General features: G+C 28.4%; 1 protein-coding gene across 1 annotated transcript; it reads left to right on the plus strand.

Moving 5' to 3' along the window:
- The first annotated feature begins 21,261 nt into the window (after nt 1-21,261).
- Nucleotides 21,262-54,459, plus strand: LOC112598427. The gene is made up of 3 exons (XM_025344888.1): nt 21,262-21,522; nt 50,528-50,809; nt 53,300-54,459. The coding sequence occupies exons 2-3, from the start codon at nt 50,537-50,539 to the stop codon at nt 53,858-53,860; spliced, it is 834 nt and encodes a 277-aa protein (XP_025200673.1). The 5' UTR covers nt 21,262-21,522; nt 50,528-50,536; the 3' UTR covers nt 53,861-54,459.
- The last annotated feature ends 1,947 nt before the right edge of the window (nt 54,460-56,406 follow it).

Below are 56,406 nucleotides of genomic sequence, written 5' to 3' on the forward strand. Positions count from 1 at the left end.
TCCTTCTACACTAAGTGTATTGAATTCACAGTCCCGAAAAATTAATAAATGGCTAAATGTACAGATAGATATTTTAATGCATATTAAAACGATAATCGTCACGCGATCGGACAGACCAAAAGGTATACGGGTGGCGGAGGGTGATGGCCGGTGTAATCGATGTGACCTGAATATTTCATTACTTTCACTGTTCTACACAAACATATATTATAGCACTGTAAATAACACGTGTGCATGTGCGTTGTTTAGCATATATAATATTTATATATATGGGCATTACTGCACGTTATGACGCGTAAGTAACCTAACCCTGCAGTACCTACCTACATAATTATTGTTGCTATTATAGTATTATCTATCGTATAGTCAGCGATCGACTTGGCCGACGACCAAGCCGCAGCGAGTGCGCGTGATTTTCCTCCGAAATCCATACGGCGACCGATGAAATCCGAAACTCGCCGGCGATGCAGAAGCCGCGCGGGCCGTGCGAAACTCGTTGCGGCATCGGCAACAGTTGTTATAATATTATTATTTAAACGCCCCGAGCTGTTGGTCGGTGCCGGTCGCGGGCGCGTACTGACGTAATAATTTCGGTTCAAAACCTTGGGATCGGTGACAGGGACACTGCGATACGATATAATAATACTATTATTTTGATACGGGAGTTAGCTTACGGTATATTATGGCTGCAGTGTGTGCGCGTCTGTAATTTATTAGAACGCATATCATCAATATGTGCGACGAGATCGGTGTAGCGCACACGCATATAGCCAACGATATCAACTGCAGTTATGTCACATATTATTGTAGCTGTAAAGGCTTATACGCTTCTATGGCTGCGTTTAATGTGCATGCCGCCGATAAACACGGAGTAGGTGCATTGCGTCCGCGAAAAAAGGCCCGCGGTCACGTCGTAGAAACTGCGGTTCGAATATATTTTTTGAAACGTATACGCCTCACATACGTAAATTGTGACCCGGGATATTCGGTTTATTGTGTTAATTGGCGCAAAACGATTTATTACGATTTGTTGACATTCGTTTTGTACAAAGTGATATTTATATTAATGATTAAAAAAAGTTAAACATACGAATAACAAATTATTGAAAAATAAACGTAATATAATGTTTTATACGTACAAGAAAAACGTTTGAATACTCACAAAAAATATCGTACTCGTTTGGATTTTGTGTGGCAGTTTTTGTGCACATTTTTACCGATTACCTACTTATTATTAATGAATTTGTTAATACATCTATTAATCATAGACTAAAAATACCAAAATTTCAAACCATTGTTTTTAACTACTTGTCAATAATAATACGATTATATTAGAAAGGCCTAAGTCTGAGAATATTGATTTTGTTAAAATATCCGAAGACGTGATTTCCGTATGAATAAAAAATATTATTGATTTATGTATCATCAAAATATACCCGAGTCGAAATTTATACAAAAACTTAAAAATGGGACGCAATTTACTGCATTGACCCGAAAATCATTGTCCGGGCGCAAGGACACGATGATCGGACATATAACATCATATTACATGATATATTATCATACACGTGTGTTATAAATAATAATATATATATTCTTAAGTGCAATGCGCACACTAATAATCTATATATTATTATCATGTACCTGCATGCGTGTGTGCATTCAAATGTGTGGCGAAACGAATCACTACAAATCGAAAATACCGAATGCAGTTTTTTTTGCCTCTATTGTAATTATTGTACAAAATATGATGGCCTTCAACTTTAATAAATATTATATACGAATTACGAGTAAACGCGTTTTGAAACATTTTTAAAAGATGTACGGTGCGCATGTACCTATAGGTAATAAGCATAATATATACCTATATATAAAGTATGTTGACGTATTCATATATAATAAATATATATATATATACGCACCTATTAAAATATGTACGTGGTTTTACATTCTATAACGATATTATATTTTCTTTTCGTCGGACGTGCTGTACCTATAACTGCAACGATACAATAATAAATAGTTTGAACACTTGACTTCTACTCATACGCATCGCGTATTGAAGTAATTTTTTTACACTCTTAATATTATGATTTTTTTAACAATGTACGAAACGTTAAAACATTTTTCAATTTATATATTTTACATACTTAGTTATAAATAACAATCATATATTATATATGAGTATATGTACGTATTCAAAAATATTACATTGCAACCGATGAGGAAACCCATTAAAGAATGTGTTGATATTTATAAAATAATATAGGTAACTTCAAAGTTGTTTAAAAGTCAACACAGCTGTTTGATATTATATAAATAGGACTAGATATTTTATGATAAATTAAAATTATCCATAGTTTTACTAAATCGTTTCTTATTTGAACTAATTGGCAGTATCTATAATGTCACACTTAGTGAAGGCGCGGAGGTCAAGTTTATTTCGAGACGCCCTATAAACCAAATTAATTGACTGGAACATATTTGACATTCAAAAAAAAAAAAAAATATATTTATTGATAGCCAAACAATATCAATTAGTAAGAAAAAAACTATAATTCAGTATACCACCATACGTTGAAGAGCATAAAGTCTAATCATTTAAAAACGAAAGTATCTAATTGCTTAGAAAAATATTAATATACTACTAAAAAAATACCATTAAAAACATACAATATTTAGAAATTTATGGTCAAGTAAATTTGTTCATGTCAAATATACTGCAAAGATTTCTAATTTATACATTTTAAAAGCGCGGCTTATTGTCAAATGAATGCCACACGCTGTGTTTGGAAAAAATGTATATGCATGCAAAATTTACGAACTCAAAATGAATCATGGCATAGCACACATTGAAAATTGTTCATTGATAGGGACTTAATTCAAAATAATTGCGTGACTACATAATTTAGCTTTAAAATTATATAAGGTATGTTTTACAATCAATAAACCGACACCAATCGTTGATTGTAAATGGTATTTATTATTTATCCTTATCAAAAACTTAAATATTAATCGAAGGATATAAAATAATAAATATAGATATTTGAATATATATTGTCCCACCACTAATAATGTTTGGTGTAATTGTAAATCAATAAACGATGGGAGTCAGAAGAGAAGTAATGCTAACGTGGTTCCTTCTCTGGCTCTTGATACAAAAAGCAAAAAAAAAAAAGATATTTGAATATTAATAACTGTTATCGCATATTATAATAAATGGTTATATTGTAATTGGTTATTGGTTTTTTGCAATTATTTATATTATATTTTATTTATAACACCACTTAACAATTTGTTTTATTTTATTTTATTTTATTTGTATTGACCATTGGCGATGAAATATTTTATAATTTTGTCAACTCACGGATAATGAATAAACAAATAAAATATATATATTTAAATTGGTCTAGTTAATTATTATAATCTTGATTAAAATAAATCAATACAAAACATCCAATTAAAATATAATGAATGTGTAAATTGTATAAATTATTTGCGTGCTAACTGGCTATTTTACAATAACAATACATATCATATAAATCAATGTAATTTTTAAATTATAATAATGTTATTTGTTATTAAATTGTTAATACTATTTTATTTTATAGTATATCTGAAGCCAACAACATTTACATATTCGTGTTATTTTTTCATTATTTAAAAGAAAAAAAAACTAGAGATAATTTATATACAACCTACCTATGTGGTTATGTATCATTTGTTGACACCAAAGAGTAAATGTTAGACACATTATGTTATCTTCTACGTTGTTCTAGGTGCTGCTCGAATGCTCCTACTTAGCACAGGTTCATTGTCATTGGATGTAAATAATTATATACTTTTACATTTTTCGGTCATTAATAGGTCAAATATAATTTTCTCAGAATGAATTATAAAATGAAAAAAAAAATGTGAGATCATGGTACAATAGCACTTATTACAAGGTATATATTATATGTGTATGTAAGGTACGATGGTCCGGTTTTTCACGGATCGGTAATCCTGCGATAGCAACGACTTCAGTGATTTTTCTAAACAATGATAATTATTGTACATTTTTTCTTTTTCCAAATTTTCAAAACGCATATGATACGATGATTAAATAACTAATGGACTTTTCCCCGAGGATTTGGGTCACCAGAACACGGTGAACGTTTGGATTATTTTAACGACGGGAGACTATACCAAAAATGCGGGTAAATAATAAATAATAATTCACAGCCACGAGATAATTTCAGTCAACCATGTCCAATTGAGGCCTTATTATCTTATTAAAAAATGAGGAGTTGAAAATAAATTACTGTCAGAAAAGCCACTGCACTATTACAGAAATTCGATACAGTCGCCAGGATATGGATGGGACACATTGAGGTGACACCATAGGCTCCGCATAATAAATACATATAAGCTGTTTTGCGTACTGAAAATCACGTTTCAATAGCTCTGTAGAAAAATAAAAAAAACCACAAAAAATAAAAAGTATAAAACTAATATTTGACAATTAATTATCACTAATTGAATACTTGCTTTTTTTGAACATTGACGTTCGAATTGAATCTTCTTTATTTAAAGATGTATTTTACAATCGTCAAGGTGTTATCATTTGTAATTTATAACGTTATACGTAGGTATACGTTTAGTAATCGTATGACGATAATAATATAGAGTATTATTATAATTTATATTTACAAATATTCTATGATAATACTAAATGTATTATAAGTCGATTATAATCAATAATATTATAGCTAATAAAGGCTCTACTTTTAACGTAAAACCTTTTTTTTTAAATACACACTATCAGTTACACAGCTCACACTTCGTAGAATTATCATTAATTGAAATTATATTGTTGTTTATGCTGTGTGACTCTTTATGGTTGGCGAGCAAATTTCATTACCACAGTATTCTTTTTGAAATATTTGAAATAATAAAAAATATTTAAGTGACAATGTTACAATAGTGGTCGTGAATTTTCTACGCTGAAGGTCAGCATTATACAAAATGTAAAATAAAATCGAACTTACGCTCTCAAAAATAACATAAATTATATAAATTACTACTTACTAGTTTTATAACTATATTTTAATGGAAATTTTCATATAGTTTGTGTGCAATTGTGTATATATAATAATATATTACTTTTTTGACGAGCGAAACGCAAATAGCGAATAATTCATTTTTTAAATGGTTTCTGTACAAATACCAAATATATAACGTAAAGAAAGACAAAAAAAAAAAAATCCTCATTTCGAAACATTAATTTAAATAAAATCAATAATAGTTTAAGATACACTGAACATAATATATCTATTTAATTTACGTTTATGTGTGTATATAACGCATAATATATAGTAAGGTGCCTGTGTAATGAGTTGACCTCGGATTTTGTAGCAAAATAAATTCTTAAAAAACATTTTAAGTAGTCAAAAAAAAGCAAAAAAGAGCATTTATTAAATTGAATTCTAAAAATCAAATTTAAATTATACATAAAATTAAATAAAAAAAAAAGAATTTACGGCCATTTACTTGGTCAAGTTATTTTCATTAAAACTCATCCTATTGGTTGCTAATAACGATTATAGAGAAATTATTTAGAAAACTATACTTCACTGATTGATATTTATCGGTCAACTGAAGTATTAGAATGTGCTATAAAAATACGTAGATATAATTCAGATAATTTTAAAACTATACAATTTTGACATAATTAAGATAGTTATTTTATCAGTCATCCATTAATTACTGGTTTTTCATCGATTTTATAATTTCTGGCAATAATAATATAGAATTTTTAGTTTATAACTTAAAAATAATTTAAATTTTCAAGAAAAATAAATAAAAATTAAAAAAAAAAAAAAGCAAATAGGGGAAAAATCAATAAAAAGCAGGTTTTGTAGAAAAAAGCAAAGAAAAGTTTACTTCATTGAAATCAGAACGATTCAAAACATATTTATATATAGTAATTATTTTTCTATTACACTCCTCTCGAGAGAAGTATTTGCTACAAAATCCGAGTAGGTAATGAGTAATTTGCTGAACGAATAAAATAATATAATGTTCGACAACACATTTTTTGAATTTCCAAAACTTTCTTGGTCGTTATATATTTATATTTATATTGTGTATACTAAAATACATCAATTCAACTAAATATTTTGATAGTTATACCATACAAATATGTTTGATTTATAAAATAAAACTTATTGTTTACATCATTAATTTATTTCACAGCATTAAAAAGCTACTAGTCAGCACTGATACTACGAATAACACATTAAACGCGAACAATAATTATTATCAAATGTAATTCGAAATAAATTCTAAAGAAATATAGTTGATTTGTTTTTTTTTCTTTCATTGTCAAAACAACCTTTTTTATTGCACGCGATATAATTTTAACAGTAATTTTAATGATTAAATGAAAATATAATAATGAATAATAGTACTTATGTAAAAATGTTTACTATTTTCTGTCAAGTAAAAATAATATTAGTAAAATTATGTAAACTGATTATTTTTGTATGGATATAATCATTATCATAATAAATTATATAGAAATTTCATTTAAATAAAAGAACAACATAATAATACTTTATACTCATATTTGTATTATTAATTACTAAACTACTTATATGTGTATTTTAATTTTTGAATATGAAAAGTTTTAAAAATTTGAATAATTTTTATTAACATTAATAATGTAATTATTATTATAATACTTCATTTTATTATTCACTACAATACTAAAAACTATAAACCAGTAAGTATGTACCTATTTTAAACTTGTAAATTTTAAAAAAACCTACGAAATTATAGTTTTACTTCGTAAACATTTGATAATTTGAATTCAACCTTATTGATAAAATAGTACAACAATAAAACAATAATTTTTAATCTCTGTGAACATTGTGAAATTTTATAAAAATCAAAAATTCGTGCCATTTTAATTAAATACTAGTACAAATAGTATTCACTTTAACAGTATAGCTTATAACTTAAAATAAAACAATAAACAACACGAAACATGCAGGTATTATTTGATGTACGTGCCTGAATGGGATTTTTTTTATGAAAAACATAAATTATACCTTTCTATAGCGATAGCTGGGGTATAATATCTGTAATCGTTATATTATATATTAGTTAATAAGTAGCATACTTGTATATGAGATAGTTTTTACTGTTTTTTAGCGAAAACCTAACGCTTTATTATTATCCACGATGAAATATTTCATAATTCATATGTATACAACATGGTATATTACAGTATATGTGGTATATTACATTATATTAAGTCAATATTTAAATAATATTATTAAAGATAAAAATAATATCAATACACACATACTCCATGGTATAATGTTTCACTACACAAGCACCCATATAATATTACAATTTTGTTCAAAATGCAAGGACAGTACACCTACATAAATTATTAAGGTGACAAACAGTCCATCTTTGTTTCATCATTACAATCGATGTAATTTTTAAAAAAATATGTTGTTCCAAAGTGTTACTTCCAACTTTAGACATATTATCTAAATGTTATTGCTTTTTCTGTATATCTATGACTGTTTACGTTTGTTAATAATTACCATAACACATTATACATATGGAAATAATACAAGTGGATCGTCTACGTTTCTGTACAGTAATCAATAGACAAGTGATGGTGGGCCGACGTCCGACGATAATGATGTTAGATTTGCATATCATATCATTAGGATTTACGTGTGTACCTATTATAATTATCATTAAATATGCATATATATATACCTACAGATGGAGTGACAAATAGTTGTTATTCGACAGTGGTCCGTAATTCGTATATAATACGATTCGTTGTGGTGTGTCGGTGTAAGTAGGTATATTATATTATATTAAGTATATTATACGATCGTGTCATTGCAAAACCGCTTTACTGCGTATATATTAAAGTTGACGTTAGATTAAAATAAATAAAAATGACAAATATGCATACATACATACATACATACATACATACATACATACATACATACATATGTATGTATATATATATACAGAAATACCAAAAAATAATGTTTATAGCACGGGGTGGAGGCCGCCAGTATATCATATTATAATAATTAAATTATGCGTCATAAACATAATACATTATTTTGTTATCATTATTATATACACGTAATGTGGCCCCAAGTCCGAGGGTTAATAAAATATAGGAGATAATGTGTAATAATAATATACATATACATAGAAACACCATTGTACTGCAACTGTATTAATCGGGTATGCTGCGTGTGAGCGCAAAAGAAATTCGAATTTCGAATACCACAACATACGATATTATACCAACAATAAAACAAAAACATTAAAAAAATACACAATATGATTATATTAATATAATAGTCGAATCATTTGTGGCTTAAAAACGTACACATACACACGCCGAATGTTTATGGATATGAAAAAATAAAATCTATAAATTACATTACACTGCACCCGCGACGACGGCGACGTTATCGACGATATTCTCACGGACGTGAACAAACTTGATAATACATACAATATTATGTAAAATAAATAATTTATTAAAACCAACCGAGTGCGATCACAAAGAACAATAATAAACGCTACCCGTTAGATTAGACGCGGAAAACGTCTGCATAGGCCACTAGTCTGTGTAATGCCATCAGTTGTTAATTAGGTAGGTACTTGTTTTATAATAAAATAATATTATTAACAGTATAGTATGATTTTCAAAAACTGGTTTCCTTCGTTTTAATGTAATGATTAAGTTAAAGGGCTTTTCACGTAAGATTTTTTTTTAAGTACAACATGAGAATTATAGAGCAAATTTATTTCGATTCTCAAGCTATATGTCTACACAATGTCTACACTCGCTTATCTGCTGTCGTTTTGTGATTAATAATGTTTTAGTCGTAGGTAACTATCTAGTATTTATGTACAGTGGTGAAGGCAGAAGGGATACATACCAAACAGACAGATGGTATATTATTAACTATCAGGGCTCTTATTTATTAACAATTATAATTTATTATACTGGTTGGGTTACTCATTTACTCCAATGATGGGTGATGACAAAATTGATGAAAGAAGGTCAGCTGACTCCACTACTCTAGTCAATAAGTGTCTGAACTAAATGCTTAAAAAGTCTATAGTAATTATAAATACTTTTATTGAATATAATGTTGTATTATTTAAACTATTTATGAATTAGGTTTTGAATTTACATTTTGTTTAACTTCGCAAAATAATAAATTTTAGGCTAGTATATTTATTATAATAAAACACCTTTACTATATTACATAGTGGTTTCCGTAACCGTCATGATTTAAAGTCATTTGATATAAGAGCATACACTGCAAGGTGATTCATCAAGCTTACTACATCTTTTACCAATTTACAAGACATTTATTCAAAATTGGTTATTTGACATTTTTACGCTTAAAGACCACATTTTCGAGTATGAGTATAAATAATATAAATTTATGGACAATGGAAATTGTACAACTGTACGATTTAAAATTTATATTTTCAAACCAAAATCACTCCTTTTACTATAAATTGATAAGTAATGATTTTTTTTTTATACGAAAATGCTGATGTTTTTAAATTAAAATTCGAACAAAAAGTTCTGTGAGAGTTAATAAGTTTTATTTACATTGAATCATTATCTATGATAATAGGTTCGAAGAGAATAAGGGCTAATTATGATTTAAAAACTATAATAATTAATATTAATCTACTTGTTAACATTTTATAATTTATAAGCATTTGATGATTATAAGTTATACAAATAGTATGCTAGACTGAGTAATAAATCTGTTTTATATTTTATGTAAAACCTTTATAAAGGTATTTCAGCTTTAGTATATATAAGACATACATTTTAATAACTTGGAAACTATTCGTTCAAATTTCGATTTTGATAAATCAAAACTTTCAAAAATATTATCTCTTTAACAAATTATACTGTAAAAGAGTAGTTTTTATTAAAAAGAAATGATATCACCAAAGGGTATTCATTAAATGGCATAAAAATCCAATTATATTTGTTAATTTCTTCATTGATTCTAATTTCTAACAATGAATAATAATTCATTGTTATAAAGGATAATATGAGGATCTTTTCCCCCAAAATCACCATTAATGTACAATATACATTTTACACCTATAACCTATGATAAAGGTGGATAAACGTCTTCATCGTCGTTTAGCAACATAACATTAAGCAAAATAACAACAGGTCCTTGAGCAGCATAATTCGGCACGTCCGTGTTATTATTTCGAACACTGTGTATTATTAGTATTATTATTATTATGATTTATGATCATTGACAAAAATCCGCGTCAAACCATTGTTTTGAACGCGTTTAAAAGGTGCAGCATTATTTTTTTCAACTAACAACAATAATAAAAATAACTTCACGTGTATACATTGGTACATTCAGAAATCTAATAACGTCAAAACGTAGGATTGTGTTGCATTAGAGTCATCGTGCCATATTATCCTTGTTCTTTAGTAATAATTGTTTTATGCTATAATAATATTTTTATTAATTACAAGCATTGCAGGTCTATTGAAATTTACGTCTTTTGTCGGATAATAAATTAATGATAAATATACCACTTATAGCCAACAACAATAATTTCGGCGAAGCATATACATTTCTCCCTCTTACCAACTATCATATCTTTGTAGTGCTCAACGTACGAAGACTTCAGCAAATTATACCGGTTAGATGTATCAGAAAACACTTATACCTATCCCATTTTAGAGATTTTGTTATTATCATTATTCACTGCGTGTAAATAGTACAGATTAACGCCAGCTATAGTTGTTATTATTGTAGCGATATACATGTTATTGACGCGTTATTTATCCCGCATTCTGCGATTTTTGCTTAGGTCAGAAGAACACAGGAACGTAGAGTATGATAATATACAAATCATTAATATACCTAGCTAATCAGTCGAGTTTTGTTCGTGAAATAAAGACAACAGTCATCTCTATATTTTTAAGTAAAATTTTAAATTTGATTTACTTTAGGTATAATAACCTACCTTATAGATAAATCATAATATTCAATCGCTTCAACTCGTACTCCGCTACACCTGTAATCTTAAAAATACTACCCTTAAGAACAGAGTTATTCAGGTGATAGTGTACTGTGAAATTATATTCATATTTAGTCATATAAATAAACCTTTTAATACGTTGCTACAATATTGTTTCTATTGTGTTAGTTTATGAACGCAGGTCATAAGTTTCTAGGACTTGTAAAATATAACTTAAAAAACTTTATTTGTATCAATTCAACAATCCGGTCCTCAAGACCGATTCATGTAATGGGAATAGCTAACCAACCACTCCTTAACTGGATAGAATTAGATATAAATATCAACAGTCACTTGGTTTTAATAAACAAATAGGTGTTTTGCATTATGTAATCCTGTACAGCCGCGGTTCTTAACCTGGTTGTGATAGACTACTGAAAGGGTAAGGTATCGTCAACACATAATTTGAATCACTTATTTAAAAAAATAACCTAATCATTCATATATACTGTGCACATAGGAGCATAGGATTGTCAGATTTAGAAACAACACAAATAAAATATTGATAAATGATAATACACTTACTAAGTAAGTCTATGTGAAATTTCAAAATTAATTCTAAAAAAAATTCATAAAATACGATTATAAATTTAGGACAAAATTTCTTTTGGTGAGTGATGAGTCAATTTTAGAATTTGATTTTTTGAAATATGATAATAGTATTACGTATAATTAAAACTATTAATCTTGTATAAAATTTATAAATGTAATATGTACTACCTATATTATTATTATTTTTTTAACTTTATTATAAATACACAATCTGTACCTGCGGCACAATAAGAGCATAAACTAATTTACAACAATAGAAGAAAAACAATTTGATTGAAGAAGTCACTCATTAATAACACTTTCGTGACTATATTATTTAAATTAAATAATTGAATTTGGTATAAACAGTAGGGTGTTATTAGCATAAAAAAAGGGACATTCACGTAAAATATATCTTAGCATTCTACATAAAAAAATATTTTAAGTTGTTGCGAAAAATTTGAATATCTCTTTTGAAAATCTCTTTTATTTCATCATACAAATCTCTACAGCATACACATAATATGGAATGTGCAATATTGACGATGAAAAAAATAAAAATAAAAATATATTTGTTAAAATAAATCATTGATTTGAGCATTGGGTCGATTTTGCAGATGAAATATCAAAACATGTGTTCGAAATCGTGACATTTAGTATAAGACATGGATACATAATTGATAATAATTACTAGGCTATACGCCTAGGTATAGATACCGTTGGCAGTCGATTCAGTTGCACGAGACGAATACTGTTATTTTCGAAATATATTTACAGTATATGTGTATATAATATTTATGTTATACACAACGAGTATAACCTGTGCACTAACTACTCGGTGTGTAGGTATAATATTATTATTATTATTATTATTATTATTATATATGGCGAAACGCTTTTGAACGAATTTCTCGCGCCCGAGACGCATTCCCGACATCGTGGTTTCACTCTTTTCGCTTTCCGTTACGATATCTATAATAATACAATGCACGTTTACGTCTCACTCTATACTATTGCACTACATAGGATCGGCAGCGAAACTCAAATTATGTCGACCGTACATATATAATATACACGAAAATGGTAATAAATGTATAAACGTGTTAATGATAGCGGGTGACCGCAGCATGCATAATGGGTACGCTCCGGGCCTGACCTACGGGCGATGAGTATATTATATTATTATAACGTATAATAATATATAATATATTATAATATGCTCATGATCCATAGCAATATTATAAACAGTGGTGATGTTTTGAACGTATTTTCGATCTGCGGGAACCGCAAGGTTAAACGGTGCGCGCCGATGTTCGTTTTCGCTGTGCATATCAAGGTCTGCGTAGTTGGTTGTAATCCGCGTTAAACTGTGCCGCCGCCTTATATTATATATAATAAGTAATAACACACTTCTCATCTATATACGTTCAAGGCTGGGCAAGTTTTACACTTTTAATTCTACAAGTAGTCAAAGTCAAAGAATTAGCTTCGTCTTATTAAATGTCCCTCATTTTGATGTTAGGTGTTTTGAAAATATGTGACGTACTGACCTAAATATTATTGCAGTGTAAGAAACTACAATTTTCATTCACAAAATTACCAATTTTCTGTATGCCGTCTGTATGTAGTCAGAAACCATTTATCGGTAGTCCATAACTTCAACTATGGATGGTTCCGAAGACGAGGGAAATACAACCCAAATTTATTTTTTGAATATTCTTTTAGGTATTACTAATACCTATAAGCATTATTTTTTTTTACCAATTTAGAGAAAAATTAAATAATTATCTAAAAATATATGTAAAATATGCAAAAATGAGAATATAAAAAAATATACTCTAGCACGTGGAAAAAGTAAAATATGCAAAATATATAAAAAAAATAAAAAATACTGTATTAATAAAACAAATTTCTATATCACTAAGCTATGTTTTAATGAATGTTAAAAACACGCAAATTCCTATAAGTCTCTAGTTCTAGTCATGACTCATAACTCATAAAAAAACATAAAGAAACGGAAAATTTTGATAGCACTCCTTGAATACATACAAGTACATACATCATTAATAAAATCGAATGATTTAAAACTTTGAAAATTACAAGAATTTCATTTTATTAAATGAATTGTGGAAAATAAAGTTTATTATACGTATAAGTTATACCTTAATCGCACAGAAAATTACATAGGTACTATACAGGAAGTCACTAATAATATTTGTTCTCAAACCTATATGTACCCGCCTACTATATAATATATTTAATACTATTATGATTATACCCACTCTTGATTATACCTACTTTTAAACTTCCATATAATTATACCAACTATTTGAATACTTAATGGAAACTAAATGCTAATAGTACAACTTTTGAAATATTTACATAAATTAGTCATATAAATATTGGCAATATTAATTTTTTTAGTAATGCATAAATCATTTTTATTTTTTTTTGTTTTAGATCAGGAATCTGAACCAAAAATCGCTTAAAATTATAATAATTTTAAAATCATATTAAAATAAAATTGAAAAAAAATTATTGATATGACAGAACACTTGTTACAGTAAACGTATAAGTTAGTATTATATAGGTGTAATGACTAAAGGGTAACGTGTATTGTTTAGTTGACTAAAATTGGTTTTTTTTTTAAATAAATTCATTGGTAATTTTTACAAATCTAAAAAGTAACTATACTTCCCTATCAACTTTAAAGTTATGAAAAAAGTGTAGATATAGGCCTAAAGTACTAAAAGTTTTAAAACTTTCAACTTTTAAATGGTGGAAACTAGTCGACGACTAACCTTGACTGTGATGATGATAGTGATAATGATGATAATAATAATAATAATAATAATAATAATAATCAGCTCCCTCCGTAACAGTCAAGGTGAATACTTTACCGTCCCCCAATATAAACGCGATTTCCGTTTGCCACGAATTGCTGCCGTCGCTTTCGTTAGCGATGCATATGATCATAACTGATAAAATATAGTGGTAAGAAACTATATTTTTTTGCAAACAAACCGCGCACGTGTAATGACTGTGCCAACCTCGAATCGTCGTATTTTCACATGTGTATGCGTATATTAATTTATTGTTATATTTCAACGGGCTGGACGAGGTTTTGTCTGTCCGACGGCGTTAGAAAACGTTAACAATTTATTATCGTGATGTACATTTGGAACCCATCAAAGTCGCCGAAAACAAATAATAAACATTCATCACACAACATCGTGTGTTATTTAAAATACGTAATGGCTAATGAGTAACAAATAATGAAGGATTTATTCTCACATAAATACTTATACATATAATTTTTTTCTTATGCGGAGACTCAAAGTCTCAAAAAAATTTAAATAAAATTTAACATTAATAAAATTTCACGTATTATAAATTAATTAAGCTCGTATCTGTTATTATTACTGTAGTTATTATGGTACATGTTTGAGGCAAATTTATATTTTATAAATTGTTTTACATTTGCACAATTATCAAAATGTATTATCTTTATAATGTATTGTATTTTACTTTAAAAAAATAAAAATATATTTAATATAACAATTGGGCATTAAAATTGGTCTAGTTACGATCGTTGATGCAGATGCAATGTATTGTGGTATTAATTTTTAATAAAATATTGCATTAAAAACATATAAAGTAAAGCTTAGTGCTAAAAAAATATTTACTGACATTTTCATAGAAGCTTTTTGTGGTTTTTGAAGAAAATGTTTAGGCTTAGTCGGCTTAGATAATTCATATTGAAAAATTAGTTTAATGGAAAGTGTTAAAAATCTACAAAATAAGATTTAGTGATCTATAAAGAATAAAGATACTTTACTATCAAAAAAAAATGTTCATGAAATCAAAAAAAAAATAAAAAATAAAATGATTAAGTTAAAACTAATATATAACTGACTCCTTAAAATTTATAAAATCCAAAACATTGATTAATATTTATCTACATAAAATAAAATAAGAATTCTTTAAAATGAAGTACTGGTTACATTTTCTATGCAAATGTATATTACATTAATATAGACATTATAATTTATAATAAATAGCATAAAAACTATAAAGTTTATCCCGTATTGAACAAACTTTATATTTTGAATATCTTATTTGTTTTAGGTATGTTTTTTTCAGGTATTTTACTGCGTTAGTAGTATACGTCATAAAATAAAGTCATTCAAAATATATATAATATATTACGGTACACAGTATATTGTATGCGTTTCGCGTTATAAGTCTTGTCAAATATTTACTTCTACTTATTTGGGCGATTTTCTCGTACATTATTCACGGTTAAACGTCCATTTATCTCGCTTATACATTTGGCATATTTTAAATAAAAAATTATCTTCCATTCGGCGGCCGCCATATTTTTATTTCGTAAATTACCGCATTTTAGAGACTATCATCTTGCGCCATAGGCGAAACTATAGATATATAGCTATCATAATAATATAAAATAGTAAGTAAAAAACGTTTATTTTTCTCTCCGAGTGTTCCTTGCAACTGCTGTTATCGACTATACTTATATCTCGATGTTTTGTCACCGTTATAATGTGTTGTTATGTAGTCGCAAGAAAAGAAAAACGGATCGTCAAACCTTTTTTATTTTTTTCTTCATGACGGGAAATGAAAACTAAGAGATGATGGTTTTTTTTTTTTACTTAATCACGAGAATTCCACGAAAACAATTTCTCAAAACTCATAAATGATTGCTCACAGTGTTGAGACAATAGAAAAAAGAATACGAATGTACAGTTATTCTGCAATGTCGTTTGCGTTGTGTAATAATATATGTTGGTACCAACTCGATAAATATTCATCATTAATTAAATTTAATTGGATTTCTTTTGTCGTATGATTTTCTTCCATGGCGGGATCAAGTGTCAACGCATGTATATACCTACTCGTTCATGTTGAATATTAACCCTAAATTAGCGGGCATTCAAAGTCAGTTCAGTTTAATTCAAACGAGTTTCGTTCTCGTATTATTCTTATGTTTACATTATTACGTGTTAACTATAAAATATAAGTATATTAATTAATGCAATTTATTAAAATCTGATTATAACTGTAAGTACTGAACTATATATTATTCTAATTCTGAAATAGTATGATTTTGAGCACATCTATCGATTTGTTATAAAAATTAACGTTAAATTCGTTAAAAAACTTTTTTTTCTATCCCAATGCAATTTATTTGACCTAAGTATATGTATACACAAATTACCGCGTGCAAAGATTTCACTATTTTTAGCTTTTCGTCGTGTTAACATTTTTTTCTGACAAGTATATTTCTAAACATGGAGTGTCTCGACAATTTTTTATCAAATTTCTAATTTTTAATTAACGACTTACATTTACAACTGACATGTCACGGCATCATCGTCGTCGTCGTCGTCTATACAAGAATATACATTAGACGCGTTTGTTTAATACCTAATATATATATGCACAATGCACAACTGCACTTTGTCGCAAATATTTGTCTCGAAAAACTTTCACTTTAACCTCTACGACCTTATACATATCTCAACACATCAAAAGACTACTTGTACAAAGTCTATATTATAAATACACAGTACAGAGTGGATCACAAGGTTTTTCAGTTTCTGTGTTAGCTACATTATGGAAAAACGAAAAAACACGATGTTTCACCCTGTATTATGCACTCCAATATGAACACTTATTACAATAATAGATAAAAGAAATATAATGTACGAGTCGCATGTGGCGTATTGTTGATCTCACTTTACGTTTAGTAAATCCTCACAAAGACAACATAATTTATTGCATTAATACATATTATATAATTTTATATCTTAGGTAGGTAGGAAACGTTTTATACGAAAAATCATATGATGGCAAATTCTGACGTAGCCACATAGTCTGCTCCATGCACTATAATGACGTAAAGACATGCGGTGTATAACCGCGGTTAACGTTGTATAGTTGTATAGATACTTATTAACCTATTAAGCACATATTATTATATTATTATACTATACTATTAACAGTAAATTATTATTTTTATTTTATGTCATCCCGTCGTCAAACCACCGTTATGATCTCAATCTAACGCCGATAAAAAAGAATAAAAATAAAACATATTAAACCACGTCCCCCTGCCGTTATCCGGGTTTAGTTTTCTTTGTATTTTTACATATACGACTGCAAGAATACATTATTATAACAATATTAATATTACGAGATATCTATGGAGATTATATTACTACCACCACACAATAAACCTTTGTCGCAGCATTCTGTTTATGTAGCTGTGTTTATGTATGTGTATTCGTTACGTTATTGTTCAAGAAATATTATTTAATATTATTTGTTTCTTTTTAAACCAAAAATATGTTTTCTTACTTTTTAGATAGTATTTTATCACAAATACTAACGGTTTAACTGTTTTTGAATTCTAGAATAGTATCCATTTGCAATGTCAGAAATGCTGAGATACTATGTATTTTTGTAATATACTAATAAATATTATATACGTTTAAACGTTAATATGTGTATAAATTGTAATAATATGTATTATAAATGATAATACTCCATTTTTCATGATAAATTTAAATCTTTATATCGCACCGTTAAACCACGTTGTGACTATGCTACGTGTGAAATAAATCTATTACTAAAGCCTTTATTATAATAATATCATGGTATTATATTTAAAATTGTAATGATTATAACACGATTATTTTTGTCACTCATAATAAATAATTTATAGGATATACATATATTTAAATATTACTAAAGCTAGTTAAGCTAAGTGTTTAGATATATCATAAATGAAAAAAACATGATAAAAAATGTATTTCGTCAATATGAAAATAAAATAATGTTTTACGACTTTATAAGAGATTAGCAATTAACAGATAATAAATCAAAATATGGTGTTGGGTAAAAAGAATTTTTGCATATAATATTATCATATTTTAGTTCAAATTTTGGTCAAATAATATTGACAGAATTGCAAGGTACTATATTGATTATTTTTCCAAATAATAAATATTTGACATTTTTGAAATCATTTATTATTTATTATTATAAGCAGGGCTAGAAATGGAAAAAAATTCTAGGGGAGATTAATGTCTCCATATAGTTTTAAGCGTTCCATATATTATTTTATATATAATGTATGTAGCATATAATATCATATAATATATTTAATGTATAAACAGTGACTGTGTAATATATTTATCTCACTTTACTAACCCTGAGTAATGTTCAAATTCTAAATTTATTTCATGAAAAATTTAAATCACAAATAATACTTACTTAAGAATAACTAATATTTTATACAAATTTAATAGTTTCAAAGGAAATATTTTTTCTGGTAATATTAATTTATAAGTAGTGTATGGTTAGGTTAGGTCTTTTAAGGAAACTAAAGAAATCAACCAGAAAAAAGAAATACTTATAACATAAAAATATAGATTTTAGTGCTTTAAATTGTACAAGAACAAATTCAAATTCTACGCATGATGGGGTGAGCATGCATAAAAAATCACGTATTCTCACTTTACCGATTTATGTATATATTTATATGAATATATAAATTTCAATTTTAGATACCATTATGTGATCGGCTAATCGAATACTTATTAATCACGGCCGTTAACAATAACTAATAAAATCAATTATTTTTACATATATATTAGATAGTCTATAATTTATATTAAATACATTTGATAAAAGTAAAGTAACAACTAATAAAAAAAAAAAAAAATCCAAGATTTAATCTCAACGGAATTCTGATTTATATTGACTAACGTTTGATTATAATGGGAGCGTTCCGGCGTACTTTACGAATAATTTGTTAAAGGGGACGCTTTTTAATTACTATTAGAAGTAGGGGTACGAGTCCTCCTACAACCATCCCCCGAATCCAGATTATAAATAATAAAATTAATATTATTTAATAATATACTTAAAGAGTTAATTTTTATGCGGAGTTTCTACTTTTTACTGGTCTACATTGATGAATTAAATGATTAAAAACTAAACACAAAAGCTATACAGTAAAACAAAAAAAGTAAGTGAGTAAATAAATAATAATCAGCATAGTATTAAAACTTAAGACGTCAAACCAACATGTGTTGTCTTCGTTTTTCTAACGCACAATAAATATATTAAAATATATATTCAACAGTTCGAATTTTTATGTTTAGCTCAAATATTAGATTGAAATTATCTATTGCGAAACTTAAAAGTAAAAACATTATCTGTGTTTACTCGTTAGTTTTTAAAGATATTTAAATTTTCAAGTGAACTATGAATATATAAAATAATAATATTTAAAAATGACCATAATTCACTTAGAAATTAAAATATAGAAACAAATTTAAGAGAGAACACAGATAATGTTCTTACAATATTACTTCTAAGTTGCATTAGTAAGACGGAGATAACTTACGCGAGTACGACGTCCTCTTATAAACACAACACCATACCTGGTACAGCGTTATTACGGATATTATTACCCATATATTATGCATAAATACTGTCGACGTTGTCCCACATATTAAAAACGTTCAAACACGACTTCATTATAGCTCGTGTCGTCGTTATAATTATATTATTACATTGTGGTTGAAATTTCAAGCACACTACAGGTGAAGATATATCAGCCAGACGGCTAATGCGATTTTTTCGCACGCATTTATTGTGTATTTCTGTGCAGAATAATATAAAAACGATAAAACACATACACACACGCTCGACATGACTTTCACGACGAAGAGATAATAATCGTCGTTTTGTTTATTTATATTATATATGTGTGTGTGTGTGTGTGTGTGTGTGTGTATGTATTATACATTTATTTTTTCACGTCGACAAGAATACGAGTGTACCCGTAACCTTTAAGATATTGTTCGTAAGCCTGATATAGGTATTAATGTGTTGTAGGCAGACAGGTACCACATAGGACATAGGTACTTAAATACGCGCGCAACGCATACGGCCGACCTCGTGAAATCGAGGAAGCGAATATTTGAGACGGAATCGTTTTTCGTTTCAATATGAGCGCTTTTTCCGGCATAATGCAGTGCGTGCGTGCACTTGACCAAGCGTAATGTATAATATTTTATTAATAATACACCTCGTCGTCGTCATCATTCATAAAAACCAATCCACGACGGTGCCTATACCTAAATTATTATACGTGTGTTTGATTATTAAAATGACGACCGGAAACGACAACAGCCCGCCGTCGCGTTCGAATGGAAAATGTCAACAGCCACCGGTGACCGGGTTACGAGCGGTTTAGATCATAATACCTACCTTTAATACAAGAGTCTTTTATTAATAATATTATTATTATTATTGCTGTTGTTTTTACTCAAACGTTTAATTGACTTTCACCGAATGCACCGACGGACAGAATAATAACATGTTGTTTTTGATGCTACAACTGTACGTCTAGTGTCTAGTGTCTACACACGTCGTTGTTATTGTTGTTGTTGTTCATCATCCGGTGGTGTAGGCTTTTGGCCTGCAGATGGCGCCGTCGTCGTGCGGTAGCGGAACGCATCCCGCGGTGGTGTACGCGTGCTTGACGCACCGTTCCATCGACACTCGCTACGCTCGGCGGGCAGTTTGAATTCGTGATCGCCACGCGCGCGTTCGATATCACTTACGTCGTTTCTTCATAATATTTATGTGATGTTCAAGTATAACAATTCATGAACTTGAGTTTGTATTCACGATCCTTATACGATATAACCCGTCTTATAAGTTCAGTTTTACTGACAGATTTTGTGTGATTGTGCGTAATTTTTTTTGTCCAATTCTATATTCAAAACTGCTGAGACTACTCTACGAGTTTAGTTCACTAAACAGGTAAGATTTTAATTTTTTAAATTAAATATTAATGTGTAAATCATTATTCTTAATATTGAAGTGCTCAAATTTATATCATGTTTTGCTGGTGCTAACAAATTATTAAATTGATACAATATATATTTAGCTTCTTAATAACCTGTAAAAACTACAATACTTAAAAGAAAAATGATCCAATTCTCACATAAAATTAGAAAATCTCGTCAACTCTTTAAATAATTATTATTTTGGGCATGTAAACGTAAACATAAAAGTACGTAAAAACATTTAACTTAATAGGTTTTAATTTATACCTACTAGTTTTTCAAAAAAAAATTTAAAAAATACAGATATTAAATATATATAATAAATTTATCGTCAATATTATGTATTATGTTATTTTATGCTAAGAAAATAAAATATAAAGTTTATGATTTGCTTTAAAGTGTAGACGACTGGTACATTATTATTAATTTCTCCGGCTATTTTTATTGCGTAGACTACTGAAGCTGCATTTAAGTAAACATTTAATTTTATAAACGCACTTAATATTTAAACAAATATTGTTTAGTTATTTTTTTTTTTTTAATGAAACGATTAAATATATCTATAAAAAACAACCATAAACATAAAAGTTATCATTAAAATAACAGCAGGAACACAAATATTAAATCAAGCTTATTAATAGAAATTAACTAAATACATCATAACTTAAAATCATTCTCTTTAATATTTTTTTTATCGTTACTAAAATATTTTTCTAAAAATAGGTTGATAACTTTTACATAAATAGTAATGAATAATAATAAAATAATAATTTGTCAACATTAATAGATATTTTATTAAATGATACATAGTTTATAGATTAAAGTATATTATATATTTTGTAAATAGATAAGAGTTCTTTGCTTACCATTTACTTACTGATATTTATTGTTTACTTAGAATTAATATTTCTCTATTAATCATTCACTCATTAAAACATATTACACACGTTTCAACTAATTCATTTAGTTATAGATTGATTAAAATTTCTATATTAAAGTGTTCAAACATTACCGGATTATTTAAAAATGTAATCTTAGTAACAATTTATTATAATATAGTTAGTTTGGACTACATTATGAGTAATACATTAGCTCTTTTATTCTTTATAATACTCAATAATTACATTTTCTTCATTTCAGTGTGTAATTTAATAAGCTTCTATAAATAGATACCTATTAATTAATGATTAAAATTTATAACTCCAATCAATAAAGATTCTGCATTAAATAAATATCAAACATACTCAATACCCATTACCCACTTGTAATAACTAAGTATAAATTAGATCGGATTAGCCATGAGAGAGTCCTCGTTAATAATTTAGTCCCTTTACTAATTTAAAGTTAACTAATGATGGATGTGTATTATTTTTAATTACTTTAATAATTAAAAAAATAATATTTTATTTTGTCAATTGGCTGGTTTAATTTTTTTTACTCATAAGAAGTGAATACTGACTTACTAGATCTAGAAGAAAACGTTCTAAATATCTCATAAGTTACAATTAATACATTAGTGCTTTTATAATTTTACATTATAATATAATTATATTTAATTTCACTGTCTGCCTAATATAATTGAAAATATGTACCTATTTAATCAATTATAATAATTAATATACTCTATAAATAGTTAATAATAATAAACTATATTGTTACAATATTTTTAAATTGTATTACAATATCCTACCTATATGATTTTATGATCATTTTTATGTTAATAATTTAATTTTCTATTTATAAATATTTGATTATTTCATTTAATTTGAATGTGATTTATGATATTACAATGAATTTAAAAAATAGGTTTAATGTAAGACTAATTCAATTTCGTACGTATGATGAGTTAATACAATTTTATCAGTATACATAATAAATTATTTTTGATACTCGTACCTACATGACTTTAAAATTAAATAAATAAATTCTGTTTTAACTTTTTCTTTTTCTTTAAAATATTTTATAGATTCTTCGTCTGTATATACTTAAACATAATTATGAATAAAAACCGGTTTCTTGATAGACATTTGACTACATTTGACTACTCATTCATTATTAAGAAATATAGCTATTTTTATCATGCATGGTATGTTAAATTGATAACAGATTTAAAAGAAATAGTTCCTCTATACATAATCCAGTCATCAAATTAATATTATTTTTGTGGTTTTATTTATAGTTAATATTTAGTACACCTATTATAAAATACAATACATATAAATGTATGCACTTAAATATAATAATGTGCTCTTCTAAGCTCATTGTATAAAACCCTTTTTAATTATATATTTTTATGATACGATTAAAAATATTTTTATTTTTTAATTAAAATTGTTTTTTACTAGCAATTGTTTATCTATTAAGTGTATCACAAACTGTTGCCAGACAATTAAAAATTACTTAAGTATAGAGAAATTAGTATCATAAAAACCCACGATTATTTTTTTACATCAACGCTTCCATCTATAGAAAACCTAAAAAGTAAAAAAAAAAATAATGACAGTAAATCATTTCAATGGTTTGTACTAATAATAATTATAACTAAATATTTATTCATTTAACGAAATACATTACATTGTATTTGATGTTGTCAAGTATATATGTAATATTAAATATAATATAATAAATATTAATTGACTAAATATTGATTTATACACATAGCAATTTATTATGAGTAGAAATTTTATTCACGGCAATTTAAAAGTTATTAAATGAGCTAAAACATCAATAATTTTATTATTATACTATAGTATATTATATTATGCGTAAAAAAACTCCTCTTGAGGTTGTAATTAATATACCTGTACGTTTTATTTATATAAGTTAAAATCATTTAATTATTTATTCTTAATTTATTTACAATAGTAGAAGTATTAGGGATTGTACTTAAAAATACTATACTCAATCTTTAAAAATCTCATTGAAATTTTAAAGTAAACAGTACATTAAAGGAATGTTATTTAATACACAATAATAATAATAAATAATAATACCTTATTACATAGTGTACATGCATATAATATTATATATAAATGTATTATACTTAACAAAAGATTCAAGGATGAGACTTTCGTAAGTTTGAGGAAAACTATAATTTATTATAGTGTTATTGTTTTTTAATATTGCAGTTTTCGTCTTAATAGACATGAGCGCAAAATATATTTATTTATATAATGATGATTCTACGTTGTAAAAAATAATAAAAATAATACTGTTAAAAACAATATTATATTGATGGACAGAGACGACTTCCGTAGCCTAAGTCGCGGCATGACTCACTAACCGCTATGATATTGTCGCCATGGGGCTACACATAAATGAAACAACAACAAAATGCGCTTTAACCTTCATCCAGTCTATACAGAATATATGATTTATACATTTTATCGGAAATAGTGATAATTTTACGAGTTATGAGACGTATATAATGACGTGATGATTCATATGTTTATAGTATTTATACTATTATCACTTGATTTTGATTAAACACTTACTGATTCCCATCACATTTGCACCTTTATGTCATTTTATGAATTATGAATGAATTATATGTATATTATACCATTGATTATAAATATTATCAATGATTATATAGATATACCAGATGGGCGCAAATTAAAAATACATAAAAAGTTCTAAAATATTTATAATATAATATCTTTTATTCTACCATTCATATATTAAGACTCGTATGCCGTTGTACTAAAGATTTAAGTATATTTTCAAATTCACGACATTTTAATCAGTTCTATATGTAATGCAATCATTAAATTTTGGAAACTCTACATATATCTCTGTTTAATAATATAAAAGCAAAATACATTATGTACATATTTTAATCTATCAGAACATCTAACTATTTGTGGACGTATACCACAAGAAACCAATTTTTGAGCTATAAAAAACATTTTTATTACAAATATTGCATACATTTATTGAGAAACCTTCCACTGATGAATTACACAATTATTTATTAGCCAATGTTGTCTGTGTCGGTATTATAATTTATAAAAACAAAAATTTGTTACTTGACACCACCGAGAATCGAGATCCCTGTTATATTATATTATATATACGATATACAGAGGGATTCTCTTATCGTAACCAGACAATATTTCAAAAAATATGTTATTTTTAAATTTGAACAACAAAAATTGACAACCATTGGAAAATTAAAAATATTATGTTTTAAAAACCGTACAAACATTTTTTTTGAACAATTCCTTGTGTATGCTCTTGAAATATTGCTTGCGAGTTTATGATAAGAGAATAGTCCTGTATTTGAGTAGACAACGCGGAGAACCTGTCCGTGTTGCATTCCTCGCCACCGTTCCAACACCCCGAAAAACAGGTATACTAATACATAATAATAATATATATTATTGTTATACTACTATACTAGTACCGGAGTACCTTTATATAGGTATGTATTTGTACCAATGCGTCACGGGACATGTTGGAAATGTCGATTTTAATCTCGTTGCCCCGACAACGACAACTTATACTTATATCACACAACGTTGTTTTACATACCGATCCTTATATTAGTGAACACCATTTGAATTATTTTGTTTTATCTTTATACAGAAGTATAAGAAAATCAAGAAGATATAACATGGAAGACGGACACTAGTAAAAATATTTTAATGCACAGTATTTAAGTCTCCGAAAATATCAATATTTAATTGTGCTTAATGTGTAAGAGGTCCTATCTTCTATGTTACTACGTTTCGAATGACATCCCGTGACACTGTTATTAAATTTTATCGGATTTTTATTTTCACCCAAACTGTTTCAAACTAGTTTTAAAATGATATCTCGACCGTTGTAGAAATATGAATAAATACGATAGTGATGTAATTGTAATTAATAATTTCTTTATTCTGCAATCTGCATGCACCAGGCGCTTCAATTTTAATAGATACTTAATATAATTTTAGTAAATGGCAATTTTATTGGTTTTAAGTGTTTTCGCAATCAAGCTATGTACAATAAAATTGAAATGGAATATAAACGAATCAAACCGTCAGTTTAATAATGTATAACTATAATAAAACCTCATCCAATATGATTCTATTAATTTTTATTTTAGTAAAGTGCAATTTCAAATTAATAGCGACATGCTGTGTAAAATATGCTGATTTTTTCACATTTATTATGAAAAATATCTAGTATGATTAATTTTGAGTGAATTTTTATCTCGATATATTTCGCTTTATTATTAATTAATATCTAGACTCTTGGAAATGTAATTTACTAAAATATTTGAAATCATAATTAAATTTATTTTTATAAGAATAATAAACTTTTTGATTATATTTTGGTAAATAGATACCCGGCACATTGATAAATATTATGATATACTAACATCATGACTTATAAGTTATAATCTAGTACGAAACGAATCATCGATCTAAATGTCATGGATATAAACACACAATAGAAATATTCTAAGTTAAAGTATGGTGATAATATAAAATGTTAGAACTACAGTAAAACAAATTGTCACGCAAATATAACTTTATGAATATCTTTATACTGTGAAAATTATATTATTGTTTTACCGTGTTTTCCAAGCGAAATAACATAGATTTATATTTATATATTTTGAAAACCATAAAAAATATACAAAATTAACATAACAACGTATGTATAATAATGTCCATAAATATAATTGATTGAATTATTATTTTTCAATAAATCATCGAGCATTCCAAAATGGTGATTAGTTTAAAACGTGAACTACGTAACAATATATATTTTATTTTAATCTTAAACGTATATTCAATATTGTTCTTATTATTAGTATTTTTCTAGTTATTTGACATTGCGGTGTGGACCGTTTTACTCATAAATTGTAATCTTCAATCCTTCGTATCCACAGACCACACGCTGCTACAATATTATGCACAACGGAATAGTTTTTATTGAGATAATAAAATATTATCAGAAACACACGCATTTCATAGAAACAGTATTTCTTGGTATGATATTATTATTACAATACATAAATTGTTACATTTACTTATCAAAATCAATGTATAATGACAATTCATTATTTGTCAGTAATAATGATTACGTTATAACATAGGTATGTGCTATTTATTCACTATTGTCATGCAATTTAATATAATTAGTCGTGATTATTATTATCTGCAAATTTAATAAATTGCAATGGTCCAATTTCAACAGTTTACTACTTTTTTTTCGATAACTAAATTGATTTAAAATTGAAGTTGAATTAAAGTTTTTTTTTGCTTAGTCACGAAAATGACATTGGTATACAATATAGAGTTATAAATTTGCTTAACGATGAGAAATAAAACGTCGCGCCGACCATCAAATTAGTAACTAGGAAATGTTCACGATTTAAACACGACAACAATAATAGCAAGACTATAAACACACTCTGTACCTTCCTATATAACGTAATCGTGTGTACGCGAAACATTTACTCTTCACAAAATTGTACTTCGTCAAAAGAAACTCGGATGATAAGAGTATGAAATGACGAAACGATATAACCTGTCACAAGAGCTATACAATAATGTACAATACGGAAATACGTTTAATAAGAGCCCATACCCAGCAATATGGCATACAAAATAAACGTGTTAAATTGAAAAAGTCTTAAATTATCGTAAAGGTGTTTGCGGTGTACGCATACACCGAAGAATTGAAATGGTTTATTGTTTGGTCGCTGCTCATACACCAACTGACCAACTAGGTCCAACTGTTAGGAATACAAATATATTGATATTTCGGTATTATACGATATTATAATATTATTATTATCGTATTTATCAGTGGACGAAATTTTCTACTCGCGGTAGTGTGTATATCACACTGAAAACCGTCCGAACGACCATAATGGGGTAGCGTCAAATGTCAGACATCGGAATCTGTTTCTTAGAAGAGCGCCCAAAATAATGCGATATGATTGATCATTCGGATGTCACGCACCTACGTGTGCGCAGAGAATTTAATATATTATACGTCGTGTCTGATCTATTCTGCATAATTTTATTAGGTGCATAGCTGCATCAGCATGTCAATATCGAAAATTATATCGATTTCGTACACTTCGAATTACCTAGTATTGAACCGTTAATGATACCACACCGAAACTAAATTTGTATTTCTATTTATAGTTATTTCTGAATATCGTAGGAATTTTAATCACATTCTTCCGGTATATCACAACAAGACTTTCAAGCAGATGATATATTTTGGGCTCATTGATTTGTTTAGTCTTAACTATAAGAGCGGCGATTAAAATATAGTCGTGATTACGATTTTTTCGTATTATTCGCGTTAACGATATTTTGGTCTTAAGCGATTTCTAGTTTTGTTAATTTTATTATTACGCTTTATACCGTGTATATTATGTACTGCACAGTTACGTTCCGTAATAGTTCCAAGCCCCCGGCACTGTCTTACGCTTGTCTTTTCGATTTGAGTCTAAAGGAAAATAAAATAGTACCTACATTAATATATATTACCACGCATTTTAGCTGCGTGTGTATATGACGGTGACATGCAGCGCGTCGTAACGGTTTTAACTGTTATATACTTTTAAGTATTTAAATCTGTTTGCAGTTTGAAAATGAAAGAGTGCAAAAACCGTTTACTCGACAAACCGGTTAGTCTCATGGTAGATTTGTCAAAACTATTTAATTATTATTGAAATTGTTGATAAAAAAATGTAAATCTACATGCATAATAGTGTGCGTAGTGATCACCTATATATAGTTCACATTCTGCGAAATATATTATGTTATATTATATCACTGTTACACGCCCTATAACAGGATTGAAATATTATCGTTTATTATCATATCATTATGTTATAAATATTTATGATTGGCACAGACCGTTTAAATAACAGAATTTAAGGGAGTAAGGGCTCGTGACTTTGTAATCTGGTTAATTTTTTTTTCACGTCCTTTTTAATTGAACGTTTCGATAACTTTCAGCTTTGGTACGTGGTTATATAAACAACCTAGACCTGCATTATTTTAAAATGTCGATCTATCTTTTATCCGATCATATATTAATTAATTTTTTTAACTTTAAAGTGCTTAATGTGTGTGTCACGATGTTTTGAATGCTTGTATTATTATGAAATCGAATTTTTGTTTTTCTATATTTTAAACTTTGTTACGACAACGCTAGCGTTTGACGTGTTATAGATATTTAATAATGGTTATCTATGTCCAAAGAAGTGGATGTAATATAGTGTACCTAAACGGAAAATTTAAAAATGGATATGTTGCAAACATCAACTCAAACTAATATAAATGTAAAACTGACAGTTATTGAAACTGTTGTTCATGCGTTTATACCTAAACTATTACAAAAATAAATAAATAAAAATACTGGTTGAAAACAATATTTATTTATGTAACATCTATCTATGTTATACGTTGACAAGAAAATATGTTTAAATAAATAATGGTGCTTATATGATTATATTTTTTGCAAGTATTGATTAAAAAGAAATACGATGAAAAACACTGCTGTGTTCAATAATTACGTTAACAAATACTTCAATTATTATAATATAATTGTCCATATACGTTTATTTAAAATTATAAATCATATTGGACGTTGATAAAAGTACAAATCATCTACAACTATGTAACATTTAAAATAAAATATTATTATATAACGAAATGTTATAATATATTAGAATATGTCTTATAAATCACACGTCCGTGTTGTTTATATTAAATAAAAGAAAAATTCTCACAAATATATTAATTTTTTTTATGTTTCTAAAAAGTGAAATATAAAAGCGCATACACATGATTAAATTAATTTTACAACAAAATCTTACGATTCTTGTTACTTTTGGCGATCGCTATAAAAAAAAAATCTGTTGAATATTTTATAAATATTATACTCTTTGAAAAATAAAACTGTGATCAAATCGAATGATATGTAAAATTAATAATATGTGTTTATATTAATAAGCCTGTTTTGTCCAGAATCACGAGATCCTTTATGATAAAAACTTAAAGGAATTAAATATGTAACGTTGAAATGAAATCTGAATGTGTAATATTATTTTAATTTTTAAGTGCGTGTTTGAAGGTTTATTGGTGCATAAACACCACGATTATACACATACGTATTCGTTTATTAAATGGGATTTGTATTTTATAGTATATTCTCTGAATAGTGAATACGTACATATTTTAGTTTCAATTATTAGTTATTTATTTTGGCCGTCACACGTGGTAGATCCAATATTGTGGAACGGTGTTATACAAATGAAACGAAATGAACCTTGAAACCAATCGTAATGAAAAATCAAAAATTGTCACCAGGAAAATAAATTTCAATACGTTTTGTTAAATTGACAATGAGTACTTAAAACATAAACATTTTCATCCGATTCCGTTGTTACCGTATATTGTACTGTTTTGGTACTGTATTATAAGTACAAAAGTTTAAATTTTCATTTATCATGAATTACTCTTGTATGTTTGTGTGTGTAGAATGTATAATAGGTACACTATTACTATAATGTGTTAAGTGATAACTGATAATACGTTTTGACTTGATAATGTAGTTTTGAAAATAAAATGTACACACACACACACACTAACCACTCTATATAAAAATAATGAAAATTTAACTTATGCTCGTTATGGTAAATCCAGCGTGGTGATAAATGCGTATACATTACCATAGTGTAGTGAGTCGATTTAATAATTATTGTGGTCATATATGCATGTAATAATATAATATAACATAATGGTGGCCGTTCAGCAATCGTTGTGTCTAAACGTCATCACGAAATGTGCGCTTGAAATATTAACTATCCTCGACGATATAATTGTGCCGTACCCGGTCGTTTGAAGATTTTTACGACCAGGTTCGTTCAAGAGTGTGTATACGAAACTGTGCAGTATAATATGCGTGTTATTACTATTAAAATTATTTACTCTGAGCGAAACGACTTTTCCCATTGGAAGCCGTGCTGCACCGCCGACGACGTCGTCGTCGAAAAGTGAGAGCTCTGGGGTCAAATTGCTCGGTCGCCGACGTACATAATATGTTGTGGTATGTGACAAGCCTTAACTCGAACTTGTACTATTAGAATATTGTGTGCACATATCGAAGGAGGACTGATCGTTTCTCGTCGGTCGAGCGCGCAAAGTGCCCAGGGAAATAATAATAATAATAACGCACTAATGCCTATTCTCGCGTACATATACACTACGGGACATGGAGTATTGTGTGTGTTGTATATCGAATATAATATGCACGCATGGTATGTATTAGACGAAATCGGACGCGACTGTTGATAAAAATCAAACCGCTAGACTTCAATGAAACACAATTCGCTGCACAATATCGATAATCGCGAAGACCTAAAGCAAAAAGTATTCATCGTCATCGTCATCCGCGCTTCAGATAGCTGGAAGACATGGTTTAGCTCGATTTCCTTTATACTATACTTTATGCGTCTACTCAATTGTATATAAAACTGTGATATTTTAATTGATCTATATCGTATTAACGTATTACAATATCGCTATAAGAACCGTAAGCAATTGTCCACGGTACGACACTGAGATCAAATAAATCGTCAAAACTGAAATAAAAAAATTAAAAAACCGTATGACTAATGATATGCCTATTAATTGTAAATAGCGAGTCAGCTAGATGTGAAGTCGATCGTATGTATGTCGTTGTACTATCTAGGTATTGTATAGATAACGCCGTATAACGTATGAAAATTTAATTGTCCGCAATCATAATAATATTATATTTGACGAGGGAACAGCAATAAACTAGACCGCATATTTTGTCGGTCAGATTTCAGAATGTATATAATACACTTATTTAATTATTTGTCTGCAATATATGCGCGTTTAAGTTTTTATGCCGTAATATGATTCGCGTGGTGCGACTTCCGCTCGAAAATAATAATTGCTGATTGTGTTATGTGCATCAGATTTCTTTAACCATGTACGACCGAATATATCTACATACTATGGCGGAATAATGAGGAAGTGTGTAGTTTCGCAACAGTACCTACTTGCGAATTATTTGTTACGGAGCCATAAAAATGGGCTAATAGGCTAAGGCTTACATACTATTATTATTTCCGAATTTGCAGTCCCAATCACGCGTACAATAATTGTGGACTTATAGTAACATAATGCTGTACAGGGAAAAAATCATCAGAGGTAAATTGCTAGGAAAAAAGAATCCTGGCGTTGTATTACTATTCTATGGGTGTGCGCTCATCGCGTTCTCCCGTAGCTGTGTCTTTTTCTTATTTTCCTTGACGGCCGTTTAATTTTATTCGCAAGATATAATACAACAATTATAAATTAGTCGTAAAGGTATCCCCGCTCTTTATATGATATGACTTCACGAATTGTAGCGCCGCTCGCCTTGACGACCTTCTACGCATCGTATTCAATCATGTAATATAAAATAATATTATGTACCTATTATAAAAGCGCTTAGTATAGAGACTTGGGCGCGATCACTTAAATTATAATAATAATCTTTACTTGTCTCGTCGATTATTAATTACTATGTATATATTGTGCAAAATGTCCATGTACAATCATTAGCTAACATTAAACGTTTTTTGCATTTATCTCGTTCTATAGCTGCAGTATTATAATGATTTTAGAAACAAATTAATTTCATTCAAAATATAATATGAACATATACGTGCTTTATTATTAATTATTAATGACGATTTTACGTTTATCGTTTTAATTATATCGTGTTACGATCCGTTCTAATTTTTTATTACATAATAACAATAGATACAGCGAAAGCTGAAATCGTGTAACCTACGTATATCTCTACGTCATAATGTTATTATCTGATGGGAAAATTCAAAATGCCGCTGAATACCGGAAACGATGTATAGAAAGATGAAGAGGACCCGCGTCGCAGTCAATTGTCTATAGCCGTGTGATAACATGATACAATAATATGTACACTCGGGATACTGTAAGCTGAGTCTAAACCACAGCCATATTATTTATACATACCTGCTCGTGTAAAATAATGATAAATTATATACCTCGTAAACCTAGTAAAAGGCATACCCGCCAATCGTAAATTCCACGGAAATTTCAATAGAAAACGATAAGTGTAAGAAAAAAATTTTCACAAATAAACGAAGTATATTTTATTACTAATTATTACGTGTTCCCGTCGTCGGTTTTATATTTATATTATTATACTCACACGGGCGTTATACAGAGATACTCGCACACAGATAACACGTGTTTACCGTATTACCTCTCACGACGACAAACGTCTTTTGTTCGTCACACGTTTTTTTTTCGGCATTCCGTTTCACACGCGTCCGCGCACACACACACTCAAGCACATAGTCGTATTATCTTTCTTCTGCGTATGTGTTACATTTATACGCATTTCTTTATGCCCACACACGCGACACCGTCGAAAATGCGACCGGAAAAGATAGTGAGTTTCTTTCGTACGCGCAGTTGCTATCGTGCCGTTGTAAGAACGATTTCCCGACTCGAGTGGTTGATGCCGACAACATGCGGTATTATGTACCTTGTAATCTGTATATCTACTCTACATGTCATGCACCATTAGTCATATTTGCCACCGAGCTAATAACTATACAAGTCTCCTGCAGAATAACTATAGTCCTGAAAATTGTTTTAGGTCCTAATCGATGTATTTAGTATTATACCTAAACGTCACTTATATTGTTATAAAGTATATATAACACGTATAATATAGCCATCACTCATCGTTGCGACGTATTTTAAAAGTATTGTGAGTTCCGATATACCATCAGTCAGATTATATTTATTATATGCACATTGTATATAATACATGAATATACCTATATATAATACTAAACATTAAATGAATACTATGTGTATTATGACCAATAATAGGGTGTATTATGCATCAAATTCAAAATTTAAAGTAGTAGTTTCTAAATTATTAAAATGTATAATTTGGAATAATAGTCCATAAAAATGGTTTTACAAAAGTATAAAATAGTTGTAATACTTAAGTTATTACACTTGGACTGTTTTAAAAATATATAAATGTTGATATTAATTACGAACTTTACTGTACGTATATATTATATGCGGTATACTACAAAATATTAGGTAGGTACTGCTTATATTATATTTCCTCTGAAATTTAAAAATTAATTAACTGAACTGTTCCAAATTCATGAGTGCGCTATATTGATATAATATATTTTATGGAACTCTTGTCGAATAACAACAAATAATAAATATTATAGATAATATAGCAACGTACTTAAACGACAGTCTATTCTATTGAAAAAAAAAACTGGAGAGATCTCGCATTCATAATATGTTTGTTATAGGGCCTACACGACGCTTGTGTGTGGGCTACTGCTGCCGTATAATGTAATAATAATACAATATTATATACGTTTAGTAATTGATGTATATTATTATTATAATGGATGGTGGAGTTCTGAACCGTGCGTGTAGGCGCCCGCCCGGATTTTCTATACCCCGCACTCCGCCAAGACATCTAATATACGTATATACGACGACGCCGTATACCTATATCGGTATTATTGTTTGTTATTATTATGCGAAGTAGACGACGTTCAAACGAATAATTTTACTATGATTCCTTGCGTTGGTAAAATATTGTCCTCCCTCTGGCAAATCGTAGAAGTCGGGTAAAAATGTGGTTACAATAAAATTAATACAATATTATTATAATGAAATAATAAAATATCTAAGTATTCTCGTATAATAGCTGGAGCTGCGATCGAGAGAGAATCGAAAAAATACGCGCACATATTATACTTATATTAAATATACGAAATGTATGTAGGTACAATGTACGTCATGAGTTGTACAAGAATAGACGAGCATTAACATATTTTCATGTTATTTTTCCTGCCGCGCGTATGTGTAATTTCCGCGTATTAATTTTTACAGGAAATCACGTGAGATTTCTATTGCAATGGTGTTCTTTTAGTGTGCAACATAATGTTATAATATTTTAGCATACATTATAGTCCTATCGTGTGAATATTTCGAATTTAGTTGTTTACACGCTCGGAAACTGGGAAGTTTATTCGAAGTGTTAAGTGTGTTCAACAACATTTTCACTTTGCCCGGTTTTCCACCATTGTATTTTTGTAATGTTACAGTAATAAATATACTACATTTTTTTTCCGAAAAAGATACCCGCGAATCGATGTTACTATAGTGTAAAAATTGAAGATGCTCTATGTCCCACTTAGTACCGACTATACCGACCGTCCTGCAAAGCTGCGGAATGATTATCTTTTATATGTCCTTTGACTGACACCAGAAAAAGTGTGTATACAATTCTCTCACTATGATTTTTATTGCTATATACGAGTACCATACAAGTGTGTAATAAAATTATGTTCATGTAACCGCAATTATACGATAAGTGATAAAGATGATTTGACAAAAAAGGAAGTTTATGAAATAAGTACGTACAGACATTATACCAAACAAAGGTGGTAATATTTTAAGACCAAAGACAACCAATAAATTTAAATATGTGATTATATAATGTATAACATTAAAACCATAAACTGAAATAATTATTTAAAATATTATACAATTCGATTATATTATGTTAATAAAAATAATAACTATAAATATTTTATATTATGCCATGTATTTACGATTTATGTTCGATGTATCTAAACTGAGAGTATGCAATTAGCATTATCGCGAATGATCTATAGCAAAAACAGCGATATAATACCTCTTAAACTATTCTCCATTATAAATTACGTACATACTTAAATAAGCTTTCGTGGGAACGTTTATAATTAAAATTCGAGGTCCATTATGAAAAAAATACTACACTCAAATTAGGATGTAATTATTGAATCAAATAACATTCCATAGATATATTCGACGTATACCGATACATTTTTTACGTAACTTTTATAAGCAAATGAAATTCAAGACGACCTCATGATTAACTTGTTCAAATAAAATGCATGTCAAGGATTTATAGTTGTTGACAGCAATACCAAATAAATAATAGGTAAATAATAATATTATACGTATAAGTTAAATAATAACAATAATAAAAAAAATGATATCTGAATGATGAGTCTTGATTTTGAAATGGTATTTCTTGATACTCCCTCCACACAAGCATCAAACATAACTCTGAACATTTACTCCTTAACGTTACTTTTACTTATTGAATTCTACATAATAATATGCAAATTATAAATATGACCTTTTATTTTCAAAAAAAACTTCATTAATAAAAAAAATAAATAAAAAAATACTAGCTACAATACATGTGTAAGACGCTTTATAGATTCTAAAATATTTATATTATTACAACTCCTGATCATTTTATTAATTACATTTTTTTATTTTAAACATCCACGAGTTTACTATAAATAGATGGTATATTAATCAATAATATTATATGATTATGATTATGTTAGCAAGTTATCGATCGATTTTTAAAATATACTGGAGTTATAGTTAGGTGTAGATTTTTTTAAAACATAAATATTTAAAATCCGAAAATATATAGTTGCGATTTGTGTGATGAGATTATAGGTATGACGAGAAAGCAAATAATTGACAATTTGTCGACAGCTGAATATGTGCGAGTTAATCGGAAATAGAAAACAAATCAACACACACGTTATCCTTATTTATATTAAATATTTGTCGATACAATAATATAATATAGATGTTATTAAAACACAGTTTCATGCGATGAGATGAATCACTGCTGCAGTTTCATCGAAATCGTATTCGTGCGAAAAAAAAATACGTGCCGGTTTCTCGTCTGTAATATTATTTTTATACAATTATATACCAGCGGCTGCGCTCATCATCGGGTCGGAATACTCTTTGATTTATGTTTTTTTTTTTTTTGTGGTCACGTGAAAGTCGACAAAACGGCCTATATTAATATCATTGTGAGACATAATAATAATTGTTCAGTACTCGCAATAAACATCCGATAGGTTACTGCTATCTTCCGCTACTCCACTAACCATTTGTAGTTATGGGTGTTGCTACTCGCCACATGCAAGTCAAAAGGGACGTCGATTAGTATTTAATATTTGTACGATGTCGAACGTCTTACGTCTGACCTTTTCAGTGGGCTGTGTACCTCAATTTTTTTTGTCAAGTCTTTTTTTGTCCAAGTATTTGGGCAGGGTGAGCAGCTGCCTGTATCAATTTGCTTGTTGTTAATCAGTTAATGGTATGCAATTTTGACGAGTTATTGAGTTATGAGTTATTAGCCGAAAAAATGAAAATAATTATAATGGTTATTTTATCATTTATTTTACATCTTGCTAAACGAATTTCGTTGATGACAATAATAATAATACACACATAATGTACATCATCATCGTCGTTTACATCAATTGGACCTCCGAAGTCCGATTAAAATACGCCTTTAACAAGCGGATGAGATGGATGTCGTCGCACATGACAAATGACATATCGCGGGAAAAACATCCTCCACTTTTTGCTACTTGGTAATAATAAAATACCTGTGATGTATATTTCATCCGAATACAAAATACCTAATAACAATAATATTATGGAATTTATACTTGCTCCGCATACTCGCGCAATACAATAAAGAATAACAATAAAACGTTCGCGTCCGCTCGGCCAATAAATACCTTATTATTATAATATACAACTGTTGTAGGAATCATGATGATATCATGTATAATGTACGTATACGTTTTTATGATAAATATATATATATATATTATATATAATAAAAAGCGTTTGGATGGACCGTCATCGTCAGTCAGTCGGTCTCCAACCAATGTGGTTTTACCGGTGCGCAATATTGTTGTATAATAATTTTATACGATATTGGATATGATCGAAGAAGAAAAAAATGTCTACGTTTTCCGGAACGGGCGCACGCTTAACGACTAACGGGTCACAGAGACGTTTTTCCAATGGTTATTCTTGCTGTATACATCTTGTACACAGAGTGATGGATATGCTATTATTATAATAAATCTGTACCGTAGACAGTCCGTACGACCATATGCCCCATATTCTCGTTCCGAAAATTTGTATTTATGTAATGTATTATCGTATTTTGTATTACTATTTACTACGCAAAAATTACGGACGAAAATTCTGACTATTGTTTGCCGATTTGTTTGATAATTGTAGATGTAACTCGACGACAGGCGACAACAATTCAGTGGTAACCGTACTATTTTATATATTTTTGGAAGAAAGAAAAGCAAAGTATATTCTTAAAGTCTTAACCAAGGATTTCCAAGATATATTATAATTATATAATATTCATATGAGAAAAAAACATTTTTAATAAAAACATGAATAAAACAATTGAAATCAATAATATTTTACGAGTATTTTAAAATATTGACATAAATACCAATTATATTATTATTGGTACCATAAAAATAACAAACTTTAATGACTTACGATCATTGTACTCAAGTGACTAATGATTAATTATAAAGCTGAAAATACTTTTTATACTTTAAATTCATAATAATTGTTTTTGTACATATAATGATGGCCCAACAATTATCATGGCATAGTATTATTATCTATTAAATAAACTGCTAGCCTATAGTAATAATAGACCATATACTTAATTGGTTTTAGCAATTTTAAATGTTAGAATATATATAAAAAATTAATACATAGTCATACAAATTAAAAGTTATAAATATTTTTGATACATTTTAAAATGTTGTTAAGTAATACATTTTATTAAAAATTCAAAATCTAATGCATACAATATTATTGTTAAGACTTGGAATTAATTTAATTTTTCAATAAAATAATGATTGAAATTGATATTACTTTTACTTTCTAAAAGCTTTTAAAATTTATTCATTTAATTATATTATTTTATAAAATAACTATGAATTAAATTATTAAACAGGTAATATCTAAATACTGTTTCTACTCACAAATATTAGATTGATAATCAATTATAAAAATTATTATCCTTGATCTTTATTATAATTATAAATAATAATATTTTTTACATTAGAACTCTTTTTAAATAAAAAATAAAATATTTATTGTTTACTTAATCCTTTTAACAAGATGAGTGCATTGGTATTTTATATAATCATTATTTATGAAAGATTTATGTATTTTTATATATATTATAATATTTAAAAATATTTATTAAGAACGTAGAAAAACAATTTCGTTTTAAACAAAAGTTATTCAAAGGTTCTATACATAAATTCCAGTTTAATATTACCAAAAATTAAATACTCAACTATTGAAAAGTTAGAAATTAAAATGACACTTTTTAATAGCGTAGGCCTAATAGGTCTAGTAAGACCCTAATAATCTACGGCTATTCTTGGCTCTTATCATTAATAAATAATTTTCATTATTAAAAATACAATTAAATAAATAATTACATTAGTAACTAATTTACTAATTAAAACAAAAATAGCTTCTGTTTTATTGGAAATCGACTAGATCGTTTCACAAATAATAAATATTATCTAGTTGAAGTTGTCATAGTGATGGACGTTTTAATCGTCTTTCTACATTTTTCAAGGTAAAGCAAAACAATAAACAAATATAACGAACTATTAAATTTTAGACGTTTCTTATATTTTAATATTATATATACCTATAATTGGGCGTACCTGGTGCAAAATCAATCTTCATAAAACAAATATCGTTAATGCACGCTAATACACTATTGCGTATTGTATAATGATGGTGTCATCGTGAGTCGTGACGCGTTATGTTTTAGCGAGTCTATACTCTATATCTATCTATATAATCATTTATGATCATAAAGAGCGTTTCGAATTGTTATAAACATCTATGCTGAGCAGAGTTTGGGTGTGAATCATCTAATCGACAGTAATCAACAGTTCAAAATGATATATTTGACTATTTAAGTATAACGAAGACGAACTAGATCTGTTTAATTATTTATGTAACGAAAACAAGTTACTTTACAAAAGGTTGTCGTAAATAAGGTACATTACAAATAAAAACTCTTTTTACTCATCAGTACGCATTTAGCATATTATTGTGATATCTATAAAAAAAAATCACTCATCGTATATATTGCTAATCGAAATGTAGATTTTAATTTGTCAGAGTTCCGTCGCTGGACAGTCTCTTCACACAAGTTAACATATGCCTATCAAATAAAATTATAGATATATATTTTCGACTTATTATACTAAGAATGTACAAATTGTCGAATTTATCTGATAAAAAAAAAAAAAGTTATAATAATAATAATAATAAATAGAAAATGTTTACCCAATAATGCAGAATTTCGTTGGAAAGTTTAAATATTGGTAACCTAATCTTACATTATTATCGCGGAAAGTACAAATCTTTTGACTTGCGTGTACGTCCCACGCGGGGATTTGCATTATCAAACGTGTACCGGGTGGGTAGTAAATAGTAATAGTGATTCGTCATTATTATTAAAAAAAAATTAAAATTAAATACAACGCAGCTACAGTACGCTAGTACGTCATGCACAGTGCCATCACTATAAGCTACCCATTTACAGACGCACAATATTATACACACGCGTTTCCGCCGTACACGGCAACCGTGTCGAAATTCCACAGAATTAGAGGTGCCCTGCCCTTTTCATAAATATTATATATTATTATGTACACTACGTGCGCCTTCGACCGGTTTGAACATTTCGGGTGGCTGCAAAAGAGACAATGAGTACTTGTCGGGTACCTATAATACGTACTAATACCTTCATAATATTATAAAACACATATCGAAAAATAAACCAGAAAAATAATAATAATAATGGTAAAGGTGACCTCATACCTTTATATATATATATATATATACGTATATAGGTAGACACATATAAATATATATAAATAATATATACATACTCCTAACTATTTATACATACATAAGTAGATACTCGCGTGTCCTGGAGGGGCGCATTCTTGATTAAAACAACCATCTGACGACGGGGTTCACCGAACTCATCAATTTCTTTCTTTTCTATCAAATTATTATTATTACTATGTGTTTTAACTTTTAGTTATGTACCGCCGCCACCGAACAATATTATTATTGTTCGACGATAATTATATCTGTGTATACAATATAATATAATATGTCGATATCAAAAATTTGGTGATGCTGCTACTTATTGCTGCTGCTGGTGTATTGTCTCTCCTCCGCCGTACGCGCTCACGTATCGTAAAATAAGTTAATCATTACTCGTGATATAATTAGTTACGCCCGCTCCCCCTATATCGAGGTAGGTCCTGTAGGTCGACCCACGATATTATATAACTGCCTCGTTGAGCGCGTGCTTAACAAGATCTACTTCAGGAGTCCGCACAATGATACGTTTTTAGGGTTGAATAAGACTAAAGTCACTAGTCTCAAATGTGTTAAATATTGTTTCTTTACAATATTTGGATAATCGTGTTCTAAAAATCTAAAGTAGTCGCATCAATGAACAATTTGAACTTCGTCAACCTGGGGTGGAAAGACCAGCGCGTATTTCCGTTGACAGGTTCGTCTGTATAATTATGTTATTGTAATGTACGCAATAATGACGTTATCCGCGTAGTATATTATAAGATGAATGTTATTGCGTAATCGAATCGACCGTAATTCACGGCTACCGCACCTTTTCCCGTAAGTCATCGTTGCAGAATCTTCTACGTATAATGTAATAAGCATTTCTACGTGCCGATAGTTTTTGTGTGTGGTCACACTCGCTACTGGTTTTCGTTCTTATCATTTACCAGTCAATAACTTCAGACAATTTTTAATTATTCACAATCTGCTGGTTTTTAAAATAAAAAGAAAACAATTTCAGAAAAATCGTCTAGTCACTCTAATCGCAAATGACTAGTAAACAAAGTCCATTTTAGAATAAATACGTGATTTTGTTATTTACACCGAGATAAAATAAACTCCAGCTTAACTTAATACTAATATCAACTATATTGTAAGTACTTAAACAATTATACACTTTGTGTCGAAAAAAATATGATCATACAATATTAGTAGTATTACGCGCCCATACTTAGTGTGTATTAGCTACAGTGCTTAGTACTGTATACGATTTCTCGTACCCACAATAACTACGAATAATGGTTCTATGCACAAAAAATGTGTCTGTACTCACACACACGAAACCAAAATTATTATTATCTGCGGTAGAACAATTGTTTTCTCACGGATTATAATTTTAGGTGCAACATTTACGACGTTATTGCTATTTTATATTTTTATACACTGCAGCAAAACAACATTATACCGCGACTGTCTTCCTCTGCCCTTGAGCTGTTTAATGTCTTATGGATTCATAATAATAATTGAATATCATTAGTATTAATGATGCAAATAACAAAATTCGGTGGAACATTTTTCTCAATAATAATGTACTGGAGGAGTTCGTTTTGGTTCGAATACTACCTTGAAAAACATAATATTCGGCTACTGCAGTTGCAAGTTCGTATGAGAAAAAAACTCCAATTTATTTGTGTATGCATAGTATTAATGTGTACAATAAGACAATAAAAAAATAAACTAAATCAATTTCACACACCAATTTTTAATCCATCGTATTTTACCTTGTATATTATTTAAACGTATTTTCGTGGTATTTATATCTATAATAATATAATGTTCATCATCCGGTCTTGGGCTTTTACCAAATTGATTTAAACTTCGTTTCCTACGCGATCCAGTGGTAACGACAAGAGCCAAAAATTGGTTTTCGAAAGAAAAAACACATCCCGGCCTTGGTCCATGAACTCCGCGAAAACCTGTTTCGACTGTTTTTTATTTCTAACGTATTACGTGGGATACGTTTCGAACCAGTCGTCTGCCCGGCGGTTGTCGGCCGATACATTTTTAAAGCCTTACAACCTACCTACCTATCTACCTACCTAACCATTCTTAGTTGGCATGCGTGTTTTACAAATGTGTTAGCTGAGAGCTAAATATTTAATACAAAATAACTTTGGGTTCAGTGGACGACGATCGTGTCATCATAGCTCTCTATTTTTCTGATTTATCCTGCTATACCAGGTTTCTGATAAGTAATAAATATTATATACCGAGAATTGTTTTACCTAGGGGCTAACTTAAAACTCATGAATCGATGTGTTGATCTTGTCAATTAGAAATCATTTTCATGAAAATATGATAAAAATAATTTCTGAAAGTACAACCATCACTCGGAGTCTTGTGTCCGGTGGATGGGTGATACAACAACGCATGATGCCGTGTAAAATACTATTTATTCGCTGAAAATTGAAATTTAAGCGCATATATAAGCTAGTCTAACCACAAGTATGAGGTAACAAAAAATATGTAATATTTTCGTTGAAACAAAACACCATTGGCATATAAGATGTGACAAGAGAAATTTAATATTTTGGCTAATAATAAAAATGTCCAATTGTTGATAACTTGAAAATTCCTATAAGTATATACAATTAGGAGTCTAGTAATACACTTAATTTAAAAATATATAACTAGAAATAAAATATACCAAGTACTGAGTATAGGCAAAGTTATTTAAAGTTGTTTTAGTAATTATTTTTAATTTGCAAATTAAAATATTTTAGTATTATTATTATCAAAAACCATTATAATAATTTATTAACCAAGAAACAATTTCATTTTAGTTTTCTGGAAATTGAATTAGATTAAATTATGATAAAAAGAATAATAATTATAGTTTATTGACTTTTCATAAAATTAATATAAAGTCGATTAATTTATTATCTTACTTTTGTAGTTAAGTGTATAACTTTCTAACGTCATTAAAAATATTAATTTATAGTTTCCCTATGGCAGGCAACTATTTAATACTTTTTATCAATATTAAACCTATTTATTGATTTACAAATAATACAAATACAAATTAACGAATTTCGAACACAATTAAAAACTTTATTTACTACATTTTTGTTCAGAAAAAATATCATACTTGATATGATAAATATTTATACATTGTGCTTGCACTCGGCACACCGCCCACATAACACACATTAATCCATATTAATACACGGTAATATTATGTCATACGAGAATTTTATTTAAATACCTGTACACAGGCTCTCGTTACTGTCCTTTTTAAACTTAATAGAAAACTCTTACTTACCAACGCTTTTCGATTATCGAATTTTAAATGCTATACACAGATACACTTATATTTTATAATATTTCTGACGCCACTATTGAAGGATTATCAGCTATATATGGTTAAGAACGTTCATAATAATTCTGTTACACGTTATCGGGTTTCATATCTCAGGAAACGGCGGGAACGCGACAAATAATATGTCGTTATAAACTTTATTTCACCAGCATTGGCGGCAATAAGTACCTATTATATTTTAAAATAACAGTTTAGATGTGTACGATAAAAGACCGAATGAAATGTAATAAAATAAAATAAAAATCTGTCGCCAACGGACAGACGATCGGTGCATGTATACTTCTACTCAATTTTCAGTACAATAAAATATATTATGTTATTATATATATTTATATTATATTTATATTATGAGCGTGCACCTGACAATGGGAGATTTTTCTTTCGTTTCTTTTATTTATTTCCACCGTTGTTGTCTTGTCCGAGTGACACACATGCGACATATGTAGGCATAGTTGGTGCTATCCAATAAACGATGTGTTATAAGTTGTAAGTACCTCACTATATTGTAATATACGCGCCGACAATATTTTATTATCTTCTCCCATCGGTCACGTACATGCGGTTTTTTTTTCGCGCACTTTCCACAGCCCGCCGAGTTTTTTTTTCGTTGCACGGTCAATTATTACATATATGTAGGTAGTTAATATCGCATTATAGTAGTATAGTACCTATAAATAGGTACAACACCGCGCATTGTTATTGTACATGTATGATGTATCTATTGGGAGGCGCGTTGATATACGGTCCGCGCGGGACGACGATTTTTGCGTACCGAATTGAAAATGCATCTTGTCCAAATAGATCGTTCAACGAAACGGGATCGACTGCAACGTATAGGTACGATATAATAATAATAATATTATACACCCGAGCTATATACATACAAACACGACTATTATAAAATAATAGTAAAATAATATCGGTCACAGATTCTCGGAACATTATATGTATTTATTGCTGTGAACGTTTTTTTTTTTTTTTTTATTATTATTATTATTTGCTTTATTTCCAACATATTAATATTGTTGTGCGCTGCATTTTTATTGTCTCAACGCCTTCGTCCGTCGTCAAAAAAAGAAAATTCTACGAATATTTTTTTATCATTTTTATTATTATATTTTAGAACGTCTAGAGAATAATAATAATAATAATAATAATAATAATAAAAATAAAAACGGTAAACGTGCCTGCAGTGGTTGTATGCACATACATACGAATAACAATTATCGAACCGAAACCTGTCCGACTGTTTTCGAAATTATATCATAATGATAATAATTATCATAGTCGTCGGCCATAAATGATTTATACAACTACGAGATAAAAATTTACAGGAATCGGCCTAGTTTTTGGTTGGTCGCACGTGCAACATATTGGTGCGCATCGTAGCGCTTTGTAAATAAACATGAAACCCGTTAATTGACGGTCAAGTTCGTAATCATTGTAGTCTTCTCGTTTGTTGTTTTTATTATTATTACTTTTTTTAACAATATCAATAAATTTAATTAGATGTTCGAGGTTAGATCTCACGACCATCACATCCGGGGCGCGTTGATAATGCCCTACAAATAAACACATCAAATCCAATTCACACGTGCCAATAATTAATTGAATTTGCGGTCTGAATTGTCTTTTCACACAAATGTTGCGATGACTCATATTGACACTTACTGACTTACGTAATTTCAATAAATCGCGATACGTCAATAACAATATCGACACGATTTAAGTATTATTGCACTATGTGTCTATGTATGAGTACATAATATATTATCTGGATAATATATATATATAATAGGATGTTATCTGAATCATTATTCAATCATTGAAATATTTTCAAATCGGTTCGTGTCATATTTACTATTTAACACGCTTCCGACGTGTACTGCGTAACGTTTGTTGAACCATTATTGTACATCACATTAAATCCCGCCACAAAAATTGGTTCACATATTATTATAATGTAAAGGTCAAAATGTTAATTCATCGCCAGCTGTTAGACTATTTTATCGTTAAAACGAATTCAATCATTCAACCGATTTATGTAATTATTGGCATACCATAGGTAAATACCTATACTGGTTATATATTGATTTGGTGGACATTTTACTGGTGATGTATTATTATATTTAAAAATAAACGTAGTTGTTGTACATTATAATATACGCGTATGTGTTATTTAAAAGTGACGCGTGCGTCAAAACCGCAATTGTACTCAACATACATCACCACGGCGAACTAGAAGAGAAAAACTACATGAAATTGTATGATGGATATTGACGACGTTTAAACAGCGGAAAAATGTGTTGACCATGATTTCTCTTACCACCAGTGCAAAAAATAAACGTTTCAATTTATTGTATAAAAAATGTTCACTCAGGGTCACCTACCCAGTTCGAGTAACGTGAATGTGACAAAATAATAATTTTTTATTTTCTTTCGCACTAGGTAGTAGAAGATAATTATACAAAAGTTATACGTTCAACTCTGGCGGTCTCAAATGAGAAGAATACAATTTTTTTATTGGTAATAAGTAGGTGTGAATAGTTTAGAAAAGTAGACCTGCATAAGCCAAAATTGGCCGCCGGATTGTGTCAAATTGTTATAAAAATCTTTTAATATTTTGATAGTTATTTATAGTTATGATATAAAATTCCACCTCTCCCCTTTAAAAACCCTAAAACATATTAATATACTAATAAGTTGTTTTAAAAACAGTTTTTATTATTAATTGGCTTTTCTTAAAGCTTACTACATTTTATGTTTACTAATGGTTAGTCACTTTTTAAAAATAACCAATACTTGCTTATATTATGTTAATTTATATGACTATTATAGTAGGTGTATTATTATTATGGTATGTCATAAATATATAGTGAAATACATATTGTTATGAATGTACTCGACAAGGTGACAACAATAATATGGTATATTGAAACAATGCTATGGTGTTGATAGTGGTGTAAAGAGGAACCTAGTTCTATCAAAAATCTTAACGATCTACCTAAAACAATACATAAGACATAAACAGAGTACATTAATTCATTTTATCGCAGGATTATACTTAAAAACAGGTAGCTGCTGTTGTAACTTGATGTAAGCAGGTATACTTTTGGTCGGGATACGAAAATATACCTATTGAAATTGAATATTTCTAGTTGACAGTTTTTAAAGATGCAATTTAAGTTTTTTCACGTTGGCACTCATGATTTGACGAGTATTTTGAATGTAGAAAAGTTGTTTAAAGCTGCAGTTTAAGTGTCAAGTTATGAGTCATCGATGATTCGCGATTGTGCAGTGTCTTGCATTTAATGTATGTAATAGGAGAGGTGGTTATCGAGAAGGATCTGAACAAAATGAAAATTATGCGAGAGTCGAGAGCAAAAAGAAAAAAAGTTTTCAACAATCGTAAAATAGCACATATAATTACCTAGATTGTCATTAATTATAATTATAGATTGGAGATTAAATGTAATAAAATGTGTAAAACATGAAAAATGATAATAAGTAATAACATAAACATTTATTTATTTTATATAGCAATAGTGTTTTGTATAATAATATACCGTCTTACATTATTATATGAGCAACGAACCACAGTTTAACCATCCCTGGTATATATAGTATTCGTGTATTTATATTTTTATTGTTTTTATATATTATAATCATCACGCAGTACCGGCATTATGGTAGGTACGACCTGGTCCCGGGAAATAAATTGTAAATTTGTTTATTTTTTATGTGTTATCAAACGCACGCACTTCATATATTTTTTTAAGCTATGATCGGACATGCTTCCTGCGTCGGGCCACCGTTATTATGATATCAGTTTGTGTTTTGGTCGCATTGAAATCGAGTTTGTCACATTGGAAAGAACGATATTATTTTCCTATTACACGCTGCGCAATTGATAGATTTAACGAGCGGGAACACGTATAGTATATTACGTACGTCAAGAAAAAACACATGACGTACAATCACACTAGGTTCTCTGCGTGTAGCCCGTGTTGTCCGAATTTCTCTGTTATTGAGATCCGCGCACGTATACAATTGTCGTTGTCCACCTTAAGACGTTCTACATTTCGAACAACGTATATTATCGCTCGTAAGTCGAATTTCACGCCAAATCGTTTTTAACAACATTCTACTAATCTTTGTCGATTTCGGTACACAACTTATGCTATATGATATTATACGGTATGTTTTACCGCAGCTGCAGTATTTATAATTGAATATTATATATATATATATTAACAATGTGAGCTATTTCTGGGATTATTATTTATGTATGCAAGTGATTTAAAAATGATCCCGTTACTGTTTTTCATAACATTTCGAGAAATATACATTAAAATTTTTACCGTTATGAGTTAGAAATTAAATCATCGACCAGTGGACTCCTAACCGTGAGTTGATGTTTGATAAAAAATAAGTATGTTTATTACCTAATAAATAATTATAAACAAGTCATCAAATGTTTCCGATTTAAATAAATTTTCCACGAGTCTATAAAATGCATTGCATAATATTTATAATACACCGTTGTCACTTGTCATTTGTGTACATTCACACATTGCGTACACATATTACAATATATTTGACACGCTATTATGACCTATGACATTGCAATATATAACGTCATGGAGCTCATCACTGCCATTACTTAAGTTATATGAAATGAACATTACATTCTCATCATAATAATTCCGTTTCAACATCTATAATACATCATCATACCGTTATTATATGAACGTTGTGCATTTGGTCCGCTGTAATGTTTATAATTTTATTTACTCGAATGACTGCATTCTTTTGAGTTTGTGACCAGTTTGCTTGAGCGAGATAGAGGAGAATAAGTCGCCTTAATTGAACTTGTTTTTTTATTTGTTTCACGTATCTAAGTATTTTATTTCCACTACATTTCTCGCTAATTGAAAATTCATTTTTTACTTACACGTAAAGTAAGCACGTTGGAAATATATATTCTCTAAATGTATTGACCGCTATCATTATCGTAATATAAAGTTGTAAAAAAAGGTGTTAATACAAAACGTAATATATTTAATACCCAGTGGTTATGTGACAAAAACAAAAACAAGCCCAATAAGAAAGATTGATTGGCAAAAATGTAATTACCACTTATTTACTACGCATAATGCATTCGTATACCTGCAATATAATAAGACCTAATATTGTCTATTAGAACATATAGGTTCTTAACCGGGATTCCATGGACTCATTAGATGTCTGTAAATGATTACTGGGGGGTTCACGGAGTGGCTGTGATTTTTTTTTTTATAACTCAAAAATAAATTTGTTTCAATAGTGTTTTTAAGATAACAATAATAATTTCTTTCCCACATTCTGCCACTTGAAAAATAACAATGTTTTTTCAAGGCAATATTACAATCAAAACAACAGCAAATGTCACATTAAAAATTGTTTTTGACTTTAATAAAAAGTGATTATTCACAATAATTTAATATAGTTTTAATTATTAGTAGTATTACGTATTAGATTTATCATTAAAAAATAATAAAAATAAAAATGTAATTAATTTATATATATTTGGTGGAGGTTCGTGATTATATTTTATACATCAAAGAGGTCTATAAACCAGAAAAAGTTAAGAATATATGGCTTAAAAGATAAAATATAAATATGCCTCATTGTTTTCTATATTACAGCGTTAGAATACTTGTTACACTGTTAAATGGACATTCTGTGAGATTAATGTATATTTCGTATTTTTCTAGGATCTAAACATGTCACCTGGCGTTGCAGTGTCCCCAAGTTCAATTTCATCAGGCTATGCAGCTTGTTCATTGATTAACGTGGACAGACAAGATCAAAAACAGATCCTCCGTGGTAATTTTTCGGAAAATATGGATTCACACATGGGAATAAGTAGCAGCAGTAGTAGCAGTAGCAGCAGCAGCAGTAGCAGCAGCAGTAGTGCTAGCAGTGTAGAGAGTGCTGAACTTTCAGATAAAGATCAACTTCAAGTGCAATCCTGTTATAAAGGCTTAAAAACACAGGTATCTACGAGCCTAGTATAGTACATATTAAATTTCAATAATTTGTTCAAGTGAAAAATATTTTCAGTTAGGTTTTTATGATTATTAAATTTTTATAAAATTGTATATTAATATAATAAAGACAAGAATAATATTTTTATAAATATATTTTCGACTAAAAATATAATACTTACTATACTGTTAAATTTTTTCCTTTTCTGGAAGACAATAGAAAGGCTTATAATTAACAATTTATTTTCACTTAGAAAACTCATAGTAATAACCAAATTAAAAAAAAAAAAAAAAAATGTTTACACTACACATGTAACTGTAATACAGCAGATGACTGAAATGATTATATGAGATACCAACGTCAAATATTCATTTTAATGTAATTAAACACGCATTTTTGATTAAACTATATTAAAAATTACTATAACGGTCATATATCTATTAAAAAATTATTTTTCAAATGGAAGTTAGTGTTTAATATAAGACTAGAGTCTATAAAAGTAACTAATATTTTTAGTCGAACATTCAAATTTATGCTTACCAATTACTTATGTTACACATATTTGCTATGTAATAATCATTTAAAAATAATATCGATACAAACTTGCTAGTTTCCAAACAAGATTTTTTAGTTTAACTTATAATAATTTATTTTCTTAAAACATATATACAATATGAAATCTAACTGAATTTCTTATTAAATTATTTTATGTGAATATATTATAAAATATATATTTAAATTGAAACAAACAAGATTGTACGAGTATTATAATCGGATATAATATAGCGCGTAATAGTTATGTCGAGTATGTTTATGCAAACCATTCAAAGTCAGTTTGAGATTAAGTATTCTAATGAAAAACTCGATACGTCAGGATTATACGTGTCAAATGTTTATAGAATTAATTTCGAAGGATAATGACTCAAGTGCTAGTCGTTATTCTTAGTGTATTGAGTGTAATCGAACTAAATCCCTTAATAACATCATAAATTTATAAAATAATAGGCATTATCTACTAGATTTATAATATTACACGAGTACAATTATAGTGTACGGTTACAAGTCTATAATAGATAACACATTGCACGATGCGTGTGGTAACCGGTAAGGTCGCATAGGTAGAGTGTAGATACAAAAAGTTACTGAATTGTAGTGTTATAATATTTCATATGATATTTTATAAAATGAATGTTTAATTATTCTTACAACCATTTGTTGCTAATTTAATTATATGTAACGTCAATTATCATTATAGTTATGTTTCTATGTATTCCATTATGTGATTAATTACAAAATACCGAGACAAAGTTGTCATTAAAATATAAAGTGTAGAATATAAACTATAATCGATTAATTATTATGTGTAGCTATAAAAACTAAAGTGAACTAAACAAAGGTATTGTTAATCATGACATTTTATTTTAGCCATTAATAAACAAAGAAAAAACTAATGATACTCAAATTAATATATCTGATATATTGTTTTATTTCTAATTTATGGTATCACTATAATACCGTTAAGTGATATATGTCTCGTTAAAATAAAAATCATAAATGACTTCAAAATAGTTTAGAACTATAGCGAATAATTATAATTTATTAATATTATATTATAAAAGTTTAAATGTATTAACGTATAAAAAATATGTTATTATGCAAAAACTTATATAATTATTAAATACAAGTATATTATTAGTTTAGCAGTAGTTTTTGAGTATTTACTAAAATAAATCATAAGATATAAAACCTACAAAAAATAACTTCTCTAGTTAACCAATTTCATTAAAACAGTATAATTATCAATACTTATTATAATATAATAATGTAATATTTTTGAAGATTAGGTTATTATTTACTAATTTTTTTAAATTAACATAATAATTCAAAACTGTAATTTTATTAACCTAAATAAACAATCTATTAATTAAATCCAAATAAACCTAATTTATACAAAATTAAGTAATACACATAATAAGAGAGAGAAGAATCGTTATGTGCTCATAAGAATGCAATAATGACGTGGTTACACTAAATCACCGTTATAACATTGCGTTCAATATTACCAAAAATGTAAATACGTAATAGCAATTCATGATCACATTAACATGCAAGTTTATATGAATACATTTATTAATTACACATTCATAGTATGATTGATGTTGAATAATTTAAATGGCACTTAAGCAAATAAATACTGATAAAATAAATAATTACATCTGTGATCCAGGCGGCCCGCATAGGCAACACAGTTTACACCAAAGTAATTGTTTATCATGATAATAAATAATAATACGAGTATATTGTTATTAACACTTAGGCTTTGTAATTACGTTCTCTCAAATTACAAACCTTTACCGATAAAATGCAAACAACCAAAGTCCAAAAAATATATATCCCCCCTCCATTATCATGTACAAAGCCATTACATCATGCCAAAATTGTAAAATGCATAGTATAGTATATTATACGCATTATAATGTCGTCGAAAATCGTTACAGGTGTACGTGTGTGGATCGATGGCCAACTTGTACGTGCACAATTCTTCTCCAGAGGGCAGTTGGGACTTAAAGTTCACCGGGATCCCGGTAGTGCTGTACGACAGTGGAGAGACCAGGTCCAGGGACAAGCCACGCATACAGATACTTCTCGTGGAGCGCGGCACGTGTTTCGCTCTATGGCGGGACACAATCGACAACTTGACTTCGTACAAGGTCTCCAGCCAAGGATTCCACACCATGTGCTTGTCGACCGACCACACCCAGTTGATAGGGTTGAGCTTCGACTGTTCGGAAGCCGCCCAGCAGCTGTGGTCGCACATCGATCGGCTTACTTCCGATCCGGAGAATATCCGGTTGTCCGGCCCCGGTAACCGGTCAAAAAGCGCACGGAAACAGAAACCCAGGCCGGCCCCAGTTCGCCGGCTCCCAGACAAGTCACACATATCACAACCGTGCTGTTTTGAGCACATCACCAACGTCGAGGTATCCGACCGGTCTAGATACTTGTCCCTGCAAAGTCTTGTGCCAACTCCAGGGATGGTATCGCTCGACGCACCGTAACCGATAAACGGCGAGAACGTGACAAAGATCTCGGAACGGTTCCGGGAGATGGCGGTGGCGACGGTGGCGCACATCATAATTTATAATTATTAATATAATACAAAATATAAGAAGGGATCTCTGTACATAGTCAGTTTATTTTTTTATTGTTGCGAGAATCGACAAGCACGTTACAACGAAGATTTGACTATAATGTTGTAAACAAAACATTCGATGCGTATGTCTCGTTCCGATCGAATCTTTTTATAAATATACAATATGTAATATTCTTTATCCTAGTCTGCACTAAAAAATGTATTACACTGCAGATATTATGATAATACGGTATTAATTGTAAGTAGTGTTGTCATAACAGGAAGTCGTTCGTGTTGAACGGGAGAGTATAACATTAAAATACCTACTATGATCCCGTATACTATACACAATAATAATAATAATATTATATTATAAAATATGTATTAATTAATATATATATATAAATTGAAGTCGTGATATTATGTTAAGTTTAAGAATAGTTATGTCACCAACGGTAAATTATGTATGTTCGGTGATTATAAACTTATTGATGAAAATATATTATGTTTTATGGCATAAACTAGTTGTTGTAAATAACAATTAAGATATACTTGAACGAAATTATATAATTATGCACTACGCCCAAATATAATATATAATGGATGTCATTAATAAGAAATTTTACAAATTTACAAATTCTTATACGCTTGTATCCTTTATTATTATTGTCTATACATAATATTATGAATATTCCATAATCACATATGCTTGTGTAAACTTTATAAACTATGTTTTTAATATGTTATTACCTGTTATGTAATTGTATGAATTTATGACAATTTTTTTTTTCTTATAATACACTTCATGCTTTTACTTTTAATTTTAGTAAAATAACTAATAAGTATATATCCATGTAAAATTACTATAATTAAATATTGTTTTTTTTTTTTTAATTTATTAATAAATATTAAGACTAAAATATGTAACTATGATTAATACTTATTACTTTTTAGTATTTAAATATAGTTAGTATAATATTATAATCTGTTGTTATGCTTAATAATATAAATTTATTTATATACACCATGAAATGAAATTTTTAATAAATTTTGTGCAATGTTAATAAATGTAATTTAAATGAACTAAATTATGGCTGTATACTTGAAAAATAATTAGTATAAAAAATTTCAAAAAAAGTAAATTGAAATTTTAGAGAAAAAAATAAAAAATTTAAATTTTAAATGTCTTAAATAGGTTCAAAATATTTGAAATATTATTCTATATGTAGAAAATTTAAGCTAAACGTACTATGGGAATTTTAAGTATCTAAGATTATTCGTCTCAAAGTTATGCATAAAAATAAAAACGATTTTGCGTAAAAATTTTCGTTTTTCCTTAAATTTGTTTATTTTTCTCAATTATTTTAAAAAATAATGGGAACTTTTAATTTTTATTACTTAAAAATATGAACTAGATCTAATTTTCTATCCAAAACTGTCACCAATGTTCAAAATCAAACCACTTTTTTTCGAATACTTATTATTTATAATGTATATACATTCTCAATAAATCACATCATCACGTCATTAAAACCAATGCATTTACGCTCCACGTCGAATCTAAAATAGACGTATTATAATAATAATCATTAATATTTAATAGTTCTGTTATAATTGAAATAATTAAATAATCTTGTTTGAAAATTTCTTAAAAATTAAATAATAAAACTTATATAGGTATTCCTATTAAAAATACATAATATAAAATCTTTATCATTTACAAATTTTAGATTTGAATCATTTTTAAACTATAAACAGTAATAAAGGATTAAAGATTCGTAAACATGTCAACGTTATTTTCATTTTATTTAAAATCATTCTGAACATTAGTATTTACTATTTGCTATGTATTATATAAATTTTAAAATGCATTTAAAAGATTTTTTTCATTTTTTAGTGAATGTAATTATTTGGGTTTACTATCTTTAATATTATTGTGATTATTCAATTATTTAAAATAATAAACTACTTGATACTTATTGAAGTATTGTTAATTATTATTATACAACTTTGAATATTCTATACTGATAATTACACGACTATTGATTATTTTTTCCATAGCCTACAATAGTACAGTACCTATATTATCTGTATACCTCTATACTAAAGTATTTATTAGAAACATGTACCTAGTATATTGTTTACAATGCACATATTTGCATCTTCTTGTAATCTAGTGTATATATATATTTTATTTTTTTAAAACAACAAGCGTTCTATTATAATATAATATATTTTTTTAAATTCTTATCGGTTAATATGGATTTTTATAAGATTATATTAGTATTATATTTAAACAACATCGATGGCAGGTGATGTAAGACACTCCGACCTTATCATACTAAAATAAATATTAGTCTGTAAACATAATATGGATATTTTGTCAAAGGTTAATTTTAAAAAATTTTACAGAAAATGGTGTTCTATTTACAAAAATAATTTTTAAACACAACAATTTTATTATTAAATTGC

The sequence above is a fragment of the Melanaphis sacchari genome, unplaced genomic scaffold (genome assembly GCF_002803265.2).
Source record: "Melanaphis sacchari strain LSU unplaced genomic scaffold, SCAv2.0 Contig48_pilon_pilon, whole genome shotgun sequence".
NCBI classification, from domain to species: Eukaryota; Metazoa; Arthropoda; class Insecta; order Hemiptera; family Aphididae; genus Melanaphis; species Melanaphis sacchari.

Coding starts and splice junctions, on each gene's coding strand:
- LOC112598427 (XM_025344888.1), top strand. CDS start 50,537: ATGTCACCTGGCGTTGCAGTGTCCCCAAGTTCAATTTCATCAGGCTAT. Junction 50,810..53,299: donor ATAAAGGCTTAAAAACACAG/GTATCTACGAGC, acceptor AAATCGTTACAG/GTGTACGTGTGTGGATCGAT.